This window comes from Phyllostomus hastatus, unplaced genomic scaffold (genome assembly GCF_019186645.2).
Source record: "Phyllostomus hastatus isolate PE091 unplaced genomic scaffold, TTU_PhHast_1.1 phas_scaffold_216, whole genome shotgun sequence".
Lineage (NCBI taxonomy): Eukaryota > Metazoa > Chordata > Mammalia > Chiroptera > Phyllostomidae > Phyllostomus > Phyllostomus hastatus.
The window spans coordinates 14,280,853-14,340,472 of NW_025334018.1; the positions used below are offsets into that span (position 1 = coordinate 14,280,853).

At 46.3% G+C, this 59,620-nt stretch overlaps 1 protein-coding gene across 4 annotated transcripts; it reads right to left on the reverse strand.

Annotated features, from left to right (window-relative positions):
- Positions 1-10,117: 10,117 nt before the first annotated feature.
- Positions 10,118-55,500, reverse strand: CTTNBP2NL (CTTNBP2 N-terminal like). Of its 4 annotated transcripts, XM_045816597.1 has the most exons (7): positions 55,422-55,495; positions 53,483-53,669; positions 42,575-42,698; positions 39,548-39,655; positions 18,196-18,426; positions 15,909-16,016; positions 10,118-14,182 (listed from the first exon to the last, which is right to left on the reverse strand). In XM_045816597.1, exons 4-7 carry the CDS (start codon positions 39,644-39,646, stop codon positions 12,701-12,703), a joined length of 1,920 nt encoding a protein of 639 aa, XP_045672553.1. In that variant the 5' UTR covers positions 39,647-39,655; positions 42,575-42,698; positions 53,483-53,669; positions 55,422-55,495; the 3' UTR covers positions 10,118-12,700. The 4 variants fall into 4 exon arrangements, with proteins under 4 accessions (XP_045672553.1, XP_045672554.1, XP_045672556.1 ...); XM_045816598.1 differs by lacking the exon at positions 53,483-53,669 and having other exon boundaries at positions 55,422-55,500; XM_045816600.1 differs by lacking the exons at positions 53,483-53,669; positions 55,422-55,495 and adding an exon at positions 52,066-52,086.
- Positions 55,501-59,620: the final 4,120 nt, after the last annotated feature.

Consider the following 59,620-nt stretch of genomic DNA (forward strand, 5'->3'; position numbering starts at 1 on the left):
CTTAATGAGGTGGACTCATTAAGTCCCTTAATAATTCCCCCAATAATCCCCCCCTCCTTATGTGTGGGCTACAGGTTGTGACTTCCTCCCAAAGAGGACAGAACATAAATGGTATGGGGTGGCGGGCGGCGGTGAGGGTAGCTTCCCAGTGAAGAACTTGGCAACCTCAGTCAGGTGGTCCAGGTCGGCGTGGCCAGTGATAAGGCGCGTTGCCGGCAAGGTAGGAAGTGATGAGAATGACACTTTACTTCTGCGGGTTTCCTTCCCATAACCCCAGTCCAATTATAGAAAGGAAAAAGAAAAGAAAAGGGAAAAGAAAAGAAGAGACTTTGAGTGCAACTGTTAATTTTATCTATTGTGTTTTTTATTGACCACAAATCTTAATTTTGATGCAGTCAGAACTATTATTTTTTGCCACGTGGTTTTGTGCTTCTTGGGTTTTATTTGCCAAGTCCTTTCTTCATCCAAGAATCACAAAAATATTCCCTTACATTTTTGATTAGCTTTATATGTTTTATGCTTCAGCTTTTATTCTACCTAGACTGAATTTTGTACATGGTTCAAAGTCTGACTTTACTTTTTTTATATAATGTCTCTGAATTTTTTACATTTCTCTGACCATTAACCAAGTACACTTGGTCTAAAAATAAACGATTTTTTCCAACTTTATCTCAAAATTTTTTCCAAGCAATTTACTCTCCCTTGTCCTTCCCTAACCTCTGAACTTCTTCTTTTTTTTTAATTAATTAATTTATTTTTAGAGAGGGAAGGGAGGGAGAAAGAGAGAGAGAGAGAAACATCAATGTGCGGTTGCTGGGGGCCATGGCCTGCAACTCAGGCATGTGCCCTGACTGGGAATTGAACCTGCGATGCTTTGGTTCGCAGCCCTGCTCAATCCACTGAGCTACGCCAGCCAGGGCTCCCTAACTTCTGAACTTCTTGCAAATAGAGTCTACACTCTCCATTAAGGAGAAATCCAATTTTTTCCCACCTTATTTTTCTTAACTCCTATTTATTTCTTAGGCTGCTATAATCTGGTTTCAGTACTCAAAAGTATATTTGGCCCTGGCTGGTGTGGCTCGGTGGTTAAGTGGTAGCCTGGGAATCAAAGGGTTCCCAGTTTGATTTCCAGTCTGGGGCACATGCCTAGGTTGCAGGCCAAGTCCCCAGTAGGGGGTGCTCAAGAGGCAACCACACATCAATTTTTTTGTCCCTCTCTTTGTCCCTCCCTTGCCCTCTGTCTAAAAATAAATAAAAAAAATATTTACACAAAAAAGTCTATTTGGAATTGTTCTCAGTATCATGGCCTATTTTCATCCTGTATTTGCCTAAACACTGCTTTATCTGTGTCCCACAAATATTGATAAGTTTTGTTTTCACTTTCATTCACATCAAAGTATTTCCTAATTTTCCTTTTGCTGTTTTCATTGATTCATGGGTTATTTAAAACTGCTATTTTTCAGCCCTAGCTGGTGTGGCTCAGTAGACTGAGTGATGGTCTGTGACCCAAAGGGTCTCCAGTGTGATTCCCAGTCAGGGCACATGCCTGGGTTGCAGGCCAGGTCCTCAGTAGGAGGCACAAGAGAGACAACCACACATTGATGTTTTTCTCTCTCTTTCTCCCTCCATTCCCTTCTCTAAAAATAAATAAATAAAATCTTAAAAAAAAACCCATGCTGTTTTTTAACTATTTGGAGATTCTCCAGAGACATTTCTGTTATTGACTTCTAGTTTAATTCCATTGTAGTCAGAGAAGATGCTTTGTATGATTTAAATCCCTTTAAACATAATATTTAGACATTTAATGGTGAGTGTTGTATGTGCACTCAAAAATAATATGTATTTTGTGGCATCTGGTTGGAGTATTCTATAACAATCTACCCAATTTATGTCTTTATATTTAAAGTAGATTTATCGTTAGGCAGCATATGCGTGAATCTTGCTGTGTTATGCAACATGACAATCTCTGCCTTTGGGTTGTTTAGATCTTTTACATTTTAAGTCAATTGTTTTAGGTGGTGGGATTTCAATCAACATTTTTGCTATTATCATATCATCTGTTCTTTATTCCCCTTTTCCTTTTTTCCTTTGTTTTAGGTTGAGTACTTTTCATGAGTCCATGTTTATAGTTTTGTTGCTTTATGAGTCTTTTTTTCTTTTGGTTGTTTTAGGGATTGCAATATATAATCTTCAACACTTTGTGGTCTACCTTCATATTATATACTGATTCATGAAAGTATAGGAGTCTTACCCCGTTGTACTTCCATTTCTCAGCCTGCGTGTTCCTGTCAAACATTTCACTTCTTCTTATGTTTTAAACCACACAGTACATTCTGATGAATTTTTAAGGAGATTTAAAAAATAGAAAATACTCTTAAATACTTACCCACGTAGTTACCATGCCTAGTGCTCTGCATTCCTTTGTCCAGATCCATTCCTCGAGAATCACCACCCTCCTGCCTGAAGTACACCCCTCAGTGCTTCTCATACCGCAAGTCTGCAGGAGATGAGCTCCTTCAGCTTCTGTATGTTTGAGAAAAGTCTTCCTTTTGCCTTTGTTTTTGGCAGGCATTTTCACTAGGTATAGAATTTCCTCTAGGTTGACAGCTTCTTTCCCCTCAGGGCCCTAAAGCTATCACTCGACTCTCCTCAAAATTGTACTGTCACCAATGAGAAGTCCGTCATTACTATTCTTATTCATCTGTATATAATATGTTTATTTTTCCCCATCTGGCTGTTCTGGTTTTTCTCTTTATTACTGGCCTAAACACTTTACGATGTTCCTTGGTGTAGTTTTCTTCAATGTTTTTTATGCTCAGATTTCACTGATATTTTTGTATCTGTGCGTTTCTCATTTTCCTCAAATTTGGAAAACTGTGGCCATTATATGGTCAAATATTTCCCTTCAGAGACTCTGATTAAACTTATATTAGGTCACTTGAATTTGTCCCTAAGTTCATTGTTAAAAATCTTTCTTTTACATTCTATGTTTCATATAGTTTTTATTGCTACTTTTCAAGTTTAGCACTAATTTCTTCCATAGTATGTAATCTGCTATTAATAGCATCCTATATATATATAATACCATCCTATATATTAAAATATACATATATTTTAATTTTAGATATTGTGGTTTTCATCTCAGAAGTTTGATTTGGGTCCTTTCTGTATTCTTCATGTCTCTGGTTATTTCAGCCTTTCCTCTGTCTCCTTGAACTTATGGAATACAATTCTATTGGTAGAATAGCACCAATAGAATATGGTTCTGTTCTAACCACAATAGAATAATTATGGTTCATTATTAACCATACTTAATAAATGGTTAATTATCAATTGATTTTTCTCCTAATTATGGGGTATATATAGGTCTAGATCTGGATCTATTTTCTTCGCATGCCTGGTAATTTTTGACTGGGGGCTAGACTTTGTGAATTTTAATTCTGGGGTTTAGATATTTTTGTCTTTCTATACAAATTCTTGATTTTGTCTGGGATGTAGTTATTTAAAAAAAAATCTGATCCTTTTAAGTCTTGCTGTAGTTTTTTTTGGGGGGGTTGGGTGGGGGAGGTGGGAGCAGAGAAGCATTTAGTCCAGAGCCAACTGTGGCCCCCATTGTAGAGACAAACTGTGAGGTGTGAGATTTGTCATTCTGCCAGTGAGAACAGAAACCACTCCCGTCTCAGTGAGCTCTGAGTATTGTTCCCTTTGCTGCTTTGGGGTGGTGCTCTCCTTGGCCTTGGGCTGTTCCCTCTGCTCCTTTGGGGTGGCGCTCTCCTTGGCCTTGGGCTAGGGTCCTCGCCTGAATATGTTGAATAGTGTCCGGCTGAAGCCTCCAGGGAAGTGTCTGAAAATCTCTGGAGGTCTCCAATACTCTTGTCTCCGGTACTCTCCCCTCCCAGCTCTCGGCCCCCAGCTCCATCCCGACCTGGGGAGGCGCCAGGCTATGCTTTGCCGCCCCTCACTGCTGGGGCAATCAGAGGACTCTCACTGTCTGCTTCCTCTCTGTCCTTTGTTGCCTGATATGCAATGTCTTGAAAATTGTTGTTTACTGTGTTTTGCTCCATGTTCAGTTGTTTTAGGTGGGAGAACAAATACAGTGCCTGCTGTTTCATCTTGGTCAGAATTAATAATTTTAATTCTCTAAAATTAAAAAAAACACACACACATACCCCTTTTTGACTCCTTACTCTTTGATTACCTCTTCGTATTTATGGCACATTTATGACTGTGTACACTGCATCACTGGGTATTTTCCTGACAATAGAGAAGTTTTCTTTTCACTAGGCATTGATAAGAAATTAATCGCCCACTTATAATTGTACACATCCAATCACTGGAAGCATGTTCTAGAGACCAACTCCCAGCTCTGTAAAGACCGTCTTTCTCCTCCTCTGGTAGCAGCACAGGCTGGTGTCGCGTCTCCGTGTCCCTGTGCAAACTGAGGCGGTGTGTGCCTGGTGAGGGCGCTCCTGGGAGCCGCCCCTGCACTGAGACAGTAGCAGACACCAGCGCACGTGGGGCGGCTGCGAGCCTCATAAACACAGCTCACTCAAACACGGTTTCTTGTTCAACTCACCTGGAGCTGAATTCCCAAAATACTGCGGCTGCCATTCCGAGGCCACCCAGCACAGTGTGACACAGGAGAAGTCAGAGTGGCAAGAGCCAGCCGTCTGAACTGATTGCCGCCATCTGACTTGAGCAACTTTTAGACGAACGTGTGTCCGTATGAACACACACGGCTTGGGGCCTCCAGGGACCGAAGAGGCTGCGCCAGGAATGGTCCTTGAAGCTGAACCGTTCCGGTAAGCCTGCCTCTGCCCAGGACGCTCCCTCGATGCAGGCTCCCCGAGGACCACCACGCAGGGTCCCACTGCTTCCCCTGGGCTGTCCGTGCCCTTTCTCACTCCCACCTGCCGCTGCGGATCCGCCCTCCAGCCCGGACTCCTCGCCGGGCCCGTCGGCAGCTCTGTGCATTGCTCGTGCTGTGCGCAGTCCCTGCAATGCCCCTTATCCCCTCCTCTGCCTGCGGGCATCTACCCCTCCTTCGGGACCAGGACAGACATCATTGCCGCTGGGACACCATTCCTGACTCCACTGGGGACTATCACACCACAGATTGTTCCTAGTTTTATCATAGTCCACATAACACCATGCTTTGTGTTTGTCTCTCCCACCAGCACCGGAAGCCCCTAAGGGCCAGTAACTTGTCTCTCCACCCGGTGCCTAAGTCACTGAGGGCACCTAGTGGGGGCTGTGGTGTGGACGGCCGGACGGATGGAATCTCTGTTCCCTCCCACAGGGCGCTGGCTCTCGCTTCCTTACTTGACTCATTAAGGATTGTTTCGTTTTGTTTGTTTGTTTCCACAGGAGAGACAGTGTAGACATTTTTGAAGCATAATTAAATGGGCAAATGAATAAACAAAAGAAAATAAATACCGATAGACTCCTCCTGACCCCCGTTTAACAAATAGTGACGGAGCACCTGCCGTGTGTTGGTCACCATTCCAGGAGCTACGTAACAGTAGTGGCTGTCCCTTGCAGAGCGCTCACTGAGGCCCCAGCTGCTCCGAAGTTGATTTGCTCACTTAAGGCTCACAGCACCCCTGAGAGGTTGTGGCTGTGGTCTCCCTGTCACTAGTTTGGGCTCCCACCTGTGGCTGAGGCAGGGACTGTGGCTGTGGCCCACCCTTCATGGACAGGAGATGCCCGAGCAATGCCAGGGGGAGGGGACGCACCTGTGGCCACACCAGCGTCTCTGAAGTGGGCCCTGTCTCTGGGAGGCGGAGGCTCCGAGGGCCGGGAGAGTCGCAGCAACAGAAACACCAGGGGGCGCGAGCCACTCAGCTTTGGGAAGAAGGGAGCCCAGCCTTCCCGCTGCGACCCACAGCCCTCTCCGCCCTGTGCCTCCCCCCAAAGGCGGCACACCGTCTCCTGTCGTCCTGACCCCCCTCCCGCCCCCGTGCTGAAAGGGAGGCTGGCGGAGGCCGACCCACCGGAGGCCGACGTTCCTTACTCTCCCCACTTCGGCGCCCCCTTGTCCTCATCCACGGAGACGAGTATCCTCTCCCGTTCCTTACATCGGGCTCTCAGCCCACAGGGTCCTTGGTCTGCTGAATTTCTCAGGCATTTCAGGGGTCCCATCACCCATTTGGGCGCCGCTGCATCCTGCCCAGCACTGCCTTGAGGTGTCCTATCTGCCAAACTGGTTCCCCCTCAAAGTGGAAACTCTAGCCCTTAGCATGAGGCGCAGCAGTCAGTGCTTAACAGACGTGTGCTGAATGGATGACCGGCAGGCGAGGCGGGTGTGGGTGTGGGTCCCTCTCAACCCGGCTCAGGGTCTGTGGAGCCAGAGGCAACACACGCCAGTTGGAAACATGCGAATGAGGATTTCCTAGTTCAACATTTCTATTTTGTTCAACCTCCTTTGTGTTCGAGTCCAGCTGGGCCGTGAACTCCCAGAAGGTGTGGATGAGGACTGAGGGTGTGTCTGGGGGCGGGGCAGAGCGCGGGGCGTGGGGCAGGGAGCGGAGCTTTCCCAGGGAGGGAGAGAACAAGGCCTACACAGAGAATGAAGGAGAGAGGGAGGCCAAGAGCCGAGTTAGGGCAGAAGGAAAGTGAGCTCTGAATGGGAGCCTTGTGTGTGGCCCTGTGGTGTTGACTCACCAAGTTTCGGGGGGGGGGGAACCCACCAGGGATGAAGAAGGGGCCTGTGTGCTGTGGGCACCGCCCCTGCACCCCCCCCCCTCCCGCCACCCCGAGGCCCAAACAGTCCTGGAGGCTTTGACTGGGCTGGGCGGGCAGGGAAGCAGGGGAGTGGGAGGCTGGGCACTGCGGCAAGGGAGAGGGGTGAGTTTCTGGAGAGCGAAAAGGGCCCTTCTTGGGAGGGCTGTGTGTTTGCAACCAGGAGGGGGAGGTGTGTCTCCCACCTGGCAGGTGTGGCAGGTCACAGGCACTCACTGGGAGGGCCAGACACCCGTGGCTTCAGTGACTGCATGTCCACGTCCGAGGAGCGGACACCTTGTGAGCGCTCCCCAGAGCCCGTGCTCCCCAGAGGGAGGCACCTGCCGGGAGGAGAGGCCCCACTGTCCTCCCCTCGGCTGTCAAACCGGTTCGGAGACAGGATTTTCGTGCTAACGTGTACAGCGGACAGCCCTAGGCCAGTGGACAGAGGGCAAGGTCTGGAATCTGGGGCAGCTCAGGTGAGCAAGATCGATCAGTAACACCCTGAGAACCAGGTGAAGGGAAGGAGGAGTGCGCTGAGGCCGCGGCCGGGGCTGAGCCAGCAGTTCCCGGTCTCAGGGCAGGTCAGGGTGCAGGTGGCCGAGCAGAAGGGAGGCGGACTAGCTCTTCCGCCCGAGCCCTGCTGGGGGCTAGACATGGCGGCTTGCACCAGCCACCTGGCCCTTCTGGGCCTCCTCCTCTCTCTGCAAGGAGGGAGCTGGCATGGAGGGTCTCTCGGCTTCCTTCTTGCTCTGACGCAGTGGCCAGCCACCCCTCTCCTTTCTCCTCCCCGAGCCCTGGCCTCAGTGCCCTGCGCTGAGCCAGAAGTCTCAAGAGGGTTCACACGCAGGAATCTGAAGGACAGAGGGTAATACTCTAAACTCTCCACGTGTATTTTCCCACAGAGTTGGCTACAGTAGGGCCCGTGGGAGGTGGGTGTACGGGAAGGCCAGTGGGAAGGTCTCAGTTCCAGCTGTGCCACCCAACCTCAGCCCTGCTCGGCCGGGAGACCGTGGGCCATGACGTGTGCCTCGGTGAGCCTCAGCCTCAGTTACCGTGGGGGTCCAGTGGGAATACCTGCCTCTCTTGGTAGTTAAGTGAAGTAACCAACTTAAGGCCTGTTTGAGTTTGGCACCAAATACTTCCTTTGGAGGACTTAACCATGCCGAAAGGCACATCAAGTCTGAGATGGAGACTGAGGTGCCCGCTTACCAAGGAGTTAAATACCCTTGGAACCTGCAGGGAGGGAGGGGAGGGGAGGGAAGGGAAGGGAAAGTTGAGCTGCAGCTCAGCCAGTCCTGTGGAGCTGGGGTGACCCTTCAGAGCTCCCTCAGAGACAAGGGGCCCAGTCTCCATCCTCCACAGCAACCGGCCTGCCCACGGAAGGAGCCGTGACCTTGGTCAAACTGGTCTCTTTCAGAGAAGGCCGTTCCTGCACGGGGCTTACAGCCGAGGGAGTTCACTGCCCAGTGTTCCCCGCCGCCAGGGGAAGAAACCCTTCCTTCCTGAAGGGAGACTGGGGTGTCTGCCTCGTTAAATGACTGAGCAGGTCTCTTGTCAAACTAAGTAGGTGCCTCTCCAGGGATAAGGCCAATCCTGTTGGGACATTTCCAGTAATGTCTCAAGAGCCAGCCACTTCAGTGGTGTAGACGGAGCCACAGGCTACTCCGTGTCTCCTCAGTTCCACTGCAGTGCTTTCGCCAGGACGGCCTTCACCAGCCCCACGTGGCTTTTTAACCCCCCTGGTGTTACTCAGTTGTCTGTGACTTCTTGTGTTCTTCAGGTTTCCCTTCTCTGAACTAGACTGTGAGTGCCCTGAGGGCAGGGGACACTTTAAAACTTGTCTTCTGTGACAGCTACCTCGGTTTCAGTCTCCCCTCAAACAGTGATGTGCGGCTGGAGGGAAATTAGCCGCTCTCCCTGGTGAGGTCCGACCGTCCGCTCCTGGGGGCGGGGCGCGGGGAGCGCAGCAGAGCTGCAGCGTGGTGCCCTGCGGGGCTGAAGCCGGTGCCATTCTCAGAACCAGACCAGGCCCTTATCTAGTGCCCCACCTCAGTCCACTGAACCAGGGTCTGCAGAGGGCCTGGGGTCAGCTGCAGGACAGTCTTACTTATGAAACTCAGGGCGTGGCAAGAGCAAAGCCCCGGGGGCATCAGTCCAGGCCCCTCACTTACTAAGGGCCCCGTACAAGTCTCTGATTCTCAATGACTTCACCTGCACACCTGGGGCCAATACTACCTCACAGCCCCCGTGAAGCTCGGGAAGGTAGTACGTATGCCAAAGCATTAACGCGGCTCAGAGCTCGGAACCCAGTAGGCATTCGTGCCCCTGAGTACCATTGCCTTTTAAAGGCAAAGAACAAGTTCTTGCGGATGACCTGGTGAGGGAGGGCTGGGAGGCAGTGTTTCTCCAAAGGTGATCCTCAGGTCACCTGCATCGCTGGCCCCACCCCCACCCCCAGGAGTCCTTGCACTCAGCAGGCCGTACTGAAGCACAGCTGGGTTTGAGACACCCCCTCCCTTCCTCCTCTGCTCTTACGCAGAAATTGGCCATTGATACGAGGGCAGATGGCTGGACATAGGTCCTCGAATTTTCTCAGCCAGTTTTACAGCAACTACGTGAAAACGACTCCCGTGGGACAGTGCTCATTGCCTGCCTGTGACTCACGAGTACGAAGAAAACACATCAGGGTTTCCAAAGACAGTCGACATTTTGCTTCAACATCTGAGCACCAAAAGTGTTCTTTACAAACCACACACACACAGGCTGATGAGGAAGCACTGCTGGCAGGCTGCTATGGGAAACGGGATGCCCAGCGTTTGCTCAAATGATCATTAATTGGCTTAAATGCTGGAAATTCAGGATACGTCAACATCCACAGTTTGAGCATCTCTTGTACATCAAAGGATTTACCAATGCTTCTGTCTGGCTACACTTTGCATTTACTAACAACGTAGCGGCAATGGCACTGGACCGGGAGACGAGGGGTGCATGTGTCACTGGTGACACTAGAGGCAGGACGACAGCAGGCATTCTGAAGTCGGGGTGCGTGAGCCAGGGGCAGCTCCAGGGTCTCTGGATCCTGTGGAGCCACCACCCCAATTTGTGCATATCCGTTTTTCTTGGGACAGAGTCTACCCTTTCTTAGACTCTCCAAAGGCCCAGAACCCCCAATGGCTTCAAAATGATACAGACTAGATACTGTGAGGGCTCCTCCCAGCTCTGAGACTAAAGAAAACCAGTGTCCCAGCTCCTCTGGGGTCTAACCTGGATGAGCTGCCAACTTCACCTGGTTTTTGAAGCCATGAACAAACACTCCCTCTACACCACTTGCTTCTTCCGGAACAAAACAGGCCCTGCAGGGCAACATTCTTCGCTCTGTACAAACCAGACCGTCTTTCCCCCAGACGGGAGGATTTAACTTGCTTTAATGCAGTCTGCTATCAAAACGGACGCAGACGTCTGCACGGCGCATTTGCTTCACAAATGTTAATGGCGAGTTAATGCTTGTGTTATGTGTTGCACGTCGTTACACAGAATCTGTTGACCAGTGACATAGCTTTTGCAACATGGGTTAAACACCAAAATCGCGAATCATGGAACTTCTACTTAGCACACACAATCTACAGCAAACTTAAATACTAATCTATTAATACCTAACTGGATCATTGGATCCATTGTAGTATTGTGCTTATTTATCTCAGAAGATAGGCAACTAGCAAAAATACACATTTCTTTTCCATTTCCCCACCCCCATATTACACTGTAAAAGAAATACATTATTCAGTGCACTTCCTAAGAAATAAACTTCCTCATAATCTCTCTCTATATATATCTATGCCAAAACAAAGGAAGAGCACAATGCAACTTTTAAGATTACCATTTAAAGCAAGAGAGGTATTAACGCTCCGGAATTATCGGAAGTTCAGCTATTTTTATCAACACCATCATTGGCTACGCATGGGAATCAAGGTCAGTGCATGGCTGCTTCAGGCGGTTTAAGGTGTCCCCTCCATCATCTGGAAGACTCCTGGGGCGCCGATAGGTTTTAATTTCTGAGTATTGGCCTTCATCGGAGCTGTGGAAACTGCGTTACACATGAGTTTCCACCACCTACCTGCCCGTCAACTCGTATTGGATTCAGAGGGAATAGACCTAAATGGCAGCAGGGCGTCAGGGGAGATGATGGCTGGGAGAGCGTGTGTGAGGCACCCCCGGCCTCCCCGTCCTCGTGGACGCAAAGCCACGTCAGCACACGTCAGAGCTGGGCGTGTGCAGTCTCGTCTGAAGGAGGGAGGCAGCTCTCAGGCGCTAGGGACTTGGAATCAACCACAGCACCGTATTCTAAGGACAGCTTCTGTCCTCACAAACTTGCTGTGATGGAAATGATGTAAGTTTCTAGAACAAAAAAGATATTGCAACTTGGTAGCTTGTGGGCTAAATGCAGCTGCAGAAGCGCTTAACTAGCAGTGCTGAGCATTTTTTTTTTAGTTTTCTTGATAGTTAAAATGAGAATGTTTCTCATGAAAATTTGGATTTGATGAAAATTGGAGGAGCCAGTAACGTAGCTTTTGCATGGCAACAAGCAGCTGGAGCTGAACAGGAGAAGACGAGCCTTTTACACGGGCTCGGGCAGTCGGGTTTGCTACGGGCCCATCACACCACGTGACCGAGTGCCCGTCCTGCTCATCTGCGTGGCCAGTTGAGCTCCGTGACACCGGGGCTAATGTGGCTCTGCCTTTTCATGAGCCCGAAGACCTGACTTCACTGGGCACGTCCCCCATCTCCTGGTGGACAAGGCGCTCCTCTGGCTGTCTGGGGTCCAGACCTGTCCAGTTGCTTTGGGAGGTAATCTTAACATGCATCTCTGCTCATCCTTTATGCTATATTGCAAACTCCAAAGATATGCTCACACTGATATTTATGTGGTAAGTGTGTGTGTGTGTGTGTTAAACACGTAAAGGGGCGTGTGTCTATACAAATATATGAACACTTGCATTTAGGCAAAAGTTACACAGATGCAGACACCAGGTGCTGCCAGCCTGGAGAATAAGTGTAACAATTTGGTAAAACCTATATAATTCTGACTTACAATATTACAAAGAGTGAAATTTTAAGTTATTGCTTTTTGATTACAGAATTAAAGATCTCATTCTGTTGCAAAACTGTTATACAAGAATGAGTAACCAGTTCCTATTCAAGTAACAGCAATTGGAATCAGAAGTTCCTCACACAACAGTAGAGGCCTGAAGATGTTTTTTGAATGGAGATGTGATTTCCTTCTATTCAAGAATTTATGCAGGAACCTGGGAGTGACTTAATTTTTGAAAAGTACAAGAAAATCAGCACCCCAACTACCTAATGATCAGGAGGCGTCTCACAGGCTCTGCAAGGCTCCGACGTGCGGTGAGTTCACACCCACCTTCAGGACACCCACGCTACTCGTGCAGCTGGTGGTATTCAAGACAGTAAAAGAGGATTAGAAGCAGTTTGTTTTCAACATTCAGAATTCACAGAGGATCTCATTTTCTGCAATTAAACGAGCCGGTTTGTGTTTTTGCTGCAGAATCACATTCATATGGCAGTCTTATTTCAGGCACTTTTAAAACATGTTCATCTGGAATAAAAATCTGCATGAACCACTTCTGCATAATTAAAAATGAGTGTCAAGTGATTCTAGTCCCGAAAAAAGAGAGCAAGTCACCACCTGGTACTCAGCTACCTTCACATGATGGTGGCCGCCGAGCTTGAGACATCTTTGAGGTGCCCTTCGTAGCTTTATGGTACAAAGAGGTGAATCATAAAAATCCAAACTCCTCAGTTTCTACTTAAAAAAATACAAAAAGATAAAATACACTCAATGTATTATACAGATGGTTTCAGCTACTATCAAAATAAATAACGTGATCTGACTCGGCGGTGACTCTGAGCGCTGGGACGGCGTCGGACGGAATGTCGAGTGCGGGGCCCCTCCCGGAGACTAGCTGCCGGTGGGCAGGAGGATCTCGACGTCCTTGCCATTGGCCACGACAGCATTTGCAGAGCAGCTGCTCGCCAGGTCTTCCGTGCCGGTCAACGGCGTCGCCTGGGAATGAGTTTTGGTCAGTGGAGCGGTAGTGGATGGAGAAGGAGCAAGGCCGGGCTTTTTGGGTGGGATGGGTGGAGGGTTGCCCCTCTCAGCCCTGGGGATGGTCGGGGACTTGATTCCCGGAGACAGGGGACTCAGAGGACTGGACACTTTCCCTGGTGTTGGTGAATGGCTGGCGTCACCTCTTGGGCTGGTGGTACTGGCCAGGTTTCGATAGTCTGTGCCGAAGGGGGAGCTGTTGGGGGAGACGGGCTTGATGGGCCCTTGCTGGCTGGTGAATCTGGAGAGCACCTGAGTGACCGTGTTGCGGGCCAGCTGCTTGGCGGCAGAGTTGTCCATGAGGGTGGGGGACAGGTCCCTGGACGGTGGACTCTGCAGACCGCTGGCTTGTTGGTCCTGATCCGCTTGGGACTGGAATTTGTGCCGAGCTGCATGGAAGCGCTGGTTGATCCCTACCTGGTAGGATGACTGGTAGCCAGGGCTGCTGGCCGAGGACCCCAAGAGGCGCTTAGTTAGTACTGGTGACGAGCAAGGAGAGGATGTGAGCGAGGAGGACGCGGTGCTGCTGGGAGACAGTGAGCTCCCACTGGAGGGCAGCTGACTCGGCGCTGGGCCCGGACTCTCGGCCCCCACGGGACACCCACCGTTCTCCACCGCTTTCTCCTGGGCTGATGCCACAGATTTCTCCCGTGGAGGCACCTGGTTTTCTGCACTGCTGCCTGTAGTCAGCTCCTTGGTCGTATGCATCTCTGGGTCGAAATGGCCATTGGTTTTGGCATAAGAGAAAGGAGGAGTGGTGGGACCAGGCAGCCCGGTGACCGTCGCCTTGGCCGCACTGCTCCCGTGGGTTCGTTCTTCCTGAAAACTCTCCGTTTGGCAGAGCACAGACGCTAGCCTGGGGGGCTCGGTCACTGTGCCTTTAGATGTGGTTACTGGTTTCTTTAATTGCTCGTTAGAACCACCACGCTGGTGAGAAGCTTCTAGATCCCTCACGATCTTCTTCAAACTCTCCATCTCCTCTTTCAGAGTTTTGGTCCGGTTCTCTTCTCGGTTCAGTTTTGCTCTCAGTTGTTCCCTTTCGATGTCAAACTCGGACAACTGCTTCTCCACCTGGGCCTCCGTCTGCAAGCCTCGCTTCCTCTCGGCGGCCAGCTCCCCCTCCAGCTCGCTGACGCGGCCGCGCTCCTGCTGCAGCTGCAGGCTCAGCTCGCCCGCCCGGTGCCCCTCCTCGGCGGCCTTGCTGCTGGCTTTCTTGCACTCCAGCATCAGCATGGACGAGAGCTGCTTGTGGCGGGCGCGCTCCTCTTCCAGCTGGCTGCACAGCTTCTTCTGCTCCTTCTCAAACTTTCTCACCTGGGACTTCTCAAACTCCAGCTAGGAAAGAATGCCACCACACATGCTGGTTAGAGTTGGGGAACGGAGCGACACGGAAAAAGAACTGTAAGGAGAGTGCTCTGGCCAGCTGTTCCTGGCACACAAGGCGACAGGCAAGCCCTGCGCTCAGGTCGGGTGTCCTGTAGCATCAGGACACCTGCCACAAAACTGTGCACACTGTGGTTTTCCTGAGCCTCATCCGAGGACATTTTCTCATTGCTTTTGGAGGGAGAGGAAGGGAGAGAGAGAAACATCGCCTGGTTGCCCCCGGACACGCCCGGCGGGGGGCTGTGCGCACGCGGACCACAGGTCACAAGCACCCACACCTGGGCGGGGACTCTAACCTGCAGCCTTTAGGCCACAGCACGATGCTCCAGCCGACTAAGCCACACTGGCCAGGGTCACACATTGTAACTTAATCTTGCTCTGATGATTTAGGAGGCGCCTCTAGTTCTTACCGAGCAGGGGTGTCAAACTCATTTTCACTGGGAGCCACATAGCCTTGAGGTTGCCTTCAAAGGGTTGAGGTTGCCTTCAAAGGGCTAAATGTAACTTTAGGACTGTATAAACAGAACTACTTCTTAACTAGGGGCAAGGAGCTCGGCGCTGCTGCTGGGTAGAAACAAGGTGCCAGGCCAGACATCACAAGGTGGAGGGCCGGATCTGGCCTGCGGGCCTTGTGTTTGCCGCCTGTGTTACAGAGTCTCAGGGTTGTTAGTGGGACTACGAGCCACTGCTGTGTTTTAGGTGTGGCGAGTTCAGAGGATTAGAAGCAATCAAAACAGACAACAGAAAGCTATATAAACCAGATTCTGTGATGAATGCTGCTGAAAACAAAACTTTTAAATAAGCTTCAGTAACAATTCTGTTCTTAAAAACAAACACACATTAAATAGTTCCATTTAAATCATACTTTTTGCACAAATGCAGTCTGTTTTAACCAGCATCTCAGCCATATTAAAAGGGAAGGGTTGAAGGAACCCTTTTAGTCAGTATTTTTCGAACTGTGAGACCCATTAACGGATGGGGAAACCAATTTAATGAGTCATGACCAGAATGAGGACATGGTCACTGATTTTAGAGAGAGCAAGGGGAATGGGGGGAGAAAATCGATGTGAGAGAGAAGCATCGACTGGTTGCCTCCAGTAAACACCCCAATCAGGGATCAAACCTGCAATCAAGGTATGTGCCCTGACTGGGACTCAAACCCACAACCTTTAGGTGTATGGGGCGACGCTCCAAGCAACTGAGCTACCCAGCCCAGGGCATGACTGGAACTTTTAAAAGATAAAGTGGAAGATAAAGCATCGATGTGTATTGTAAGCAGTAAGGATGATGTGGGATTTCATGGTATTTTTGTTTCAGGCCTCCGTGTATGTAACTGGGTTGTTGAATGTACTTCTTATTGGGAGTCCTAGGTCAGAAGAACTGTGAGTGTGTTCTATGGAACAACAGTCCCACCGTGAGTGAGCTATATCAAAAAAGATTTTATGAGAACACAGATCTGTTAAACACAGAATGCATTATATTTTTCTGGAAGACTCATGATGTGCTTCTGCATCCTGAAGGGCCTAAGAAACAAGCTAGAAACCTGCTTAACTTTGTTTAATCCAGTCATTCCCGGACTTACTTAACCATAAAGCCCTTTTTCTCAAGTTACACCAATTCACACCCTGCAGGACTGTCTGAGAAATGCTGTTCTTGGCCAGCCCTCTGCCTTAATCACCTGTTGAGTCAGACGCTCTCGCTCCTTCTCCAGCATGTAGGTGACATCATCTCCTTCGGCTGTGTCCTGGGCATGCCTCTGCCTTTCTTCCTCAAGGTCTAGGATCACCTTTAAAGAATTTAAGAAACAATCATTTCCAAGTACCAAGGAATACCAGCTATAATACGGTTAAATACTAAGAGCCTACCTAACTAAGCAACTAAGATGGTTCCCGAGTCGGAAAGATAAGGCATCCCAGGCAGAGCCCGCAGGAAGCTCCTTGGCTCGTGGGGTGAAAGGCAAGCGGGGTGCTAGCAAACAGTAAGGGGGTGCTTTACCGAGCCACACACAAAACGGCACGCAGACAGCAGAGGGCAATGGCATGTAATTAGCTGCAGGGCCAACAGGGTTTCAGGGAACTAGCGGAGGACCCAGGAGAAGGGTGGTCTGGCGGCAGCAGGAGAGCGGACAGGTACAGGTGATGAAGCCGGACAGGAAGGCGGACAGCCGAATGCCGAGACGCTCTCCCCAAACTCGCAAGTCATCGGGGGCACCGAACAGAGGGCCCGGAACCGAACATTTGAAGTGGGGGGCATCCCAACTCTGCCCTGCTTCCTTACTAACGAAGATCATTGCTAATTGCGTATCGTTAGATAAGAGGTGAAAAGACTTTCAGTGTTCTACTTTAATAAAGCACTGAAGATCAGACAGGCAGTTGGTTTAAATAGTTAACATTCAAAGAATCTTATGTCGAAATACAGTTTTAAGAATTTTGAATTATGCCCTGGCTGGCGTAGCTCAGTGGATTGAGCGCGGGCTGCAAACCAGGCATTGCAGGTTCGATTCCCAGTCAGGGCACATGCCTGGGTTGCAGGCCATGGCCCCCAGCAACCGCACATTGATGTTTCTCTCTCTCTCTCTCTCTCTCTCCCTTCCCTCTCTAAAAATAAATAAATAAAATCTTAAAAAAAAAAAGAACAGGAAATAAAGTTTATTTGTAAAAAGAATTTTGAATTCTTTCTAACTTCTTCCTTGCCCGACCACCCGGAGCCACACGTCACCCCAGAGCCGCCCCTTCCGTGGGCACCACAGCCAGCCAGCCAGCCCCTCAGCACAGCTCAGTGACGTCACGTGCGAAGGGGCACAGATGTCGTCAGGCTCCTTCAGCAGACCAGAGGTTCCAGTGTGCTGGGCCTTGGGCCACTTTAGAATTCAATGAAAGATAGTCTCTAAAGATATTTCATCGAAATCTTCATTTTCTATAAAAATGCACAAGCTTCTGGCATTCTGCGTACTTTTAGGGGGATCATGAGACATCTGAGGCCCATGCGTAGCTAACAGCCTGCACTCTGGTCTCTCATTTGGACTCGGTGAAGGGACAGAAAAGCCACGGGCAAGACGCAGGCCTGGCGACCTGTCTGTCAGAGGCATTCGAAGTGGAGGGCTCTCCAATGGAGGAACCCAGGAAAGTGCACTAAGGAACATGACACTGCAGCTGCTAACCCAGCTTTTCAGAGTAAGTTGCTTCTTACTAATTGCACCGATGTCCCCACTTGTTGGTATAAATCTAAACCAACAGTTTAAAAAAAAAGTGCATAGTTTAGCCAAGCATGCTTTACAGGCCAAATCTGAGTAGTAAATGACGAGACTGGGAATAGAATCCTAAGCGCTAGAATTCCAACGAGATGAGGAAAGCACAGGTCTGCTTTCCTGACCAGGGGCTGTGAGACTTGGAGCCACCCCCCGCCCGCCCCTCCCCCCCTCCCTAGCAGGCAGCTCAGCTTGAAGGTGAACGCCCCTCGGGACTGTCTGTGTATGCTTTCATGAAGTAAAATGCCACAAAACTAAGAACTAGAAATAAATGAAAATAATCTATTGGCTTGCATGTTTACAGTCTGGTAAATTTTTCTCTCTCATTCCGCAAATACCTGTTAATCTTTCTATCTATCACTTAAGTAAGCAAACAGAGACAAGACCGCTCCTTTCAGTTACAAGCTTGGTCAAATCCCAGTTTGTTGCCAAAGTTTGAAAGACTGAGAGCTGAGAAAACATACCAAGTGTTTGGAGTGTCGTATCAAGAAGGAATGCTGTCTTGAACGTGTCTGGCACACTCCCTAAAGTTAACACTTGCAGTGACCCGTGTTTTCTCTCCTACCCCCTGGCCCTTCGGTGGGCTAAGGCTCTTTCGGAGACCCGTGGGACCTCTGACTGAATGACTGCGGAAGCCGGCAGCTGACGGGAAATCTCAGGCACTGTTTACGAGGCCCCCCTAAGAGTTTACGCAGCCCGTGCCCCCGGGCGGGCCCACCTTTCGGTGCCTGCTCTCGGCAGCGGCCAGCTGGGACAGCATGCGTTCCTGCATGTTCTTACACTGCTTCATCACCACCTTGAGAATCGAGAGTGGGTTTGTGCAGACTGGCTGCTTTTCGCCATCGTTCTTCTCCTTCAGGGTTTCAAAGTCTCGCTGCAGAGCCATTAAAGGGTCACTGATGTTGTATTTTCCATAGCGTTCTTCAATGAAAGTATCTCTGTGTTGGGCCTGGGAAAGAGAAAACAAGTTGCATGTTGCCCTTTAAAACAGTTTAGGAGGGGGATTTGCTAGCAGTTATACATTAAGGACAGCCGGTTAGTATGCCTGTCACCTGCTGACTACAAATCCAGTGGGGCCATCATCTAAATGCAGAAACAGTATCAGGATGGGCACGCAGTGTAAATATTAATGAGAACAAACACTACACAGAGCTACTACGTATTAGACACTGTTCTAAGCACTTACATGAACATGAATGTACTCAAATTTTACAGCCCTATCAGGTGCTATGACCCCCATTTTGCAGCTGAGAAACTATTATGGAGAGGTCGGGTAATTAGTTCTGGGTGACCCTGCTGGCAAGGGGTCAGGCTGGGATTCACACCCAGGCAGCCTGGTCCTAACGCCCGGCCCCTTAACCACCATGCTCACTGCCTCTGCTATGATGCTGTATGACCGACAGGTACATCTGATCTTTTCTTCCTGAGGTGTAGCACCTGAATTTGTAAAACAGGCTACGCATGATGATTTCGTGAGTTCACATATTTGGAGACCCAACAAGGAGGCTGCAGATAAGTAAAGGATGCTACAAATATTTTCGAGTTACGATGTGGGACTATCTGTGATTTGTATGTACAGAACTTCACTTGGTGGGTCAGGAGGGCGGAGGCCCTTACAATTAAAGGTGCAGACAAATCCCTTCTAGCTGTTGGCAAGTCCCTCCGCCACCCGCCCTTCGGTCTCTGTGTGGGCAGCTCTCTCCCACTCTCCTGCCTGTCCCCTTCAGGGTGGGGGCAGTTTGAGGACGAGAGAGAGGGTGAGCAGGGAATGCGGGCTAGTGCTTAGAGTCTGGTCAGGGAGCAGAAACACATCCTCAGGGCTCCTGCTTCTCTCATCTCTGCTGGGAAGGCCCTGAAGTCCTGCTTCGCACGAGCACCGTATGTCACGTGCAGGGGACGTAACAGCAATCACTTTACTGCACGGACCTTAAAGCTTCCGGAGACATTCTACCAAAAAAGTATTACTATAGCACCGAGGAAACTTTCTCGAAAGTGCCAGCAGAGTACCAGATGATTTAAAGTTTCAAATGAAACCTAGTTAAGAAAATCACTGTCATTTATCAGTTAAAAAATTATTTCATCAGGAGCTCTAGTCTCCTTAGCACCACTGCCCACAAACAGGAACCCGTTTGAAAAGGGAAATTCACAATTCAATGACTATGCTTAAAACAAAAAACCCTTAAAAAAAAACCCAAAACCCAAAAAAGCACGGAGTTTGTTTGACAAAGAAGTGTTTCAGTGCTGAAAATGTGATGCTTCCTTTTTTCATTCAACAGTCCACGTTCAAGTCCCAGGAGTCACAGACTATGCAGTAATACTAATGTGCGTTGGTCCAACTGGCAAATGTTCAATGCAGAGTTAGAAGAGCTGGGCTTTACTTTTGTGTTGACAAAAAGATGGCATTGTTGGAGTATCTGGAAAATGCCTGTATACTGGAAATACAAAACGGGAAATTTCTTTGTTCCTTTAAGTTACTGATAACCATCTTCCTTACCTTATTGTGTGTGTGAGAGCAAGTGAATTAAATGGTGGAGGGACATGAAAGACAGATTCCAAGACAGAATCCTATTTTTTTTTCGGCTCCAAATTGAAAAGGAAATTTTCAGTAAAATTTCAAAATAAGCTCTAGTCCATTCAGAATGAAAATAAGATCAATTCCAGAATTGCCTGTTTATACTTATATGTTATTATTCTATTTAAAAATCACAGTGAGAATAAAACAAAAAAGCTAGTTTTCAGTTACACTTCGAAAAGCAACTGTGTTAAACAACATGGGACTCACCAATGTTTTCCTTTCTCCAAGAACATCTATTTCTTTGTGTTCAAGTATAAAAACATGAGATTGATAACCAAGGATTCAATGAAAGTATCTATTTATAGCTACTAATGTCCTGGGGCAAATCCACGGTGAGAAAAGTGTTTGGACACATTTCTTATTCACAGTTACCATTTCTGTATGCTGAGCGATGGTGAGGCGATGGTTATGGGTACTGAAAATGGCTTACTAGGCAACCCCCCAAAAGAAAAAAACCCCTGCAAACCTGATTATTTTATGACCTTTTCTTTTTTCAGAATGCCACGGACAAAGTGGGGTGACAGAGCAGGAGCTGGGGGTACATTCACGACCTTGACATCAGAGCTGCTGAGAAACCTTCTCTCAGGTTTGAGCATATAGTTAACTAATCCTTAAAAATATGACTTTTTTAAAACCCACACTGTTATTACGCTGTATAGTTAATAGGCATCCCTGAATTACGAGCAATGGGCGAGGAGCTTGTCTGGTGAGGTCTCAGGCTTCCGAGAACAGGCGCTAAGCTGCCTGTTTTGTCCTGAAGCGCTTCACAGTAATTCCATAATCACTCGCACAGTAATTACAAGTTGTACAAAATTGGTGGCTTTGCACATAAATGAAAAGAATCTGTGGAATAATCTAAAAAGGGCTCCCTGTCACAAAACAGTTCATTTAAATATGTTCTAATAGGCAAAGTGAATTCAAGGTCTGTATTTATTATACCAAACGCTGGATTGGAAAATGACAGAATGTGGTATTTTTCAACTAACTTAATGCCTCAATCAAGTGAGTTGTAAGGATGACAGGTTAATAGCGCAGATAATAACGACAACAACCAAAAATAGATGTTAAGATTTGAAGAATGAGAGAAGAGCTTTATCGGAGATAAATGTTGGTTATCTGTTCCTCTGTAACAGGTCACCCCAAAATTTAGCAGCTTAAACAGTGAACGTTTTTTTATTTCATAAGATTCTGAAGGTCAGGAGTCTGGGAGGGGCTGGCTGGGAGGTTTTGGCCCAGGGTCTCCCGAGGCTGCAGCCCAGCTGCGGGCCAGCACTGCAGCGTAGGGAGGTGCACATCAGGAGGTGCGGCGTCGGGAGGTGAACGTGGGCTAGTTCCCCACAGAGCAGGGGATGCAAGAGACAGCGACCGACACACCACGACGGGAGCCCCAGTGTTCCGATCGTTTGTAACAGTCTGAAGTGACATACCGTCACTTCTGCTGTCCTCTGTTGGTCATACAGACCCACCCTGGTCACTGAGAGGGGACGGTGTACAGATGGGACTATTGGGGGGGAACCGTTGGGGGCCACCTGGGAGGCTGGCGAGCACGAGGCGGATGACTCAGTCTGCCACCACCCGCACCACAGGTGTGAATTTAGTGACAACCGTCAAGGCTGAGTTTTAGTACTTTAATGGTGTGTCGGCTACTTCATAAAAAACCGTAAATGATCTTGATGTGACTTTTGGGGGGAGGAATTCATTAATATAGCTGACACCCATCAATTTCTTGTAATTTATTATTTTCACTTCAATGACAATATGTATTCTAATTGTACAGAAATTCCTACGCTGTCAGAAAGCATAATGCTTTTTAGTTTCAGACGACAGGAAAATAATTGGCTGGTTAGACAGATTCAATTATACAGGGTGTTCCCGCAGCAGACACAACACACTAGTCATCCAGTACTCACTCATTCCCACCGTCACAGGCTGAATGAAACACACCACTACCGAAAGCTTAAAACAAAACCACATGACATCCTTGCAGCCTGCCATGCTTGCTCTCCAAAAATTTCAGCTTTGCTCTGACGAACTTCAAAAAGAAACATGAAGCAGTCACCTCCTCTCCCCTTTCCAATATTATTTATACTATCACAGGAAATTAATCTCTTTATTCTCTGGATGATAATCACCAACATGAAAGCGGTCCCACATCTAAAGGTGAAGAATTAAGGTCTATTTAACTGGGGCTTATATTCAAGTACAAGGTTCTATGTTCAAGAGTCAGGCTGGTACCATGACTGTATTAGAATGTATTTTTGTCTGGGCCCTGGCCGGGTAGTTCAGTAGGTTACAGCATCATCTTGATATGCCAAGGTTGTGGGTTCAATCCCTGGTCAGGGCACATACAAAAATCAACCAGTGAGCGCATAAATGAGTGGGACAACATATCAGTGTTTCTCTCTCTCTCCCCCCTTCCTCTCTCTAGAATCAATACAATTTTAAAAAGTAAAAAAGTAAATTAAAGAAAAAGGAGTGAATCTTTGCCATTTACTGAAAATTCTAAAGTGATACTGTAAATTATCAAGATATACTTTGTATCTTTAAAAGTATCTGAGTACTTTCTCTATGCCAGAGATCAGAAAGACAAAAGAACATAATTTCAAGATGATTTTACAAATGCTACCAAAAGCATGCTAAAAGGAATCCTTTTCACACACAACTTGAATCTATTAATGTTCAAATAATTTACACCCTAGAGTCCTCGACGAGCTATAAATAGCTTCCTGAGCAACAAGAAATAAAGCAACCATTCTGGATAGAGATAACATCATTACAAGGGTACCCTTTGTTCCGGAAATTCCTTTCATTTGCTGAAATAAAACTAGATTTTAATATTTGACAGTATCGATAAAAGAGGATTTATCCTCACTTAACTGAACTTTAATATTTGAAAAAAGGTATAAAATTTAACAGGGGAGTAAAAAGCAAATATTTTCATGATTTAAAAAATATTTCCAATATCTTACTGAAAATCAGAGCTCCTTCCATTTCACCATAAATGCTGTATTCTCAAATCTAGCCTTTTCCATACGTTTAGTTTCTCGAGTCGGTTTTAGCTCTAGAACCTAAGAGGACTGGGGCTGGATCCGGGCTGCACTACTTTCTGCCTGTGCCACCTTCGGCAATTCCATTCCTCTCCCCGTACCTCAGATTACTCAATGTGAAATCAGAGTAACGGTCTACCTATAGGATTATTATAAAAATTAAATGAGTAATGGAAGATGCTTCCTATAGTATTTGGCACAGAGTAAGCGCTATAAATAGGAATGAATTATTTAACAGGCAGTTTAGAATACAGGCTTTCCTTTACTGTAGGCCCAGTGACTAAATCTACCCATGCAGATGAAAGATTCTGTAAAACTGGACTGGGGCAGGAAATCTTCATTTAAAAAGTGGAACAAAATCCACCAATCCCCAGATAACTCCAAAGTAACACACCACTAAAAGTAGTTACTGGTTGTTCGGGAACCGTGACAACCAGTTAACTACTTATTCATTTAGCAATTAGCCCTGAACTGCTATGTGACATTCTGTATCTATATAATGTGGAATTAGTATTTATCTCTTGCATTACAATTAAACAGTTCCCATTTATCTTTTTTCCTTCCTGCCTAAATTGTAAGGAGCTCAAAGAAGCACTCCTCACATCTTTCTTCTTCTGCTTCCTGTATTTCGCTGAAGCCCAAGACACTCAACACACATTTACTTTTCAGCCTCTTTCCTCACGTCTCTGACTCTCCTTACTCTCATCATTTTTGGAGGTCAATATTTTACTTCGCTGTTAGTAAAATCTATGATTTACTTAGTACAATCACTTAAGGCAGCAATTTTCAACCTTTTTCATCTCATGGCACACATAAAGTAATTACTAAAATTCTGCAGCATAGCCAAAACCTATTTCTGCTGACCTGACCCCCCAAAAATATAAGTATGAGAGGGGACCCTGGAATTATCTTCTAGACGGCGGGTCCCTTGTATTTCAGGCTTCCCCCATTGGGCGAGTGTTCTAGGAACCCATCTGTATCAGTGGACCAGCTGGTGGTGTGGTGAGAGGCTGCATTTGGCTTCGGTGAATTTTTTTTGAACACTTGGAAGTGTTTGCCCATTTCGTGACGGGTGATTTACGAGCACACCTGCTGTTCTGAGTGTTCAGCAGTTTTTGACTAAAAACAGCATGACCTCTGCCTCACCCTCCCTATTCACCTGATCTCACCCCAAATGGCTTTTTTGTTTCCCTGGATGAAAAAAGTCCTGAAAGGGAAACATTTTGCTGATGTGAAAGAGGCAAAACAAAAAACAGCACAGTACTAAAAGGCATCAAAATTGGCAAGTTCAAAAACTGTTTTGAGGAGTAGGAAAAAAACGCCTTGATAGGTGTGCATTGAATCAAGTGGACAGTACTTTGAAGGTGACTGAAATTTACACGTAAGAATAAATACACAACTTTTAATAAATAAATTCCATTTTTTGGGGGGTCCCCCTCATGTATCTTGATCTATTCACACTGAATGGCTACTGTTGGGTTGACTGCTGTCATTTTCTAATTCGACAGTCTAAGGGAAAAGAGGTCAGTGCCCCTGACTAAACAGTCAGGTGCTGCATGTTTTTTTTAAACACTCTTGTGGCACACCAGTTGAAAATCGCTGACTTAAGGTATTATCGATTTATACATTTAGCAAACTAACTCGGAAGTAAAACGAGTTTCAGAGATTCCCTCTGAAGTCAGTCTGCCTCCATAGATATTTATAAAAGCAATCACCTACAGGAGGACAGACGACTGTTTATCATCAGTGGACTGAAGTGGACTACATTCGTCTGGGCACTAACGATGGTAAGGGTAACACAATTAGCTACACGTGTGGCGCTTCTGGCTCGTTAACAGCAGAGGGATATGGGTAAGCAGCATAATGTAGCTGCTTCAACATGCAAACTCCAGGGAGCCCGGTGAAAACTTCTGGTAAAAAAGAAATACATGTGGTTGAAAAGAGTTACAGGTAAGCTCTGGGCTGGGTCTACGACTTTTTGAAATGGGGGAAAAATGTGTAAAGGGACTCAACAAGTCCTGAACAAATTAATGCTCCGAGTATAAACTAAGGATTTTAAGTATAATTTTAAACGATGCGTTAGAGCCTAATCTCTTTGGTCAGGAGACCGTATATCTCTTAGAATGGGAGTGGACACCAGCCTCATAACCCCCACAGCAAACAGATGGATCGCAGGCCTGAAGACCAAGTAGGAACGGCCAGCAGCCAGGGAGGCGAGCAGGGCGGTGCACGTTCGGGCCGTGACAGACACCCCACCCAGCCCCGAGAGAGGGTGAGGCTGAAGGCCGGCCACGCCACACGCTGAAGGGACGCGGAGCGACCCACGCACGCACACACTGCCGGTGGGAGCACAAGTGGTGTGGCTGTTTACTCTGGAAACTAATCTGCACGTTTCTCATAAAGTCAGAAAAACGCCTGCCTGCAATTCCACCTCTCAAGTATTTATCCAAAATAAATGAAAACACATATCCACACAAAGACCTTCACACAACTGTCCACAGCAGCTTCATTCATAACAGCCCCAAAAGGAAACAATTAAATTATCAGTCAACAGAAGAAATAAAATGTGATGCATTCAGACAATGGAATACGATTCAACAATGAAAAGGAGTTACTGATGAGCCCGAAAGTTACTATACTGAACAACAAAGCCAGACTTCAAAGAATACATTCCGTGTGACTACATTCTAAGAGGCAAAATATCTGAATTATATCTTTAGTTTATTTATTTTATTTTTAAAAATATTTTATTTATTTGTTTTAGAGAGAGGGGGAGGGAGGGAGAAAGAGAGGGAGAGAAACACCAATGTGCGGTTTCCTCTCACACACCGCCCCCACCAGGGGCCCGGCCCACAACCCAGGCGTGTGCCCCGACTGGGAACTGAACCAGTGACTCTTCAGTTCACAGGCTGGCACTCAGATCACACCAGCCAGGGCTGAATTATATCTTTAGTTTAAAAACATAAAACATATAATGAGCATTAAAGGGAAAATTAAGTTATATGTAATATATACTTTACAGAGGTGCTTCGGAAACATGGGAAATTGAAACCAACATAGTTTTAGTAACAATAACAGCAGCAGAAAGGACAAAGCAGGGTTAACACTGGAGACCTTGCTGCCTGCCCAGCAGAGCACAGAGTGTTGCACACCTAGCTGACCCGAACAACATTCCTCTGGAGGTCGGCACCCTGTGTCTGCACTCCAGAGAAGAAACCGCGTCACCGTGTGGCTCCCCTAAGGTCACGGAGCCAGCGAGGCAGTGGAGGAGAACAGGGAACAGTGTACGGTGGGTGCTGACCAAGGTAATGGAATGAGTGATGCAGAAACAGAGCTCCCCAGGACTATAAGGCGAGTGTTGTTTTGAGAAGCTTCTTTTGGCAGAAGAGCACAGGTGTGTGTGTGTGTGTGTGTGTGTGTGTTGGTGTGTGTGTGTTGGTGTGTTGGTGTGTCCCTTGGGTAACAATATAAAGTCTATTTTTCACTATGTGTCCCTGCCAAGCAAGTTTGAAAAATGTTAGAGTAGAATGAAGAAGAACCCAAAAGTCTGACTCCTGGACTTATGATTTTAAACAGTTTAAGGTATGATAAATATGTAATAGCTAAAAGTAATATATAATCAGTACAATTATTTCATTTTAAGCTAATAAATGTGATAAAAGTATACAAACCAGAATGTCAGCCTAACAGCAAATATACAAAACACAGAAAACAAAACACAAACAACGATCTCCCCGTGTTACCAGGGTTAGACAGCCGAAGCCAGCACGGCCGAAGTCTGGGAAAGCCATCTGGGCTGCGGGCCGTTCGCAGGGCACATGCTTGGAATGCTTTGCTGGGACACTTACAGTTGGCCGGGCACTAAACATGCTAGATGGTGTGGGCCATGATCTGGGGTGCAGATGTGATAAAGTTAAGATGTAGTCCTCTGCTCTGAAGGAGCTTAAAATTTGCCAGGCAAGTTTAAGGCCTAACAGCAGAAATAAACAAGTTGCCTCTGCTTGTTAAATGCTTTAGAAACAGCAACACCTACGTTGAGAGGAGCACCGAGTACGGCCTGTTTGATCAGAACTTTCTAAGACTCAGACCTCACACACTCATAAGGGAAAGGAAGGAAAAGGCCAACCCTGGAAGTGGGCGGGCTCTGGCAGATAAATGGGACCATCAGCAATTTAATGAATCACAGGAAACTCCACAAGGTTAATGGGGCACGCAACCCAAAACTGTCTCTGAGGTGCACCCACAGGGAGCCAGCCTGCAGGCTGTACCCGGCTGCGACGCTCGAAGCAACGGTCACCCCGAAAAGCCTCCTTCGTCAGTGACGGGCTCGGGCTCTTCCGCCCGCTGTGCAACGACACCGCAGAAGCTACCTCCAAGGGTAAAAATGGTAAAAAAAGAGCTCACTAATAAAGGAGCTGTGAAAGAATATCTTCTTCCTCTGGTAGGGGGTTCTGGGGAGGAAAATGTACAGTTGTGGGATGGGCCTTAACTTGAAAGGTTTGTTTCACGCAAGACTCATCAGCTGCACACACAGACTGCTGCTCCGAGAACACGGCAAGGAACAAGCTGCCCGAATGCAGGATCCTGGGGAGCGGGTCCTGAGCCTGGCTGAGAAGCCCAAGTGCTCACAGTTAGAAGTGTATTAAGTAACCAGGAGCAGGGAGCTCGTGGGGTAGAGGAGGGTGCAGGGGCACGTCGGGACAGGGTGGAATGAGGGCCCGGGACCTGTGTGGCTTGGAGCCACAGCACGGCTCTGAGGGCGAGATGCCCGGGCGGCACAGGGAAATGAGGACCGGGCTGCCCCACACCCTAGTGACAGAAGGCAGAACCGAGGATCCAGGATGACACGTGAAGAGAGCGAGTCAGCAGCTGGAAAGGTGGCAAGTTCTATGGCCACCGCGGCCTTCTACAGAGCTGGCCAGCTGGCCATTCAGTTTTACCAGCAGTCACACAGGTAGACCGCGACTCAGGTTAGAGAAGGACTGTTTTCCCTCAGAGAACGGAGTGGGAAGAGGGGCGAGGAAGGTAGGCCTGAGAAGTGAACGGCGGGCCTACGTGCACCGTGGGGTGTCTCCTGGTCACCGCACAGGTGGACTGGCAGTGCCCATCGCCGCAGCGAGGCGCTGTGCGTGCGGCCAGGTCGGGCGCGCTCCAAGTCGGCCACTGCTGCTGTCACCTCCAGGCAATCCCACCCCACGACTGCCCTCGTCTTCCCGGTGGGCTGGAATGTGCCCGGGCCAGAGGAAGGGAGGAGTCCCCTTTGTCAGGAGACACACGAGCTCCTCCTTTGCATCCCCGAGGGTGGTCACACCGTTAGGAAACTGCCAATGACATCGAGGACAAGAACGGACAACCGAGACCCCTCCCCCGTTTCAGCCTCCCAAGGGACAGGCGGTCTGGCTCTATTTTAAGCCTCCGAGACTCCATTTCAGCGTTCTTTTCCTTCATGACTTCTGGGTCTGATGTCACTTGTCCCACCGATGGAGGACACTACCCGGAAAGGAAGGACAAGAGACGGAAGGGAAGCTTTTAGAGGGAGAAGAACACAGCTATCGGTCTGGAAAGCGGACGGAGGAGGGTGATGGAGATCTGGGCAAGCCCGGAACACAGCAAGCACGGGAGAAACGGGGGGAGGAGTGACGGTGTCCCCAGCCATCCCCAACCGCCCCCAACCGCAGAGCGGAAACGTGCGCGATTCAGAGGGATGCCTCCGAGGCCGCGGCTGACGCGTGTGGGAAACAATGTTTTTAGGTGCATATCTAGGTGGATGAAGAGAGACAAGCAACATTATACTCTTAAAAACATACTATTTTCTCCAAGGCGTACAGAGCTCCCGTTCCTCCCCGTCGGGAAATGCAGGTGACCACACCCCGACCTGGCAGGAAAGGGCTTTGAGGGAAAACGAGAGTCGAAAGCTAGAATACAGTTTTTGGTTTTTTTAGACCAGTGCAAACACAGAGCGAACAAAGGTACACATCCCAGTTACTTGGTTTCCTTTACTACAAATGTGGAAACAAACACAAAGCAGTGACTTCCTGTCCGAAGAACAAGTTGTTCCTTCTTAGTGCAGGGTGACATGTAGCCAGTGTCACTGGGTGAGAGTTGTCAACGACAGTGAAAGTTACGGAACTGTATTTGTATCGCTAACCTCTCTTCTCAAAAACACGAACTGATAAATAGCAGTCCACTTTGAGCCTTAACGGTCAGCGCATTCAAGTTAGACGTAAAGGCCCTGAACTCCTTTCCCACGACAGAACGCTTCTGAAGCACCGCCTAGGTTCTAGATATCCGGGATGCAGTGCTGAACAAGATTACGTGCCTGTCCCTCGTGGAGCTTACGTTTAATGACAAAAGAGAGAAAAAAAGAAATATTAGACTGAGAGAAAGAAAGTAGAGATGAAATCCCTATAATCTGTGATGCTTCTCAGCATGAACAAACAGCCTCATATTATCACTAATTGAGTACAGACAGAGAGAGAGACCACATTAAGCATGATTCAATTCTACAAAAATTTATTGGGTACAATGACGGGAGAGGCTCTGTGTGTGAAGTCTCCAATCAGTAAGAACAAGCATATATTCATTCCTACCAATGAATTCAGCCTTTTGTTGTGCTGTCTGGCACGGCAGTTTTACAAGTCATGCATTCGTAGAACTCACCGGGTACAGTTGGCTCTCTGAGACAGAAGATTCTCTTTGCCGTTAAATGATGGAATATTATTAACTAAACATAAAAATGAAACCAGGAAAAATACTTTTGAAGGGTGGCAGGTCTCCTGCTATGACAGTTTCTTGAAATTTTAATCATGTAGCTGCTTACATACTGTCAGCCTTATTTAATCTGGGTCCCTGTCCTGTGCAAAGATCTGCTAGGTCTCCTGTACAAAAGCAGAATTTGAAAATTAGTGGGAATGGACTTTTTGCTCTTTTGGAAAGAAAATCAGGGATATGGAAATAACACGTCCTTCCTAGACATGCTACGCCTGTCTCCACTTCTTTAACTATACTCTGCCATTAATACAGACTATGTGAAAAGTAAAAATACTCAGCAGTAATGACAGTAAATGTTTCCTTAGTTTCCTGCTATCCCACTGCTCACACTATGATTCTCACAAACGGTATGACTGTGCAGTAGCATACTATGCAACCATTAAAGAGAATGAGAGATAAATCTTCATGGGCAACATTCTCCAAGATATAATAAGTGAAAAATAAGAGAAAGAACAGTGCATGTAGTTTTTTTTAAAAAAAGTTGCAGCCCTGGCTGGTGTAGCTCAGTGGATTGAGGGTGGGCTTCGAACCAAAGTGTCGCAGGTTCGATTCCCAGTCAGGGCACATGCCTAGGTTGCAGGCTAGAGCCCCCAGCAACCGCACATTGATGTTTCTCTCTCTCTCTCCCTCCCTTCCCTCTCTAAAAATAAATAAATAAAATCTTTAAAAAAAAGTTGCAACCAGTGAAGCCCGAACTGTATCTTACAAAGCCTCTTCCTTCCCCTCCGGGCAGGGCTCCCTTGGGGACGGCGAGGCTCCCCCCTCAGTGCGCCGGGAAGGGGATGGAATCAGTGACAGGGAAGAGCCAGGTTGGGTGCCCGGGTGCTGGGCAGAAAAGAGCCAAAGGAAAAAACAAAGGCTGACTGTAGGTATGGGTTGTTTATAAATCGGGTGTTTGTGAAGAAAGAGGATTGCATTCTTATGTAATGAAGCCTCCTGGTTCCATTCAGAAAAAACTCTGAGCCCCCATATGTAACAGCTAACACTTAAAATAATTGTATGATATCAGCCACTTGCTATACAACCTTTTATCACATGCCACTGTTCACATTACGAATGGTGGCATGTAGGGGTTCAAGGTGCCAGAAGAAATAGGCAGATTTCTCATCTAACTGACACCTTCCCGGGGCCTGTTTTTCTTATGCCTCTAGGGAAAGAGAGGAGGAATTCTGCTTGTAACATGCTGCCTATTTTGAGGACACTCGATCCTCCCGCAGTTGCAGAGAGGTTTCAGAAAAGATTGCAGCAGCGGGGAGTTTCATTGCACCCATTCAGCCTAAAACGAAAACAAATAAAAAAGGGAAATGGCTCATTCCTGTTACTCTGACTTCCTCTTATTGTGTCTTCCTTGCATGTGTTTGCCTTGTGATTTGGGATTAATCAGGGGTTATTTCTGGTTGACCCCCTAAAAAGAAGAGAAAGGAAGACAAAATTCAATTGGCAAGTTGATTCTAAAATTTATAAGGATCACGAACACCCAAAACACCACAAGCTGGAGGATTAACACGACCTGGTTTTCAGGCTTACCGTAAGGCCACAGTAATCCAGGCGACGTGGTACTGTCATCAAGGCAGACAGACAGACCAATGGGACAGAGCAGATTCCAGGGATAAACCCACAAATATACGAGACACTGACTGTGACAAAGGGGCCACGGCCATTCTACAGAGGAAGACAGTCCTTTCAACAACGGGTGCTGGAACAATCGAATGTCTACATGCAAAAAGGGGGGTTGGATTTTGATCCATGTGTTGTACAATATAACAAAATTATGCCCTGACCGGTGTAGCTCAGTGGATTGAGTAGAAAATAACATAGATGAAAATCTTTCTGACCTTGGTTTAGGCAACGATTTCTGACACGAAAAGCAAAATCCATAAAAGAAACACTGATAAACTGAACTTCAAAAGGAAAACCTTATGTTTCAAAAGATACAGCCGAGAATGAAACGATGAGCCACGGACTGGGAGAGAGGCACGTACCTAGGAAAGGTATGGCAGCCGGATGAAGAGGGAGGGCTCCAAACCCAATGATGGGAAAACAGAGAATTCAGTTTAAAAAATGGGCACAAGATTTGAACACGTAATTTAGCAAAGAGGACAACACCAGTGGCAAATGAGCACATGAAAGAGGCTCCACGTCACCGGTCTCCAGGGAGCTGCCAGTTAAGACTGCAGTGAGATGTTACGCGCCCTGGGAAGAGGCGAAATGAGAAGACCGGCCCCACCAAGTGCAGGAGAGCACGTGGAGCAAGCGGAGCTCGCACACACGCCGGTGGGAACTCAAGACGGGACAACCACTGTGGAAAGCAGTTTGGCGGTTTCTTAGAAAGGTAAACATGCACCTACCAGATAGCACAGCCATTCCTTTTCTAGGTATTTATCCAAAAGAAACGAAAGCACATGTCCATACAAGGCAGTGTGTATGAATTACACAGCAGCTGTGTTTTTGAGAGTCTCAAACTGGAAACAGTAAGTATGTGCACCAGCAGATGAACAGACAAAACAAACTGTGGTGCATCCATGCAATGGACCGCTCACTACTCCGCAGAAAAAGAAATGAACTATTCATACAGCAACATGGATGGAGGTCAAGATAATTCCGCCGAGCGATGAATACATTCCTTATCGTGACTGTAGTCGCAGTTTCACGGAGAATACATGTATCAAAACATCCATTTGTACACATTTTATACATGAAGCTTGCTGTGTATCAATTACACCTCAATAAAGCTGTTTAAAACAAACCCCAAAATATAACTAGGCCAAATCAAACATAAAGAAATAGAGATAGATGGTAAAAAATCAGTTCTAAAAAGGCTTCCACACTGTCCCTGTATTTCCTGTTTTCACCACAGAGAGAGAAAGGGGAATCTACCATGACATCCTGTTTCATGCCCTGGAGTACACCTTCACCCTTGCCAGCTGTCTCAGAGCGCACGCTTTCGTTTTGTTTTTAAATCCTCACCCGAGGATATTTCCACTGGTTTTAGAGAGAGCGGGAGATGGAGAGAGAGAGAGACGCCGAGGTGAGAGAGAACATGCATCAGTTGCCTCCCATATGCGTCCTGACTGCCCCACAGGGGGGTCAAACCTGCCATCATCTTTCGGTGTGTGCGACGATGGTCCAACCAACTGAGCCACCGGCCAGGGCTCAAAATACGTGCTTCTGGTTGTGGGGGGTGGGGACGGACCAACTCAAAACCATCAATTCCCACATGGAAAGTAAGCTAACGTGCCAGCCCTGCTGATGCACAAAGATTTAAATATTCATCTTATGAAGGACAGTACATTACCGTATCAGGGAACACAGTATGCTTTATGAAACATAACTTGTTCCTAAATAGATAAATTTGAAACCTGTATTCTAATAATAATAATTAACAGAAAATGAGCAGTGAGCACCTTGATTAGCATTTGCTATCTCATTTCATCCACACAATGATTATACAAATTTATAGATAAAGCTTTCAGGGTAAATAGCTGGTCTAAAATAACACACAGCAATTATTTAATTGCAGAGCTCCAACCTAGCTGATTTGAAAGCTCATGCTCTTAACAGCTGCACTTGAATGTTCTAGCTGATAGGTTTGTAGAGTGCCTAGTAATTATCTTTATGTCTCTTTTCTGAAAAGCTAGGATTTCACGTATGGATGTTAGTCAGAAAGAGCAGGAATAAAAAAACACTGGGCATTCCAACTATTAAAAAAACACATTAACACATGGCCCAGAATGGCCACTGATTAATTCCCTCCTAAACCATATTGTATGGTAAAGATTATGAATATAAATCTAAAATCTTATAATGCAATTTCCAAATAAAGTTCTGTTTGCGTCTTAATTTTCCAATTCTTTTATCCAGGCAGAAAGTGAACTTCTCTCAGTTTTAGCTTTTTATGTTCGTGTGACCTTTTATCAAAGATCTAAATTTGTCCTGGCTGGTGTGGCTCAGTGGACTGAGTGCCCACCTGCGAATCAAAGGGTCCCTGGTTCGATTCCCAGTCTAGGGCACATGCCTGGGATGTGGGCCAGGTCCCCAGTGGGGGACACATGAGAGGCAACCACACATCGATGTTTCCCTCCCTTCCCCTCTCTAATAATAAATAAATAAGATCTTTGAAAAAATAATAAAAAAATCTAAATTAACGATTTAAATTACTCTAACCCTGAAAGCTCTTCTGAAAAATCATCCATCAAAATGAGATCATTTTTGGCCAAAGAATAATGTTAGGTCCAGGCTTATTAGTGCTGAAGAATGTTATCAACTTGAGGTCCATTTAGGTACATTCACAGATCTGTTATTAGGAAAACTACTATTTGATATTTTTCTTTAATGCAAACAGTCTCGACAGGCTTACGGATATAGGATAACGTGTGCTGACCGCTAACTTCAATGTAACCCGCTCCCCTCAGACCGGCTTTTGTAACAGCTGCTCCCAGAGCAGGTACAAGGCCACGACCAAAAGCAGGTGTCACTCTGCGCACATGTTAACTTTTGTTCTGCTCTGTACATATCACTGGCACTTTATTATTATTTTAAGAATATCTTCAGCAAAAGCACAGGCATACCTTGGAGATATTGCAGGTTTGGTTCCAGACCACCATGATAAAGTGAGCATCATGATAAAGTGAGTTGATTCAATGTTTTGGTTTCCCAGTGCATATAAAAGTTGTTTACACTTCTAAGTGTGCAACAGCATTATGTCTAAAAAAACCCGATATACATACCTTAATTAAAAAATACTTTATTGCTAAAAAATGCTAACCATCATATCAGCCTTCAGTGAGTCGTAATCTTTTGCGGTGGAGTTGCCCCAAACCTTCATTTTATTAAAAAAGGCATCACCCGTGAAGCACAACACTAAAGTGAAGCACAACACGATGATGTGCGCCTGCAAATGATTTGTTGTTTCAACACAGACTTTTACACGTAACATTTGGATTTTTTATTTATAACCCCAGGCTGCTTAAAACACTCAAAACAGTTAAACCAGTGACATGTTACAGTCTCATACTCTAAATATACTTCTAACTCTGTTCTGTCTATAATGTTGTCGTCTGTAAATCTTGCTTGGGGAATTCTGCAATGGCCTTAGGCCAAAAACAACAGAGTTCTACCCTAAGCTTGAAAAGAGTTATACCTGCTTTATGACTGAGACATCAGTGGAAAGGAATTCAAGACTCCTTAAGTTAATTCTACATAAAAGTTGTAATACTTTAACATTTATTACTGTTTATTAAGCAATTTAATGGATGCTTTCAAATAAAATGATACTAGTCAATACAGGGCAGATTCTACTCAGTCACAGCGAAGTGTAGCTTTGTATCAGATCTGAGACGTACAGACATACCCAGGGTGGGAGATTCAAAAGTGAACTATTTAATCTAATTTTTATTAGCAGTCACATCTATTTCCTAAATTTTACAATGGCTATTGATTAAGGTTCCCTCACCTTCCTCTGGAGCAGCCAGACCAAGCTGGGAAGCCATCTCCTAGATCTGCCTGGAAGCAGTGAGCTGGGACTCTCTTGCTAACTGCGTGATTCCACCCCAGCCTCCCTGGGCAGCTGGTGGTCAGAGGGAAAGACTTTCATAAAGAATGTTTTTCTGTGATGTAATCCCTTCTAAAACAGAAAATCACTTTATAGAAAGTTCAATTAGGACCAAATACAGCATAAATGGCCTCTGTATAACAATCAGACTTCAAATATAGAAGAGGCTGAGTATGTTTTTTACTGGCCTCCCGGGTTCTCTGCCAAACGAGTCTTGGCTGTGACAGAAGAATGAGGAGGCTTTTATGTTTTGGGGAAAAAAGGGAACATAACTGTGGGGGCTCTAGAAGGGTACAGATGCCACCTGGCACTTTGCAGGAATTTTGGAAAATGAATGAAGCTCTCATAATCACAACTCTATGGGTAGGGTCTCCGTACACACTGTGGGAATGTTGTAATACATTCCCGTGTAAACCCAAGCCCTGCCAATAAGGTTTTGTTTAGAGGTGCAAGGTTGAACCTAGATTTTATGTCCAGGAAAAAAAAATCTATTTTGGAGGTAAGAAGACAAAAAAAGATAAGCTGTTTATTTCTATGTTTACTTAAACAGAAAGAACACACCAATCGCAGCTATTTAGAACAAAGACCAAAACCTTTTCAGCCCACTGAGCGTGAGTTAAGAAAGAAGACTAAAAGGAAGAAAAGCAGTAAGCTGCTCTATCAGCCCAAGAAGTCTAACAGGTGGCTGTTGTTAAGCAAGAGCAATGGAACTAATGCAGTAAATCCCGACATATTACAGAAGCAAAACATAAACAAACCAAACCAAAAACTTCTTCACGAATAAAATGAGGTTTCATTTTAATTTTTAAGAATCTGGCCCTGGCTGGTGTAGCTCAGTGGATTGAGCGCGGGCTGCGAACCGAAGTGTCGCAGGTTCGATTCCCAGCCAGGGTACATTTCTGGGTTGCAGGCCATAACCCCCAGCAACCACACATTGATGTTTCTCTCTCTCTCTCTATCTCCCTCCCTTCTCTCTCTAAAAATAAATAAATAAAAACTTAAAAAAATAGTTAAAAAAAAGAATCTGTTAGAGCAGTTGCTTTTTTTCAAAGGACTGAAACAATTTGGACCCCAGCTGCTATTTATTTTCTCTAACAATAGACTGTTTAAAGATACGTCACTGCTGGTGAGGCTATTCATTTCACCCAAACTGCACCCAGCTTAAGCCTCAGAAGATAACTTTATTACCTCTGAGCCGTTTGCACAGACTAAATACAACACTTGTGCCCGATTCCGAATGGTATCTTATATCAAAATGCTCCCTTAATTATAGCTCTTGCTTCTCAAGCTGCTCTTTCAACTTGTCAGCGGCGGCCTAAAGTAACTAAAATTGGATTCCTGCAGAAAATGTGTATTTTAGGAAAACATGTGCATCAAGCACCTAAGCATCTGTTAACATTAAAACCAGAAGGCAGTGCGTTATAGCATACATAAGAGCAGACTGTAAAATTTAGTGATTTGCAACATTCACTTTGAAATATTATGGCAATCTTTTAAAGCAATATGCCACGATGGCACAACCATTTCCTCTGTTCCACAAATATTTATTGAGCATTTACATACTAGGTGCTATGCTGAATGCTGAGGATATGGAGATTAAAAAAACAGGCATACGAAGCTCTGTAGATCTGTATGCTTTCTAAGGCTGAAAAGCAAAGGGAAAACAAGGTCTCCCTCTGATTTTTCCATTAAAGGCAGCCACCCCTATCTCACCCCTCCCCAGGTACGAGGGGCTGAGGCAGGGTTTTGTGCAGGGTTTTCTGAGGTGCTACCGCTGGGGTCCCGCTCCCCGGGGCCCCAGGACACACGGCAGCAGAGCCGCAGGCCAGTCTGTCTAATGCACACCGCCACATTACCCCAGTTCCATAAACTCTGATTGCTGTTTGCATTACTGCTCCTCCTGGAAAATGCTTTCTGAGTTTTACGAGGGGGCACCATGAACAAAGTTCTTCCTGGTTCAGCCCACGCAGAGAGTGAAACTCGGCCAGTTCTGAGCTGAAGACTCCTCCTAGGTTGAGGAGTCGCAGGGGAAAGGAAGCGGGAAAAACGACGTGCACCGGGAACAAGGGTCAGGACCCCTTTCTTCTCTTCACTGACCAGACAAGCACAGCATGAGAAACAGGAGGCATTTCAGCAGGTTAGGGCTGCTGGTGATGGGGGGACGGGGTTCAGAGAAACAGCATGGAATGCTCGGGGACAGGAAGAGAATCACCACTGGCGTCCAAGGGGAAGTGTAGGTGGATGTGACAGAAATGAGTCACCGACCAGAGTGACCCATGATATTAGTAACAGATGTTGGCAGAGGAGTCATTAAAAAATGAGGCATCGTTGAGGGCATCTGAGACAGGCGTTCAAATGAAGACAACCTTGGCCTGTCCCCTGGATTTGGGGAACAGGACATGCGCTGACCGAATACACAGACAGGGGAAACGGACAGGAACCCCACACCACTGGGGCACTTGCAATGCCGTGAAAACTGCGATGCTGCACATCGACACCGGTTGTTACCCATTCACTCGTGCTGCAGACAGGGAAGCTCTGGTCCACACGGAGGGATGGCTTGACTGAGGCCACACATTTATGCTCAGTGGCACGACAGGCAGACTCGGGCACAGAACCTTAACACTATGTGACTACGCATGTGTCAAAGGCGTAAATGTATGACTTTTGTCCAAAACCACAGGGTTGTCATGCAAAGCAAGACCGAAGCAAGCAGGGAAAGGACAGGAAGACAGGCTGCACCCCCATGTCACGAGGGCACTGCCTTGTGCACTCTGGAGAAATGAAACCACCGGAAACTACTTGCACACGTCATGAAGCTGCAAGGGAATACAAACAAGCCACAGTCCTCAGTGAAAAGCTACCCCGAAGCACATTTAATTAGATAGAAATGTCAGTCTTTTTCAGTCAGTCTTAAGTAACATAAATTACTGTCTCTTTAAATTTAAGAGCACACAGAAATAAGAGGCTTAGATATTATTTTTATCACAATTATAATTTTAGAGTAATCCAAGAAAAGACTACCCAGACATGAGTGGAGGGACACATGCACTCCATCCTGGCGCAGGAAGGGAGGAAAGACGAAGAGACCCAGCTTTCCGCAGGAACTCCCACCCCCCGCCTCCAGCTGGTCACTTAGGAAGTCCCCCATTCTCTAAGCCTCCTGGAGAGGCAAAGAGAAAGTTATCTTTGTTGTAAAAAACCTTCAACAAAGGAGCTTCATATAAACACACATGACATTAACATGCTACTTAATATAAAGAGCTAGGGTAATTTTGGAAAAAGGCAGTAAAGCACTTCATAAACCTAATGAGCTTTAGGATGCACATCAATGTAACCTCTAAACTATAATTTTAAACTATAACAAATTCTGGGACACTCAGACTCAGCAACACTCAGCAGGGGACTCTGCTTCCTTTGGCACGCTCAAGTCTCATCTTCGTTGGCCGTTTCCCCTCCTTTTGGGGGAATCCTCTTCCTACTACTCACAGACAGCCGTGAGGTCCCCAGACCTCATCTCAAGACAGACGGGAAAACACCCTTACCTAGCTAGGTGTACAAGTTTATGACACCGGGAAGGAGCTATCCCCCTGTGCACCCCAAGCCCCCACCTTGTATTTTTTTAAAATTAGACCTTGTCTTTTAGAGCAGTTTTGGGCTTACAGCCACACCCCGTGCAAAGTACAGTTAACACCCCACCCCCTTTATATTTTAATGGGCATCAAATACTGAAACAACAGCAGAATTCTTATTCTGCAGTCTAGCAAATCCATGGTGGTCTTCACGGGGTCCCTGATCTCGCAGATACTACATCCCAAACTGGGGTATATGGGTGTATACACTTGTGGGAAGCAGGCCACATCAAGCTGTCAAGAGGATGGCATTCAAACACAGTGAAGGTCACTTAGCTACAGAACGAAGTTCAAGGTCGACGTCAGGTACAGAGACTAAAGGAACTACGTTGGGGACAGAAAGGCTTCAGTGTCCCAAAAATCACACCCCATAGGTGGCTGCCACTCTAAGGAGCAATGAGTATACCCAGGCCTCTAACTTCAACAGGGCTACAGAAATACTCTGGTTAAATAAATGACAACCAATGAAACCACTCTCAAAACACATGACATACCTTTAAGGCTTCTATAACAAGGTCTCTAGCTTCAAGCTCTCCTTCAAGAATACTGAATAGTGTTAGGAGTTCAGGCTTGCTGAGTTTTTCCAGATTCATCCTGAAAGCCTAAAACAGAGACAAAAATCACAAAATCTCCAAACACAGAATTAATCTGATATTATTAAAGAAAAATAAGAGACAGACAAGAGCAACAATTACAGTATAAAATGCTTTGAGAAAATAAAATTCCCTTTATTGATTTCTTGGCTACTCACAAAAATCAATTTTTATCATTTTCTCTTTCAGGCATATTTACAAACATCCCAGAAGGTCTCAGAATAACTTAGTCACTAGTTTTTTTTTCACTAGAAATTGTGTTACAATGAATAGTATTTCACCAAAAATTGTTAGACCACAGAAAGATTTCCCACCTTTAGATAACCAGACTTGAAAACTGGTGTCCCTTTGAAACTGGGTGAAATGAAATTTGAGCAAAGATTATGGTCCGCAGGAGTATGGGAGAAATTTTCTTTTAAATTGTCTACTTTCACATAGAGCATCTATCACAATATTTCCATGTAGAAAAATAAGACTTAGATGCAACCATATGAAAAAGTAATTTTAAATAACTTCTTAAAAATATATTGTTTTAAACATCTTCATTGGCCAGGCTACTAAGTGCATTTCACTTAAGTTCACACTTGTATGAAGCCGTGCATCTTCTGAAATACGTTAAATGGCACAAACTCTTATCTTTTCCACAAGATTAACTTCTCACACACCACACACAGATACAAATCAAAAGGCTATTTTAGGGTCTTCTGACCAGCATTTATGGTAAAACACACTTTATAACTCCCAAAGCAGAGCAAGTACTCGTTTCCCTCTCCTACTTCTTACTTCCGAAACGCCAATCTCACACAGTTTCCTGTAGAGCACAGAGAAGTCACACCAGGGCCCGCCTGGTCACACACCCTGGGCTCGCACGCCCACACTCGACGTTAGGAGGCACGCAACGCCTCACTGAGATTCCCTCCGGAGCTCCCGCCTTCAGGTGAGGGGAAGCATGGAGAAAACCCTTAGTTTGCTGTGTCGTTAGACTGTGTCCCGGGATGTGCTGGGCAAATCATTTGCAACATGGTAAAACACGTTCAACGTAACTTTAGCTTTCACGTGCTAACTTTCTAACCAGTGAGTCCTAAGACTAGTCAGTGATTCTCACATCGGACTGAGGGAGATATCCCAGAGCAGTGATTTTTTAACATAAGAACAAAACAACAACCAACAACAAACCCAATAAAGCGTTACGTCATATAAGATGGAATGCTGGGCATGCCCGTGGCTTTGCAGAGAGATGCCAGGGCTGCACCTTCCCGGTTGTGTAACTGGGGCCCGTTTCCCGGCTGCAGGGCTCTTATCTGTGAAAGGGGGGTGATGATCTCCAGCTCCCACGGTTACTGTGGAAACCGCCTTAATACGATAAATGCAAAACTCACCGCCAAGTTCCTGACACAGGCCAAACAGTCAGTGGCTTATTAGTAACTACTATCGTCTCTTGTTTTCCAAAGGAATTCAAAGAAAGGTATTACCAAAATTGGGGGCAGCCAAGATCAATGACCTCAGAAATAACTTCAGCTGCCCTTTGTTAAAAACAAACAAACAAACAAACAAAAAAAACAGAAGAGGGTGATAGCATCCTGAGTGAAGAGTCTGCCAGCTGAGTCACCTGCTTTATTGGATGGAACCCTCCCCAAATCTTCCCGACGGCTTCACGTTTTTATCTCTCTCCGAGAGATGATAAGGCAGAGGACACACCCAGTCATTTTATTCCAGTTCTGGAATAACGGAATTATTCCCCTCCGCAGCGTCGAACAGGCTAACGGACACTGCTAAGGGGACCCCGTGAACACCAACTGCACTGGAGTCACCTGGGTGTACAGGCACCAAGGTAGGGACGTGGGAACAGAGGTACAGCTGACAGTGTTTCCGCGTATTACTTTTTTCTCTTCAACACCCGTACAGTCCGTAAATAGTCTCACTGCGCGGTCCAGAACTGTGGCTCCTGGAGGCAGTGGGCTGTCAGCAGGACACAGACCCGGGGCGAGCAGTGCAGAACCTTAGTCCCAGCTCTGCCCCTGGCCAGCCGCACGGCCCGGAGGGCAAGAGATTACCCAGTTATGGCACTGGCTCCTCACTGGTAGAATTAGATAGACTAGCCTGAGTAAAATAACGTAAATAAAAACATTTATGGAGTGTAAAATTAAAAAAAAAATTAGACTAGATAATCTCTAAAGTCCTTCTTGGTTCCATTCTAAGCTTCTATGGGTGAAAATCAAGAACGATTTGTTAGAGAATTCAATTAAATAAGAGATAAACACAACTGTAATACAAGTAAATACTATAATAATTAGTAATACTACAACAAACTGTTTCACATTCTCACAACTGTAAACCTATTTTTGCTCACCCTTGTATATAAAGAACTAAAACAGACTGTACCTAAACCAAGTTTTTCATCTACTGTGATAAATACACCTCCTTACAAAAGAATAAAAGTGAAACAATCTTTAGCATTGCTTCCATTATAAAGCAGTCTGGCCTAGGCAGGAAAAAAGTCTATTCTTGGTCAATGGCATAAAGAACAATATTCTTGTTATCTCTACATCTGTAAATGACGCCTGCACACAAATTGTCGTACCTGGACCACTCTGCTAACGTGCACCAACCCGCTCAGCTCGGTGTCTGCGTGAGGTGGACACAGTGCAAGTGTGACACAGGAGCGGGGAGCAAGGTCACCGCTGTGTAGTAATCCAAACTCCAATAGAAAGAACTCTTGTTGCATATTCCAGTAACCTTTCTTTCTCAACATTAAAATTGAGCAGTTGTTTGCTTTTTTCCTACAGTTGAATCTACTCTCAATACAGCAGACAGGGCGATACATTTTTTGTACGAAAGACAGTAAAACTGCATTATGCTGCAGGAGGGCGGGGAGACTGCTGGGGATGGGGTGGGGTAGGGGTGGGGAAAGAATGGGGTGATACTGACCTGGTAACTGGCGGTCACACCTTAGTCCTCAAGTATAAACTCTTGGAGTTTTCTTCAGTTAAAACTTGGGGAAACTGACGAATGTATTTAAGGTGCCGTCAACATGGTGAGAAAGCGTCCAACACTGTAAGATAATGAGAAACTTATTGCCTGTGTGACCACACTATAAACCGTTTCTAAGTCCTGTGAATGTCAACTGTCATTATGAGGAGGCGGCCTGGCAGGTGTAGGCTGGTTCGAAAAGCAAGGGGGAAGTGCCGCTGCTTCCAGCTGAAGCTGAGTGACAGGGCAAAGACACCAGGGGTTCGGCTGCCCTCTGCGGTCCCAGTGAGGGAAGGTGGGGGCGCTCGGTCTCTTCTGCACGTTAAGACGTCACTTCAAGGACTGACCTGTGAACGCCTCTAGCAGAGACTGACGTTCTCCCCCTGAACGGACTGAAGCCCAGCTGCTTGAGTCCTCACGACGTACGCATGATGGACTAAGAAAAACAAGCTAAGTGTAGCCGACTTTTCCCAAGTGCCCAGTTCGTGTGAGGAACGTCCTCCTCCCCTCACCTCCTGCCAATCAGCAAACCAGCGACCCCACCTGCCACCGCCTGGACTTCGTCTATAAGGCTGATTACGCGTCCCAAGCTTCTGCTTTTTCCCATCTATTTTCTTTTCTTTCTTTTTTTTTTAAGATTTTATTTATTTTTAGAGAGGGAAGGGAGGGAGAGAGAGAGATAGAGAGCAACATCAATGTGCGATTGCTGGGGGTTATGGCCTGCAACCCAGGAATGTACCCTGGCTGGGAATCGAACCTGGGACACTTTGGTTCCCAGCCCACGCTCAATCCACTGAGCTACGCCAGCCAGGGCAACGGAAGTTGAAGAAGATATTTTGAAATATTAAATGTTGAATTATATACAAAGTGTTTTTAATGTTGTCCTGACAGTGTACTGAACCCAGCAAACTTAAAAAAAACAAAAACCAAAAAGATAGGTTTTAAATTTTATTTGATAAAACATGGTTTTTGTCTTGTATTTTCTGGCACCAAGGCCTGAAAGCCTCTCTGAGTTGCCGAAACCTGATTTTCAGAAAGGGACAGTGTCAAAGTGGCTCGTGCCTTCCAACCAGGAGTCGGTCACTGACCCAGTGACGAGCGTCCCCACCGAGGAGGGAGTGCGAGTCTGTCGTGCGGTCGGTGACAAGAGCACAGGGCCAGCGCACAGGCAAACCACTGAGTAAGTCCTGCCAAAAACTGCTGCCCGACACGTAAACTACGTGGCCCAGGATCTCCAGAAAAAGGCCGTTTCTGACTCCACAGTCACCGTCAGAAACACGACCGCCAGATTTCTGGCGTGCTATACTGCAGTCTGCAGACTCACTCTCTGCTCATGTTCTAAATGAGCTGTTACTTGTCACTGTCATCATCCATTAAGCGGCTCTGAAAGACAAGATCATTTCCACCAGATGCTCAGCTCATTCCCCGTTAGAATCTGAGACCCAACTTTCCCTTTCCTGAGAGTTGAGACACAGATATTTCTGTCTGAGGAATGCCAGTCTATAAATCTGAACGGAAGACCACTTGTGGACAAGCTGGGTACATTATTATACACTGGGATGGGGTGCAGCTAGCCGCAGCTAAATTAAGCGTCATAGTTTTCCCAATGAAAAAATTAATATATATGTATATGTGAGATAAAAAAGACAAAGTTATATATATATATATGTAATACTCGGAAAATTAGCCTCTTTATGCACTAAGTGTGAGACTTGTTTTTAAGCTACCTGCCAGTTTCAGACGTGAGCTTGCCCAGCACACCATCTGGCCTACGTGCGCGCTGCATCCTGAGTCCGAGCCAGCAGCCCGGAGAGCTGAGTCTCTCCTGCACCCACTTCCTCGTGCCCACGGCCGCCAGAATCACGGGCGTGGAAAAAGCTGCCACCAGCCCCCCGGGACCTCTGCACGGCAGCGCCGACACTGCCCCGGGAGTCTGCTGTTGCGCCTGGGCTCTGTTCATTTACTTCGGACCTTGTCCCTTCCCTGGGGGGCGCCCGGGCGCCACTCACTCTGGTTCTGGTTGTGCCTTTTCCTTCTTGAGGATGTCCCAGCCTTTGCTCTGGAACTCTGAATTAATTATACGGGATAGCAGGCTTTGTTGCCTTTTTACCACAGAGTTTCGGAGGCAGAAAAAGAAACACCCCAAACAGCTTCTATAGCCATGTAAACACTGGGCGGGGCAGGGTGGAGTCCAAGGGCGGTGTTTGTCTGCCCAGTATCTGGGTGTGTGTGTGTGTGTGTGTGTGTGTGTGTCTTCATGTGGAACTTCCCAAGTGGAGGACGACATGGGACATGAAAGAGGGAAAATAACATTTTTCAACATGCTTAGATATTTCCTGACATAAAACACCTCAAAAAATCTGCACACATACATGTTAAATCCACTTGGCTAGTACACAACCAAACCAGCTGTTTTACATAGATCGTGCCTGCAAAACTGGATAAAAAAATCGCTTCTTAATCATAAGTAAGGAATTTATACTTGAGCTACAAGTGACTGAGATGCAAGCCATTCAGAAAGTTTTCAGCGTCGGTGATAAGATGTGAGCAGAGATACGAAGCAAATTTGCTCCGATTATGTAAAGACTCCTTCACACACACACAAGCAAAGCCAAAACGGAGGAGGCCAGAGAATTCTTAAAAACCGAAGAGCCAACACTAACACAGGAAACCAGTGTTTGCGACGGCTTTCCACTAGACCCTGTGCTTCCTCAGACACCCAGGGCACGGGGTCCAGCACAAATGACGCCCCTTTCTTGCCACACACTCTTTTATCACGAAATCCCAAGCAGGTAATTCTGTAACATAACAACATCACACTCAAGCACACCACGTGACATTCTAGGTGAAAAGCTCAAATTAAAGCTGTAAGTTATTAACCACTCTTATTACCCTACCAACCACCACACTCAAACAGGCCTAACTTCTGCCGGACCCTGTATATGAAATTTAAAAAAATAAAACACATGTGTCACATTTATAAATACTAAATCTTAATATGGACACAGAGCACTGCTATGTAAAAACCAGACGCACAGCAACCTCCCGTCTGGGGGCGGGAGGTGCCGACACGTCCCTTGACTCTCTTGGAAGACTTGGGTTCCCCACCGCCCGGCATGTCCGGTTCTCCAGAAGCGTCACTTGTCCACTTGGGGGTACAGAGTGACAGCAGTCTAAACTGTACCTCTCGTTCCACTTCTGGCATGGTTAGGCTAGGGAGAAAATGTGTCAAAGTGCTACTAGAAAATAATTTTCTGATGAAGAAAGCCATTTTTTAAATACATTTACTAAAGGGAGCTGTTTTTGCTATTATTAGTGACAAAGGTTCTAAAACCACCATATAAAAGCGAACCTCCTTTTACTGAATTCTACAATACTGAGCAATGTAAGCTTTTACCACAAATGTCAAATCAACGTTCTCTCAATTGAAGGTAAAAATATTCCTGGACTGTTTGGATCTTTACGTGTCTGTGTGTGATAACATGTTATGGGCTGAACTTATCCCCCTGACCCCACCGTCCCACCAAATTCCTGTGCTGCAGTCCTGATCCCCGGGACCTCAGACTGTGGCTGCACTGGGAGCCAGGGGCTTTAAAGAGGCGGTTAAGTTAAAATGAGGCCTCGTTGGGGCGGGCCCTAATCTCACAGGAGTGGGGTCTTTATACAAAGGGAAAATCTGAACGCAAACACATGACAGGGAAGACCACGTGAAGACACAGGGAGAATGCAACTCTCTACACGCCAGAGCGCGAGACCTCACACAAACCCAGTCCTGCCGACACATCCTGGACTTCTGGCCTCCAGCGCTGAGAGATGATTAATTTCTGCTGTTGAAGCCACGCGGCCTGTGGTGCTGTACTTTGCCATGGCAGCCCTAGCAAACTAATACAACGTGCTATCCACTTACAGCTTTTAAAGACCACCAGAACAACTACGTCCAAGCCTTCCCCTTCCCACGAGTGTCGTAACATATTCCTCAGAATGCCTTGCTTTGTCTTATCAGTCTACTTTTTCCAGCCACACTATAGGTAGCATTCTATGAAACAGAATGACTCTGGAACAATTTGAGAGGTTGTCAATTTCAGGGCCCTGAAATATAGTATCAACAGAGCACTCGCAAAGAAATTACAACAGTGTTAAGGGATCAAGATGCTTGTTCATCCAAAATTGTCAATACACTCTTTAAGGTCAACATTTAAAATACAGAGTCCAGAACAAATAACGCCCTTTCTTATTACAAAATCATAAGCATGTAATTAATTCTATAACACAACACTATCACACTCCAGCCTACCATACGACATTGCAGGTGAAATGTTCAAGTTAAAACAATAAATTGTTACACCCACGTTATTCTCCTACCAACCACACTCTGGCAGGGGTTACTTCTGTCGGACCCTGTACTTTCAGTAGTCTATTCAAAGACGTGGTACTGTGCTCCTCAAAGCAGATTCCAGGATACCCGGTTTTCTGGATTTATGCTTGGTATAGAAATTAATAATGATATAATTGAGCTTACCAACATTAATCACCACCACCTCGGTTTTCTAGCACAGAGCTCTAAGAGTTCAGGCAGTGACAGTGACAATGAAAAGGATACACACTGGAGCTAAACAGACACTCAATGTGCCCCAGGCAGTGTTGTAAGTACTTGACATGTACTAATTTGATCCTCACAGCCAGCTTAGGTGGTAGATGCTATAACCCTCGGAGGAATTCTTCTTTATCTTTATCACCACCACCACCACCACCACCACCCTCACTGTACAGATGGGACGATAAGGCGCAGAGGCTAAAGAACTTGCTCAGAGTTTCACATCTGGTATGTGATGGAAATGGGACTTGGGTCTAGGTAATTTGATTGCAGAGGCTTCCTCACTAACCCCTGCACCTAGATAACCACAGTTCACATCTGATCTGCTTGTTCTATCGCCTTTACGAATTGGGTGGTGGAAAAAGCTCAGCCACACGTGATTCACCAAAGCTGGAAGGGACCTCAGAAAAATCTAATTCAGCACTCACATTTTATAGGTGAAAACTGAGGCCAGAGTTAATTTTCTAAAGATTCAGTTAGATAGTAAAACTAGGTCTAGCATTCATGTCTTTTTAAGATCCAGTCTAACCCACTTTCTGGGACACTGAGATGGATATCAGGTTTCTGTTTTGTTTAGCTTGTTCTAAGACTCATGCGTCTCTTGTGTATCTCCATGTGCACGTGTGAATGCCTGTCTATTTCTCTCACTGTGCGTGTACATCTGTTTCTCTCATTGTCTTTATGTTGCCAACAGGACCTGTATGTATACTGGAGAAAGGGAGGAGGTGGCCTCATGGCCATAAACAAACATTCAAACATCTCTCCCCCAAAATGAGGACATTTAGCACAGCGCTATTAAGAACAGGTCTGTCTACCTGGATATCTGTTTACACCCTTTCAAGCATGCTCATCTGAGACAAGACCAAACCAGAAGAACTACATTAGGTAAGCTACTGGAATGCATGGTAATGAAAATGAATGACAGTTTTTGTTAATACATTTTTTCATTAAAATAAAAAGATACGTCTTTTAACCTCAGAAAATTACCAGAAATCTGAGTCATTTCAAGTATATTTGTCAGTTGGTTTTGTTTAGTTTAAATGAAACTATAACATGATTTCACTGAAAGTCATTCCCCCCCAGTTTTGCTTTTCTGACATAATGCCACGATGATTTGTAAAACCCCACAAGGAGGGGACAACTACATGTAGATTGACTTTATTTCCAATGGATTCATGGGCTGCAATTTAAGAGGAGCCCTAGAACATAAAAGCCCTTCAGATGTTGCTGTAGGATGAAGTTGTGGACTCCACAAGAATTTCAAACGAGAAGAAACAGCGAGTGCTGTGGAGGAGGCCCCCGGACAGCCACGGTGTCTGTGTCTTGGCTGTGCCCACCCCCAACTCTCCCTATGCTGCAAAAGATTTCACAAAACCTCTAACAGGAATAATTGTAACTGATGGCTCTGTTGTGCTTTTTAAATTTTGTGTTCTAAACCAGATCAGGTTTACGAAAAGGCTTAACAATTTGGTATCAGTTGAAAGTTACCCACAACAGACCTAGCGATTGTGTCAGCTCCAGGGTTCTTTGGGGACAGCAATTCTCCCGGGAGGCAGAGTCTCGTAGTGGAAAGCACACGGCCTTTAGAGTCGGACAGACCTGGGTTCGCATCCTAGCTCAGCCTCTTTGCGGTTCCTCCGTCCACTCAACCTTCGAGCTTTAAGTTCTTTATCTATACAATGGGGACAATAATACACGCTCTAACAGGATTCTAAGTGGTTTAAATGAGTAGTGACTGGTCAGTTTTCTCATTTCTCATCCCTGGAGAGAACATATCTGGTTCGTCTGCAAGGATAATGAAGTTTTCCTTTTTCCAGTGAGTTGTCATTTTCTGTCATTCACATGTTGAATTCAGAAACCTGAACAGTTCACCCCTTCTGACTCGACAGCTCCAAGAACGAGACAGGCCAGCCAGTTGCCGGGCAAGTGGGCTCGGGCCCACGCACGGCTGGGGCCCATGCACGGCCCGGGTTCCGGCCAGCCGCATCCGCACGCTGCTGGAGAAAACGAAAGGCATTCTTCTGCCTAGACTAGTTTTGTGTGACTGTAGCATACAAGTGCAAAGCATGTCTTTGCTTCCACTGAATCTCTACAGCTTTTAGTCAAGTCACAACTTTAACTTGTAATGACTGAGAAATGGGTTTTCTAAAAATAGCATAGCTATTTTTTAATCGTTAAATGCATAGGTATGTAGCTATATTCATAACCCAGGAACAGTTATCACACTCTGTTGTATCAATCCATCCGCTGTGCATCTGCCTTCTAGCTCATGTGCCTCTCCTCTCCTAGACAAACACTCTCTGTCTTATGCACCTTGTTAACCTTAGCACCTAGCTGTCTCTGCTTCAAAGGGACACTAGGAAATGCTGGTTGGAAAGAAAGGTACAGCACACAGTACCTTGAATGACGGCCATCCAAACTGGACCTTATCTTTTAGGAAATGACACACCACTAAACATGTTTAACCAGGTGACCGTCCCAACAAAAGCAGAGTTTTAGGGAGGCTAAGGCATGCAGCTGGTTGAAGGCAGAAGGGGCGTCGGCAGAAAACTTCCCCGGGGTGGCTCATCGGAGGCAGAACTGCGTGGAGTAGGATGGGGGCAGACAGAATGGCCCACACAAGCGACTGTAGAAAGAATCTACGGTAACTTCATTCTGGTTCCATTTAAGGGGGAGAGAGGGGGACTTATCCCGGGTCAGCTGAGGTCTTCAGACTGGTGACTAAAGCGGTGATGACACGAACAGCAACGGGGATGTTAGAGAAGGAACTGGTTTTAGGGGAAACGGTGACTGGGATGTGAGCCACGCGGAATGGGAAGTGCCCGGGCCCTAAGAGGAATGGGTTCAAAGTCCGTCAGTGTGGTGAGGCCTCAAGGTTTAGAAATGGAGAAGTCTTTAGGGGCAGAAGCTTTTCAGAAAACTTCTGTGCCTTCAACTTGAAAACAGAAGACAAGAGGAAGCAGCTGACACACAGAAGCAGACCAGCTCATGTTTGGGCCCTAAAATATGACACAGCTAAGAACCACAACGCTTGTGTCCTCGCTCCTCTGCGGCCTGCTGCGACAAAAAGGACCGTTCAGCAGAAAGCAAGAAGGCCCCCTTCCCACCAAAACACAGTTGTGCTTCCCCTTTTCCTACAACTTAAATGGCCGGTTACTCTTTTTTCTCTCCTTTGTAACTCGCCTCCTGATAAAGTCCTTACCTCTTGTTAAAACAATTCATCCCTGCCTCTTCTCCCTTCCACTCTCGACCCCCTTCCTGGCTCTCACTCCCCAGGGCGAGCAGGCCCCGAGCCCCCCTGGCTGAGCAGGCCCCGAGCCCCCCTGGCTGAGCCTGGCCTAGCAGCTTTCCCCAGAGGATCCCGGCAGGTGCTCCCAGGTTCAGGGGCAGGAGTCTTTTTTGTCTGTAACCCTCCTCATCCCATGCTGTCTTCTCTTCTGGTTCCTATTGAACACTGCAATAATTAAGGATTAGTTTTTAAACTCAGTTATAATAGTACTGGGTCGGCCAAAAAGTATGTTTGGTATTTTTCTGTAAGATGGCTCTAGTAGTACTTAGTTGTCTTTAGCTGACTTAAAACAATTTTGCTAGACTGTACTGTGACAGCGGTCATTATCAGCGTACATTAAAACAAAACTTATCAAAAATAGGTGAATTTTTGTGTAGCCGTTTTACTACTGAAGATGGAAGAAAATCCGAGATATTTTCTGGCATATTATGCTTTATTATTTCAAGAAAGGTAAAAATGCAACTGAAACACACACACACACAAAAGATCTGTGCAGTGTGCGGAGAAGGTGCTGTGACTGGTCAAACGGGTCGGAAGTGGTTTGCCAGGTTTCATGCCGGAGACTTCTCCCTGGACGATGCTCCCCGGTCAGGCAGACCAGTTGAAGTTGACAGCGAGCAAATCAAGACATTAACTGGGAACAATCCATGTTATACCATGCGGGAGATAGCCGACATACCCAAAATAGCCATCGATAAAGTTAGTGGTGAAAATGAAAATAATGTGTCTTTTATTTCATGGAAAAAACTAACCTGACTTTTTGGCCAACCCAGTAACCATTAAGAATTACATCCTTTGTGGCTCCTGAAGCCAGAGAGGATTCCTTTCGTAGCAAAGGACACAGACTGGAAGCTCTGGCTCTGCACCTGGACTGCAGTGCACAAACACCTGGCAGACAGGGAGGAACCACCTACTCACCAACTGCACTCTTCACGCCTCCGCCTGCTCCTGCTGCAGCCCCGTGTCCCTCCCCCTCCCCGCCCCCACTCTGAACTCCTCCCTCGGGCTCTCTTCTCACTTGTCCTGGTAGTTCCTACCACTGCTCCTTACTTCGGGTGGAGTGGGGGAGTGGTCTTCAAAAGGCAAATACCACTTTTAATCAGAATTACCACTGCAAAGCCCTTAAACCTCACAGAAGGTACCGTACGACAGTAGCACAAAACCATTCATGTGACACTCAGGACAGAGGTGCTTAAGACAGCAGAGTCTGGAGTAGACAAAGACAATCCAGAGAAGACATCAGATGGTTAAATCCCTTGTCCTTTTTTTTTTTTTTTTTTTTGGCCAAAAAATTCAAGAGGAAATCTGCATGACAAAATTAGAAAACACACCACACTACAGACACATAATCTAGAAATTCTTGCGTCAAGTCCGAGGGTCTGAGGTCCGGACGTATCTACAAGCTTTGTTTTCCTCTGCTTAGGAATCTTAGCTGTACATGGAAGAATTCAAACAGAACCAAGCAGCATCTAAAACCAGACACTAGCTCGTCACCACTGCTAGAATGTTTATTTAATGTTAAATTCTTTGACATGCATGCACAGTGCTAATAATGACAACACCTACCAATTACTTATCCAGTGCTTCCTCCTTGCAGGGCTCGGCGACTTGCTTTGTGATCTGTGCCCAACTCTCTGTCACAGCTGAGGAACCTGGGATACGGTGACGACGGGAAACAGCCTCACCATGTCTTGCACAGTGAAAAAGGTACAGAGTTGCGATTTGAACCCAGGTTTGCCTTAACAATCTGTGCTGTAAATTACCGCACTCTACAGTCTCACAATAAGTGCCATTTTCTCACCCAATGCTTTGAACTGAAATTTGGAAGACTTGGTTTTTAGCTATTAGCAGCCAGCATTCCGAAAATGAGGAAAAAAAAAATGACACAGGCTGACAAGCCACCCCCCAGGGTCAATCACCAACAGGCTAGACAAATTTCTTCTAGAAAGAAATCGCTGCTTCTTATCTCATGCCACCAAACACCACTTCAATGGCAACCCGTAGAAATGCCATTCTGCTCCACTCAGAAGAGGCATGGATTCCAACCCCATTCTGCAAGTTCACTGGTAGCTCTGCAAACCAGAATCCGCCCAGACACAAACCCACGGTAGCCTGAGCCCACCATGCTTCCCACGATCGGTCTGAGGAGTCCACTGAGGCACCACTACTGTTTGCCCCTGTTCGCGTATTCAGTGCTAGTTCCGAAAAGCACAAAAGCAACTAAAAATCTACTCTGAAAAAAATCCCAAAGTAGATCAGTAACTTGTGGAAACCAAACACTCAGGAACCATTCTTAAATAAAAATCAGCCACCAGTTCCTAGGTTGGTCTCCTAAATTCACCTCATTCCTCTGGGGTCAGATTCTCAGGAAAATAAAATCCCAAAAGCACTAGCAATGTTTGCATTAAATTTCTGGTTCAGATTTCATTAAAGCAAAATTATATATTTAATCAGCAGTTATTTTCTTATAGGAAAATTAGTATTGGAGAGTCGCTTAAGATACTGGAGTTTCCTAAGACATCACATACGGGAAATGAAGTTAAATCAAGACAAAAAGTGGATTGTCTATACTAACAAGATGTGCCATACCTTAACAGTGCATTACCTTTCTAGATCACCCTAAGGTGACAGCTTCGAACTAAGTTTAATACTCATTTAAGTCAAACTAGATACTCAGCACTGTGAAAGATAGAAAGATGAAAAACAAAACAAAACAAAACAAAACATACTACCTGCACTCAAAGATTTGTAATTAAATAAGGTAAATTACACATACACATAAAAATCCACATACAAAGCTTTTCTCCATCTACCATGACCAAGCAGGTGTTGAGAAAGTTAAAGGATACATTTCCAAGAACAAACATGTATCAAACTGGTCTTGCTTCTGGCGCCAAATAATCAAAAAGCATGATTTGCTTTTTCCTCTCTGCTCATTAAGGCCCTGGCAATCACCACTACTTTGGCTTCCTGAGTCTCTTACCTTAGTTTATTTTCTGTTCTCTGCTCATGTAATAAGATCTGTCTTTTTGGGATTTCCTGTTCTGCTTTGAGTTCTTTCTGCTGCTATTGCTGGGGGCTCGAGCCTCGCCCTCTTAGAGCAGCACACTTTGCATGGGCTGGACAGACCCTCCACACAGTTTCTTCTTTGTGCTTTTTTTACTGGAGATCTGGAAACAATCAGCGAACAAGTCTGTGAGCACTGAGAGTGGCTCTGAAAACTTGGAACCTAACTATTCAGAAGTAATTTCCCGTGGGAAGTCTACCTTTGAGAAAGTTTAATCAGGAAGGTAAAAGATGGCCATTCCAGTCACCTTCTGTGATTCCCGAGTCCTCGCATCTCATTGTTGTTAGCTTTAGCTAGGTACGTAATGAACAGTAAGTAGTAAGGTGGGCTATAGATTGAAAGCAAAAGAAACAAGCTGAAAATACAGCAAGTTTTAACATATGGAAGTGCTACCAATAGATGATTACTGGGGATTCCATGGCATTAACGCTAGGCCAAAATCGTCACTATTCTGCACCTGCTGAAATGAAGGTCAACTTGACAAAGCCTTCATGAGCACACACATAGACACTCCAGCAGCACACACACGTGAGAAGAGCTGGAGTTAATTATGTTTTCATTTATCCTTCTCTCTGAGATTTAAAACGTGCTCTTATTTTTCAGCCCCTAAATTTTGGTAGGTGATACTGGTCTTGTAAAACCAATCAATAACATATAATTGATGTATCAGTTTCGCTGGGGGGAAAAAACCCACCGCAAGAAGAGGGGCTTTGAGAATAGTAACCAAAGGCCACAGGACCAGATTAATCATAAACCTAGACGACAGGACCTGAATTTTCTTCAAGCACTTCCTGCCTTTTGTTTCAACAGAACTACACCTTCAAGGTTAACTGCAGTCTCCCTGAACACCACACCAGCCCAGGGTAGATGGGGAGACACTCGTTCCTAACCTAATGCTCTTTCTTTACTCGTCAGTACTGTTTCGTTGAAAAGCATGCTGCAATTCGCTGACAGTCGAACAATACACACCGCACTCCTACCCACACAAGGCCAACTCTGCAGATACCCAACACGCCCGCCTCACTGTGACACAGAAAGGGTGGTTTTTCATCAAGTTTTCAGGGAAGAAATATGGAAAGCAAAAATGAAACGCCACTCTCATCTAAAAACCCCTTAGAAGTTGGGTTCTCCCTCAAGGAACAGAGTAGAGGGAAGGTACAAAAGGGAACGTGAGGGTGGGGAGTTACGTTTCTCCCTTCTCCAGAGTCTAAAAAAGTCCGCCGCAGGTGAGCTCTCGACCCCCACAGGACAGCAGAGGATCGGGGAGTCTTCGGGAGGAAGGCCGAGGGTCAGCTTGGGGGATGGGAAGAGCTGAAGTGATGGAAGGAAGGCCGCTCCATCCGTGGAGCTGGCTTGCTAGATGGGGTCTTTGATTTTTGCTTCGCCCCATCCCTGTTTTTTGGAAAACACTGATTTTTTTCTTACGGATGAAACCAGCTCTGGTGCCACCTTAGCGACAGGGGGCAGGTGTAGGAGGGATGTCTGGCCTCCCGGGGGGACAAAATGGGGGTGGGAGCGGCAGCCTACAGAATGGGAATCTGTGCGCCTTCCCCCATGGTTGAAGCGCTGGGCGAAGAGGGCCTGTAAATAAGGGGTGTCAGAAGGGGCGCCCCCTCTGCGGAGCTGGGATTGACGCGGACAATGAGTGGCTGCGAGGACCCTCCAAGGATGAGGAGCCGCCTCCGCCTCCTCGGGGAATACCGGGAGGTGGGAGACACGGCCCCGCCCCCTCCCGGGATGAGCGCGAGGGGCATTCGAGACGGCGGCGGGAGGATCCTAGGGGTCCTACCCTAGCTTTTCTCTCGGGATCACGGCCTCCCAACCTCCGCTAAGCCCCAGCCCTAGCAGCTCCTACCTTTTCCCGGCGCGCCCGGCTCCTCTCCTAGCCGCCTCCGCCACCCGCTTCCATCCACAGCCCTCCGAGGCCCCGCCCCTCAATCGCCAGGCGGGGCAATGGCATTCACCAGGGCCAATCGCCACCTCGCCTCTCCAGCCCAGGCACCAATCCTCGCTCTCTGGAGGCGGGGCTTCTCCAAAGTCATTGCGGCTCCTCCCAGGGCCCCTAGATCCCTTTTGTTTGGGGAGAGCCAAACTGGGATTGAGGTCGCGTCACTTCCGGGAGGAAGCATTTTTCCGCCCCCCCTCCGGCCAGAACTTGGGGGTGGGCTCGTGCCTTTCCGGGCCGGCTCTTGCAACTTTCCACGTTCGGTGAGGTTTCTGGGCAGGACCTAGGCGAGTGCTTCGTCCTTTACCCTCCTGGTCCTGGAAGTTTAGGAATGGCTGGTGCCCTGATGGCTTGGCCACGTTAACGTTTTTGAAGTGTGCTTTGCTGTCTGGTTTAGAACTAGTTGTTGAATACCTGGTAACGTGTCTTTCCTGCTTTTTTTTTTTTTTTTTTTCCATGGATGAGTTTGTGGATGTGCTGCTAGAAGCAAGGGCGCAAAGATGAAAAAACCCGGGGACACCCGCCCTCCTTTTCTTTTCACAGTACATTTGGGAGAGGATGCTCTGGCGTGGGGGCGCAGGGTAGTACCCGGATGAGCATAATAAACCCAGCCGGACTTGCCTTAAGGTAGAAGGCGAATGAGTAATTACAAATTGTGTGTCAAGGTTTTCCAGGCTGTGGTTGCTAAATGCAGGGACTTTTTTCGTGTGTTCTTGGCCACCTTATACTGTGGGCAATGGCGTTTGCATTGAAGCTGGAACAAAGGACAGTGTAAAGAATTCAAGGAGTGCCTGCCCCTTCTTGTGAACACAGAAATGCAGATCTTGCTGGTGGCAGCAAATCCTACCCGGACCACAAAGCCCAGAGAGGGGAGAGGATACATCTCTGCCTGCCGTCAAGTCTTCTGGATTCCTTTTCCAGTTCACAGATTGATTCAGCTAGTTAAATGATTAATAACCACATTATTTTAAATACAATAAATACTTATAATCCCATTGCATATAATGCATAGTGTACTAATTTTAATACATTACTTCTAATCATTATTAAGCAAGGCAGTATTAGGGGTTTAGTATTCACCTAGGCAGACATAGCCCTAAAGGCAGATGGAGCCCTCTGCCCTAATGCAATTTACGTTCTGAAGGAGGGACGCGGTCAGTCTGTTTCATCACAGGGAAGTTGGAAGGAAGTAAACCAGTGACCACTGTGCTGGGTACTTTTATATAAAGTTATCTTCACTGTATATCTTACTTCATCTTTACTTAATCTTCACTACTGTATGAAAAATCTTTAACCTGTAAGGTAGATTTCTTTGTGCCCATTTTACAAACGAGACGATAGAGATTCAGAGAAATCGATCAAAGTCATAGAGCTAGTGAATGGGAAAGAAAGAACTTCCCACAAGGATGTGTAACTCCAAACCTGTGCTGTGTTCTGCTGTTGTTGACTCTCACAAGGAGGACACGTCTGGAGAATGGGACTGTATGGCTGTAAAATCAGCATTAGAACCAGAAAAAAAGAATTCCCTGCCTCCCCTTATTGATTGTAGGCTCGGGAGGACCAACAGCAGCCCAAGTGCCTTGTAGGTAATGAGGTAGGAAATACGGAACTTCAGAAAGACATTATTCCTTGTGTTTAGGAGACTGACAATGTGAAAGGCAAGATCAAGGGCCAGGCACATAGTAGGTGCTCAATAAGTAGTGACTTGATGGTTACACAGAGGCCAGGTACTGGAATAGGCCCATGAACTACAACAATCCCATTTCCTCCTCTTCCCTTTCGCCCTGCCTATGGGTGTGCAATGAGGAAGTGCCTCATTGCCTGACAATGAGGCAGACATGGGAGAACAGGCTATTTTCTGAAGCCTGAGTCACCCTAAGAGTTGTCCTAGTGAATCAGCCCCTCCCTCCTTCCCCTCCTTCCTTTTGTAGCTGCTAACCCACCACCACCCATTCTACTCCCAGGCTGTAGTGCTCCGTGGCCTACTCCTTTTAAACAGCATTCGTCAGCTCCCCTGACTCCCAGGGATCCCTCCTGCCCATTCCTGAGTGTGGGAGGGCCCAGCAATATTAAGATCATCTTTGCCTTGTGGTATTCAGAATCCTCAGGGTTTTCAGATTGCTTTTCTCAACAAAAGGTTTCTGTCACTAATCCAATGCCATCAGGAGCCCCAATTTCAGGTGTGGGTGGGGTGGGGTAGGAGACTTTTTTTAGTTTTGCAAACGTTTTGCAAAGGTGGGAGAGGAGGAGAAAGGCAGCTTCTAAGAGAAAAGCAGTTTGGGAGAGGAGTGGAACAGAAAAGGCAGGCAATGAAGACAAAGCAGAAGCCCTCTTTTTTTTTTTTTAAAGTGCCCCCCTGATCCTGATTGGTTCATTTTTATGCAAATGAGGAATCAAAAGCTTCAAAGTTTAATTGGTTCAAATAGCACATTCAACCGCCCCCCCCCAATAGAATTGCACGTTCTGATTGGTTGAAATGCCAAACAATGGCAATTCCTCTCAGTTATGAATTTGGATCGAGTTAACCACAAGGAGTCCTTTTTGACAGTTACATTCCTTCCAGGAGTCAACACTTTCTTTTTAATTCATCACCCCTGCAGAGAGTTAATGAGCAGGTCTGTAAACCTCAGGAGACCTTGAGGCTGCAGCCCTGAGAGGTACAGTCAAACCTCGGTTCTGGAATGTCTCCCATCCCCAGCAATTCGGATTTCGGCCAAGTTGTTCATGGAAAAAATGTCTCTGGTTGTCAAACAAAACTGGTTCTCGACCCAACAACCGCTTCATGCCACTCACATGTTTCTCAGGTGACAAAAGAGATTTGGTGTTTGAACGAATGGCTTCTCGATCAGCCTTCCAAAACGAATTAAGTTTGAGACCGGAGCTTCCACTTCTGGAGTGAATGAAGATCGAGAACCAAGGTTCTGAGTTTTGTAATTCTTCTGTATAAATAAATTTAGAGTACCAAGGTGTACACAGAAGTAGAAAGTGGGTCCATAATATCTTAAACTTGTACCGCAATGTACCTTTTTATATCTATCGTCAACTTGCCAGAAGATATTTATTAAATGCCTACTGTGTGTCAGGCAAGAACTTAGGAAATGCAAAAGATTGCATAGATCGTGTCAATTTTTTTTCCAAATAGGTAAACTTCCTAGGTAGGTGTTCCATAAACGTTTATTGCTGGCTTGGGGAGGCAGTGATGGAGTAAAAAGAGCTAGGCCGGAATTGAAAAATCCTGGATTTCTATTGGTTTCTCAGGGCCACCCTAACAAGTTACCATCAATGGGTGGCTTAAAATAGAAATGTGTTCTCTTTCAGTCTGGAGGTTAGAAGTCTAAATCAGGGTGTGACAGGCTGGTTCCTTCTGGGGGCTCTGAGGGAAGATCCATTCTGTACCTCTGTCTTAGCTTCTGGGAGTCGCCGGCAGTCCTTGGCATGCATTCCTTAGCTTGTAGTTGCATCACCCCAGTCCCTGCCCCTGTCTTTCCATGGCCTCCTTCCCACGGTGTCTTGATGTGGTTTCCTCTTCTTATAAGGACAACGGTTACATTGGATTCAGAGCTCACACTAATTTTGTACGACATCATCTTAACTCATTACACCTGCAAAGACCCTATTTCCAAACACGCTCACATTCTGAGGTGCCAGGCAGACATGAATTTTGGGAGGGGGAAGCATTCAAACCCATTTGCAAACCTACTTCTCAAAGTAGCGTCCCCACCTAACTGCATTTGACTTTATTGGTAAATAGTATAAATGTAACGAAGTAATTCAGGAAGATCATTTCAGTTCTATGATGATAACTAGATATGCTAGAAGCCATTAATCAAGCCTTTACTATATGCCAGTCACTGTAAAATCGCTTTACATTACATCTCCTTTAACCCTTAAAAGAATCCAAGGAGATAGGTGTGCTTATTCTTAAAGTACACATAAGGAAATTGAGGCACAAAGAAGTCCATTGTCACTGACTTACGTGATGAACATAAAATGTTTACTCAGATCTGATTGCAAAATACACTTAGTAGGGGGCCCGGTGGGTCAGGGCACATGCCCAGGTCCCTGTTAGGGCTGCACTGTGTGAGAGGCAACCTATTGATGTATCTCTC

What these genes read in the sequence shown, in the direction of transcription:
- CTTNBP2NL (XM_045816598.1), bottom strand. Translation starts at nt 39,646, where the DNA reads ATGAATCTGGAAAAACTCAGCAAGCCTGAACTCCTAACACTATTCAGT. An exon ending in CCGAGAGCAGGCACCGAAAG is followed by an intron (nt 16,017 to 18,195) that starts GTGGGCCCGCCC and finishes AATTCTTTAAAG; the next exon opens with GTGATCCTAGACCTTGAGGA. An exon ending in GAGAGCGTCTGACTCAACAG is followed by an intron (nt 14,183 to 15,908) that starts GTGATTAAGGCA and finishes ATTCTTTCCTAG; the next exon opens with CTGGAGTTTGAGAAGTCCCA.